The sequence below is a fragment of the Monodelphis domestica genome, chromosome 6 (genome assembly GCF_027887165.1).
Source record: "Monodelphis domestica isolate mMonDom1 chromosome 6, mMonDom1.pri, whole genome shotgun sequence".
NCBI lineage: Eukaryota > Metazoa > Chordata > Mammalia > Didelphimorphia > Didelphidae > Monodelphis > Monodelphis domestica.
Window position 1 is genome coordinate 18334253 of NC_077232.1, and position 72089 is coordinate 18406341.

Genomic DNA, 72089 nt, shown 5'->3' on the forward strand with positions numbered 1-72089 from the left:
TAATGAGGACTTAATTAAATTTTTTGATGATTAATATATTTTGTGCAAAGTACTATATGAAATTTGTAAGGGAGGGGAGTTGATAGTCAAGTTTAGGTAAGACAGTCATTGCCATTATTGCTGATAATTCACATTTATGCAGGACTTAAGCATTTGCAAAAGTTTTCTATCACTCTTCTCATTTGAATCTCCTGAGAACTATGTAAGATATAATAATAGCATTATCTCCCCTTCTAAAGCTAAATAAATTTAGATTGATTGACTTACGTGACTTTTCCATAGATATATATTCATTAGGATCTGAGGTGGGATTTAAAGTCAAAAGGTTTTTCTACTTCTTAATAATATTATTCCTGAAATGTTTTCCTTACATCAATCCTAAATTTGCTTATTTAATTTGTTTCTTCTTAATGTCTACTTTCCCCTCCTGGTCCTCACCTTTGAATACAAGTGGTACATGTTATATATCCTTCCACCAGATTACCCTCCTTCAGGTACCTGAAAATAATTTGAATCTCAATTTCTGTCATGACATATATTTTACCTTTTTTAGGCTAAACATCCACAGCTTCTTCCACCAATTCTGAATAGTGAGATTAAAAAGTATTTCTCCATCTTGAAATTTTCTAGCCAATCAATGTCCTTCCCAATGTGCAGAACATACAACTCAGCACATTGCTCCAAGTGCTGAGCACCAAAGACCACATCTGTGTGCCTGGCTATTATTCTCTGTTCAATATCAGGCAGATTCCTTTTATTTTTGGTCATGTAGGTCACAAAGTCCTGGTTGGGATCCAATGTATTTAAAGTACTTTGTGAAATTCAAAGAGACTGCTATGATACATTGGATAGAGCTGAGCAAATACTTTTAAGAAGTTCCACACTGAAAGTCATCTTTAGACATGATGTAACACTCTTAGTTTCCGCAACTTAAAAATGCATTCAATAATAGAACTTATATCTCAAGATCATTGTGAGATCCTAGTATGGTACTGATCATCATCATTGCTGATGCTATAGAAATATTCCTTCTCTTCTCTTCACTGGTATAGATTCTGGTTTTCATCATCATTTTTTTTAATCAACACTCTATTAACCAGCATTGTTTCATTGTAAATTTTTCATTGTAAAATTTTTCTTCATCTTCAAAATCTTATTCTTGATATAATTTGGTCCTTTCAAGTTTCGTAAAATCCAGAAAATCCCATTTTATTTTACCTCTTGTATGTGGAGAATTGACTTTACCCAAACCTAATGTGCCTGTTCTACAATTGCTAGTTTTTCTTTCTTCATCTATCTCAAACAATGAGTTTCCACTCACTTCTTCAACATTCCTATTTATTTTGATTCTACCCAACAATTCCTCATCCCTTGTGAGGATAAAAGGTGAAACAGAATTTCCTCATATTATTCCTTTGCTTTTGAAAATTTGATGGATAAAAATGCCATAATCTTCAGGATATCAACAAGAAATAATAAAATGTGACATCTGGTCAGCTGTGATTTGAGGTAGATAACTTCCAAGGAACCTCCATGACTTGGGATTCTCTGGTGCAGTTTTCTGTATTATTGTCAAGATATAACTAGTTTTAGATAACATGTGGCAGCCTACTTAAAATTACTATGAAAACTTGTTTCTAATGTCTCATGGTGGTAAAGTGACAATAAGTACTCTAAGTATAAGTGACTAATGAATAACTGTGGGAGGGCCTTTCAAACTAATGGCTTATGCTTGGGTCTGGGTAGGGACTATGGATTTAGTCTGCTGCACAAAGGCTATTTTAGCTTAGTTAAAAGAGGGAAGGCTACCACTGGTCAATTGATGAGTGACATTTATGAACTGTCTACTGTATGCCTGGCACTATACCAAGCCTGTAGAACTAAAAAATAGTAAGATAGAGTACCTGCTCTCTAGGAGCTCAAAATCTGAAGGCAAATGCAAATAAATGTGCAAACAAACTCTATCTAGGATAAATTAGAAATATCAAAAGAAGGAAGTTACTGGAATGGAGATAGATTAAGAAATCCATTCTGGGACTGGGGTCCTAGCTTTAAGGATTTGAAAAGAAACATTGATGATTTCCTAGGGACCCACAATACCTTATACTGAATAAATGGGGAAAAAATGACCCATTTTTGTGTCTTCTGCTTGTACAGTGGCAGGTTAGAATATTGAAAAAGAAACAAGCTATTTGAGGAGAAAATTTAGAAATCATACATTTATTATTTAGTGAACTACTAGTGGTCTTTTGGACAATAAAATGCCCCAAACTATATAACTAGTATCCACTGGTAGCTGTTCCTACTAAGGATCTGATCACCAGTTCATTAAACACCTCTCATAGCTGCAATGATTCCAGGACTAAGCAGAATCACAATGAAATCTCAGTCAATTTTCTTTGACCCTCTTCTCTTGCTTCACTCAGTCTTTTAATTTTCCTCTTATTTCATTCTTCCATTTTTTCTCCTTTTTTACTTTTTTTATTTATTCTTCACTAAAGTGAAGCATGTACATAGGAAAAAGTCTAGTTTTTCACTTCTTACAACCAATAGGCCCCTTGTTATGATGATTTTCACTGTAGAACAAGCCATTTGCCTTTCCTTGGGTGAATAATTCTACTTTGGGTATTATTAAGTGGTGTGATATTGAAATCACTTTAAAAGGCTGATATTTATTAATTTAAGATTGCCAAGGAATTCACTTGTGTAATTCCTAAATGAAACACTCAAGTCAGCTGCCAAATTTTATGGTGTTTTAATTACAAAAGGAGGAAGAAAGTATTAGAGGGAGAGAGACAGACAGAGAGAGAGAGAGAGAGAGAGAGAGAGAGAGAGAGAGAGAGAGAGAGAGACAGAGACAGAGACAGAGACAGAGACAGAGAGAGAGAGAAAGACAGAAGGAAAGAAGTTTAACTCAGACCACTCTGGCTCAGGCTGAGCCAAAACGGGTGTGAAGACCTTGGATAGCCAAGGCAGGGAAAGGATCAGTCCTTATTACTCATGTGACCAGTCTGAAGGGAAGCAGTCTTCTGTGGGGCTTCTCCAATGTCAAGCACCAGCCTTGAACTGACTCTAACCCTCCTCACAGGAAGTCCTGAGAACTCCAGAGGCTGTTCTCTACTTTACTTCCTACATCTCACATGTGCCAATGGTAGTTCTAGCTTGACCTAGGACCACCCAGAGGTCTGTTCTTTTTTTGCACATATCTGTTGAAGGCCATATTCTCAAATAATTAAATCTTGAGTTTGCTTCAGCCCTTACTAATCTTGTTACACTGAGTAGGGTGGAGAATGTAGTTTCCAAGGCCTGATTCTGTTATTCTAAGTATGTCTATTGTTATTGATCAGGAAATAGCTAAATCTGATCTTCTAAAGAATGGTCTGAATAGGGTGGAATGGTTTTGAAATTCACAGTGGGTAGCAGATTGAAAAGAAATAAAGAAGGGAAAGTTCCAGGGACAGATAAAAGATGGAAGGGCATAGAGAAATCTTGAACAAATCTGTGAATCTTCTCCCACCAACCTTAAAATGACACATTAAAAGGGGTTCTGGATTGAATGAACCAACAAGAATATGGAGTGAAGTAATTTTCCTGTAGAAAACAACTTGAAAAGAAGACAGAGAGGATCTGTTTTACTGGGTTGTGAGGGGAACAGAGATCACAAAAAGGCTTCACAGCCTGTACACAGGCCACACAAAGGAATAGTGGCCAAGGATAACAAAAAGGCCCACCCATCCCACATATATTGTACCAAGGTTCTAAAAGTGGGACCAAGTCACCTTTGAGATCATGAAAACCTGCCCACTCTAAGAGCAGTGCAAATCCACACATATCCTAGCCCTAGCTCAAGCCTGCAATGGGGCCAAAAGTCTTAGCAAGGGGAAGTGAATGGTATACCTGGCTGGTACAGGCCCAGACAAAACTTTGAGACCCTCCCTAACCCAAACTGAGGCCCCAACCCTCAGCACAAAGCAGATGTCAGGGCACCCAGGTGCTTAAGTCAAAGGGAGGATCCAGAGCCCTTGCCAAAAACTTAAGGAAGATCCTGAACCCAGTTCAAAGTAGTCTGGAGCACTTCTACCTGTATAAACCAAGACTGAGACCCAGAGCACTTGCCTAAACTCCAAAGCCAGAGGGTAAGTCAGTTGCTGGGTACTTGCCCTGTACAAGATCAGAGTGAGCCCCAAGCCCCTGCCCAAGCCCAAGTACTAGGGAGGCCACAAGCAGTAAGGCATGACACTCCACAGTATACATGACCTATGCAAATCCAGAGTGAGCACAGGGCCACTGCCCAAGCTTGAGGCTATACTCTGAGCCCAAACACAAGATAGCTCAGAGTGCTCTCACCTGTGCAATCTATTAGCAATTCCAGGGGGTGGTTAGATCTGCAGAGTTAGATAACATTCAGTGCTCCCAGTCCACAATTCATTATACCATCTTGGAAGAACTGAAACTTGCATAAACCCAGAAATAGAGCAAAGGCTATCAGCAAGGAAAAACTGGTGTTGAAGAGATTGCCTTATCTCCCTTTAGGATAGTTCCCAACTTTAAGATAAGAGTGAAAGTTAAGATAAAATCTAGGAAAATGAGAAAATATCAATAAATTAAAAAATCTAACTTTAGGAAATTTTAGTGGAGACAAAGAAGATCAAGGCACAGACTCAGAAAGATAGTAAGAACAAAGCATCTAACTACAAAACTTCAAACCAAAATATAAATTGGTTTACATTCTGAAAGTGATCATAAAGAACTTCAAAAATCAAAAAATGAAATGCATAAATGAAATTAATGTAAAACATAATTAACCAAAAGGAAAAAGAAGTACAAAAATCCAATGAAATCCCCAAAATACTATTGCTCAAATGGAAAAGGAAGTTGAAAAGCTCATGGAAGTAAATCATCCCTTAAAAATTAGAGTTCCACAAGTAGAAGCTAATGACTTCATGAGACATCAAGTAATTATCAAAGAAAATTTCCATAACATTCTTTTTGTTTTTAAACCCTTACCTTCCATCTTGGAATCAATACTGTGTATTGCCTCCAAGGCAGAAGCTGGTAAGGGCTAGGCAATGGGGGTTAAGTGACTTGCCCAGGGTCACAGAGCTGGGAAGTGTCTAAGGCCAGATTTGAACCTAGCATGTCCCAGTAGGCCTGGCTCTCTGAGCTACCCAGCTTCAAAAGACAGTAAAGTAGAAATTGACAGAATCCAGAGGTCATCTCCTGAAATAAATCCCAAAATAACAACCCTCAGGAACATTATAACTAAATTCAAAAGCTCCCAGAACAAGGAGAACATAGTGCAAGCAGATAAAAAGAATCCATTGAAATACCATTGAACTATAGTCAGGATTACATAGGACCTAACAGCTTCCACATTAAAGTGTCAGATGTCTAGAAAAATGATATTGTAGAAAGCAGAAGAATTAGATTTACAACCCAGAATCACCTACTCAGCAAAACTGAACATATTCTTTCAGGGGAAAATTGTCATTTAATAAAATGGATTTCTAAGCATTCCAGATAAAAAAAACCAGACCTAAACAGAACATTTGGTATTCACATATAAGACTCAAGAGAAGCATAAACATGTTAATAATAAAGAAAAAATTAAGGGATTCAATATCATCAACATGTTAATAGTCCTAATTAGAAAAATAATATTTGTAACCCTTATTTTTTTTTCTTTACAGTACTAAAACAGTTAGAAGGACTATAAATAGACAAAGGGTGTGGAAGTAAGTTGTTTAAGATGGCATGATATGCAAAAAAAATATAGGGATGAAAGAGCTGATTAAAGTGAGAGAAAAAAGAAGAGAGAAGAAAAATGGAGTAAATTATCTCATCTAAAGAGATAAAAAAATTTAAAAAACTTTACTTTTTGGATAAAATGTTGGTATATTTATAGAATCCTAGAAAATCAAATAAAAGACTAGTTAAAATAACTAATTTTAATAAAGTTTCAGGATACAAAATTAACCTAACTAAATCATCAGAATTACTATATATTACCAACAAATTTCAACAGCACAAGATAGAGAAATTCTATTTAAAATAATTCTGGACAATATAAAAACTTGGGACTCTACTTGCTAAAACAAATACAGCATTAAAATGAACACAATCACAAAACATTTCACATAAAGAACATAAGATCTAAATAATTGAAAATATATGAATTGCTCATGGGTAGGGTGAGTTAATATAATAAAAATATATTTCTACTTAATTATTTTACTTATTCAGTGCCATACCAATCAAAATACAAAAAAATCCTCTAGAACTAGAAAAAATATTTTAAAAATTAACCTGATAGAACAAAAGGTCAAAAAATATGAAGAGAATTAATGGAAAAAAAATCAAGGAAGGTAACCTAGTAGTACTAGATCTAAAATGGTACCTTAAATCAGTAATCATTAAAAGAATCTGGTACTGGCTCAGAAATAGAATGGTGGATCAGTGGAATGGATTAGATATACAATATATATTGGTCAATGGCCTAATATTTGCCAAATCCAAAGACCCCACATTTTTGAGATAAACTACTTGACAAAGATTGCTGGAAAATCTTGAAATGAGTATGGCAGAAACTAGGTGTAGACCAATATGTCACTCCCAATATTAGATCACAATGGTTATATGATTGGGAAATAAACTGATAACATAAGTTAATTATGGGAACATAGAATAGTTTGATATATGGAGAAGGCAAGAATTTATGAATAAATAGGAAGTTGAGAGTATTTTAAGATGATAAAGTAATAATTTGTATTATATTAAAATGAAAATAAAACCAATATAATCCAGATTAGAAGGGAAAAATTGGGAAAAATTTATATCAAATTTCTCTGATAAATGTCAAAATTAAGTCAAATTTCTAAGAATACAAGTCATTCCCCAGTTGAGAAATGGTCAAATAATACGAATGGGCAGTTTTCAGATGAAGAAATACAGATTATTAATAATCATATAAAAAAAGTTCTAAATCACACCTGATTAGGTAATGCAAATTGAAAGAACTTTGAGTTACTACCTTATACCTATCAGATTGGCCAATCCTTCAGTAAAGCAAAGTGATAAATTTTGAAGGATTTGTGGCAAAATTGGGACCTTACTGCATTGTTGGTGGAGTTGTGAACTTATCCAATCATTCAGGAGAGTAATTTTTGTTACTATGTCCAAAGGCCTATAAAACTGCATATCCTTTAGTCACTATCAGGTTTGTATAACAAAATGTTTTTTTAAAAGGGAAAGGAGCTGCTTGTAGAAATATATTGATAGCAGCTGTTTTTGGTGGCAAAGAATTGGAAATTGAAGGGTTGTCCATAATGTGGGGAATGGTTGAACAAATTGTGTTATATGTTGGTAATGGAGTATTATTGAGTTGTATGAAACAATGGTCAGGATGATTTCATGAAAAACATGAAACACCTACATGAACTGATGCAGAGCAACATAAGCAGAACCAGAAACAATTATATTTAGTAATAGCAATTTTATGGTATGATCAACAATGAAAGACTTTTCTCCACTCAGAAATATAATGATCTAGGAAAATTCTATGGGACAAAAGACAAAGAATGCTACCCACATCCAGAGAAAACTGTTAGAGTTGATGCGGATGAAAACATACTATTTTTCACATTTGTTTATTATTTTATTTGGGGTTTTGGTTTTATATGAGTTTTCTCTTACAACAGTAACTAATATGGAAATGTTTTGAAAGATAACACATGCATAACGCAAATCAAATTTCTTATCATTTCTGAAAGGAGGAAGGGCAGGAAGATGATTTGAATCTTTTAATTTTAGTAAATACATGTTGAAAACTGTTATTACATGTAGGTGGGAAAAATAAAATATATCTGAGAAAAGTAGAGGAGAATACATGAAATACTCTATAAGAAACTTGATTGGTTGATTTGGAGTACCTACAGTAATTGCTATGAGGATTACCTAACTGTTTTTAGTCACCTAATTCTCTATTTCTATTCTTCACAAAAGATATTTACATGATTGTTTTTGTCCTAGAGTCATCTTGAAATAATTTTTCTGATGGTTATTCTTTTTTGTTTCAGGAGAATGACATCACACTCAAATGAAATTAATGGATAACAGATCTGAAGTGAATGCCTTCATCCTTTTAGGATTAACAGAGGCCCCAGTGTTTCAGGTTCCTCTGTTCATAATGGTCACCCTCATCTATCTCATCACCCTGGTAGGGAACCTGGGGATGGTAGCTTTGATCTCCCATGATTCCTACCTCCACACCCCAATGTACTTTTTCCTCAGAAATCTGTCTCTGGTGGATTTTGGTCTTTCCTCAACTATTATTCCCAAGGTGATGACTGGACTCCTCACAGGCAACAAGATCATCTCCTATAATGGATGTGCTACCCAGTTGTTCTTCTTTGTGACCTTTGCTACTATTGAAAGTTTACTTTTAGCCTTCATGGCCTATGATCGCCATGCAGCTGTGTGTAGGCCCCTACATTACACCACAATCATGACTTCAAAAATATGTGTATATCTGGTCAGTGGGGCTCATATCTGGGGTTTTCTGACCTCTGCCATCTTCATAGGAAACATTTTTAGTCTTTCCTTCTGCAGGTCCAATGTAGTCCATCACTTTTTCTGTGACATTCCCCCTCTCTTAGTTCTCTCTTGCTCTGAAATTCACACGACTGAGACAGTAGTCTTCATTTTTGGGTCATTAAATGCATCCTTCCCATTTCTTATCATCTTTTTCTCTTACTTGTTAATCTTCATCACTGTCCTGAAGATTCGTTCTGCTGATGGGCGCCAGAAAGCTTTCTCCACCTGTGGTTCCCATCTCACAGCAGTGTTCCTATTTTATGGGACAATCACCTTCATGTACTTCCAACCCAGCTCCAGTCATTCAATGGACTCAGACAAAATGGTGTCAGTATTCTACACCATGATTATCCCTATGTTGAATCCTCTCATATATAGTCTGAGGAACAAAGAAGTTAAGAATGCTTTCAGAAAAGCTATGATGGGACAACGACTTCAATTTGGTCATTCTTTTTAATTAGAGAATTAATCATATAGTTCCTGTGTTTTTCTTGGCAGATAGATTCCGAAGTATTTTTTAATGTCTAGGGTGATTTTAAATGGAATTTCTCTTTCTAATTCCTGGTGATGTGATGTGTTGGAGATATATGGAAATGCTGATGATTTATGTGGGTTTATTTTGTATCCTGAAACTTTGCTAAAGTTGTTGATTATTTCAACTAGCTTTTTAGTTGATTCTCTTGGATTTTTTAAGTAGACCATCATGTCATCTGCAAAGAGTGATAGTTTGGTCTCCTCATTGCCAATTTTAATACTTTCAATTTCTTTATCTTCTGTAATTGCTACTGCTAGTATTTCTAATACAATGTCAAATAATAGAGGTGATAATGGGCATCCTTGTTTCACTCCTGATCTTATTGGGAATGCATCTAGTTTATCCCCTTTGCAAATGATATTAGCTGATGGTTTTAGATATATGCTGTTTATTATTTTTAGGAATGACCCTTCTATTCCTATGCTTTCTAGTGTTTTAGTAGGAATGGGTGTTGTATTTTATCAAAGGCTTTTTCTGCATCTATTGAGATAATCATGTGATTTTTGTTGGTTTGCTTGTTGATGTGGTCAATTATGTGGATGGTTTTCCTAATATTGAACCAGCCCTGCATTCCTGGTAAATCCTACTTGATCATAGTGAATGAACCTCCTGATCACTTGCTGGAATCTAATAAGAAATTACAGGAATGAGAGCTAATATGAAACTACAGAGAAAACAGCTAAATACATTAGGTTCTAGTTGATTAATGAACATATTGTTATTATACTTTTCTAATTAATAATCAGTCATTATCTTTAATGAATCACTCCATAGAATAAAAGAAACTAAACTGCATAATGTGGAGATCCTTTCACAGTGGTCAAATAACACATTCTTTTCATTTTCTTTTTCTACATTGGTTTCTGGAATATTCTTGAAAACTCTGTCACTCACACTAGAATTGCTTACAGAGTTATATTTTCTCTGATAATGAGAAATATTCTCATTTATTTGACTCTTGAGGGATGTATAGTCTGGATATAGACATCAGTCTTGTGAACTTCAGGAATAAAGATTTCAACTTCAGTATAGGAACACTTTCTAAAATAATCATTAAGCTCAATAGATTCAGTGAGGACTATCCCATAAAATGCTTTCCTATCTTTGGGGTTAGGTATTTTTTATTCCACAGAGACAAATAGGAACAGAACGTCAAATAACCAAAAGTGATCACACTTATTACTAGAAGACAGATGAGAAGTCAAAAACATATGCACACATTCTTATTTCCTTGTGGAAAGTAAGAGTAAGGAGCTTGCTTATGATTTAGACTATGTGCTGTTGTCCCCATAGAAGATCCAGGAAAAATAGTGGAGCATTTAGAAACTGATGGGCCAGTGGTTACACTCATGAGCTCAGTGGTTCAATTCATGACCTCAGAGATAATTGGAATAAAACCTTCATTAATGAAGATGTTTCAATAATCTATAGAGTTTATTAATTAATTCACCAGACATTTCCTCTTTGATGTATTAGTTCAAGCTGACTGTTCAGTAGTCATTTAACAGTATGAAAGAAAACTTTTACATTAGCAATTTGCTTCATGATCTCCTTGAGAGTAAAGTTCTTTTTGGTCAGGTTCTGTGTGTTGATGTTGATGTTACGCTCCAGAAGGCTCGTGATAAAACTACTCTCAGACTCAATTTTGATAGTCTTCATGAATACAGGGGAATTAGTACATAACACAGACTCCTTTAGTCTACTGGTCTCAGTCTATGCTCTGTATTCAGAGGGTAAATTAGGAACTTGGCAAACTCAGAGGGTGCTTCAGGACATACTGAGAACATCACCAGAACTAGTGATTATTTGAGGACAGTCAGGCAAACTAAGCCTTTTTTTTCTGTTGATGAGGGATGTAACTTCATCCCAATGGGACTCCTGATTTCATGTAATATTTTTCCTTTATCAAAATCAGTTCCCAAACCTCTACATTTGTATGAGACACCAACACTTGAGTTTTCAGGGGACACATAATACTGCAGCATTCATGAAACAACTCTGCTTTTGTTGAGTGGTAACTGTATATCCTTGGAGGAAGGTGTTGGTCTTTCTGATACAATGAAAAAACCAAACCTATTGCATGCCACTATTATTCATTGGAGGACAGACAGTGATAAGAATCTCCAGGGTCACAAAATGGGGATGGCATTTATGTCTCATTAAACATCAGATAACACATGATAGCAGGCAAAGGATTAGCTGATGTTTTGATATTTGAAGTCACAACAAGAAAGGACATATTAACAGAAGACAGTCCATTTATAGAACCTGATGCCTAAATAAACTTGAATCAGGCAATCTTTGGAACAGATAAACCACTCCTTTAAGCCAGATTATAACTAGGGCTATCATGAGAATTAATAGAATTCCTATGCATAATATAACAGGTCAGAAACATTTACAAAGATTGCCAGAGTGCCATCAGTCTTCAGTAACTTTGTAGGGCACCTTTAAGAGTGAAAAAAAAGTGTTGGTTTCACTTGAGATCAATGAATCCAGGAGTCTTTTTAAACAATCTTAATTGCAGTTGGAATGGTCAGGAGAACTTGGAACGTGCTTTCTCAAGTAGGTAATGATCTACTGGGATGCTGAAAATTCCTAATATAAATGTAATCAGGTCTTTGTAAATCATGCCATGAGAAATCTTTAGGTACAGTCTGTACCTTTGCTTAGGATGGAGTGATTCCCAATGTGGCAGTGAACCATTATTGAATCCTTTTTGGGTTCAAATATTCAACAAAATCTGAATCTGCCACACTGTGCTTTTCCCTGTAATTATTTGCTTTTTGTCCTCAAGAGTAGTTATAGGAAACTTGTCAAAGCCTCTACTTACATATTGCCAAATCATTGTTCCAGCATTCCACTCCATTACCAATGAACTAGAACTTTGAAGGCAAGCATCCTTTAAAGCCAGAGTTTGTAGGATTAAAAGGAGAGGAGGAAATGGGCAAACTGGGAACTCTGAGTAGATTTTTAAAAGGAATAGTTTTAATATTCATAATAATGAAACTATAATTTTAAATTTACAAATGACTATCATCTCAATTTCCATAATAACTAGAAAAGACATGCAAATATTATTATTTTACAAATGAGGAAATCAGACTACATATAGGATAACTTACTTGCCTAATTTTCACAGGGATCTCTCATTCCATCCCAAACCTTTTACCACCAAATTCAATCATCTTTTCCCTAGGGAACAAAGTGGATATCTTTGCACTACCTCATTTCTTTCATGGTCAGTATAACATTTCATCCTAACCATAACCTTTTGACTATATTCAGGTCTCAGATGATTTTACCCAATTTTAAAATGAATTAAGTGAGTCTTGGAGATGAGCAATGACTATCCATGACACTTAACTAGGAGGAATAGAATCAAGCTCCAGTTAAAGGCCTTGTCCAGAAAGCTTTCTACCTCATTGTGCTAATAACATGCAAGGAATGACAAAATACTCATGAGAAAATGATCTCTGTGTGTACTCATATTTTCCTCCCCTGATCAGAGAAGAATTTTAATGGCTTGTTTTGTTCATGAGTTGGCAGCAGAGTTGCTATGTTTCTCCAAGGGACCACCAGTTCCTCAGAGATGCAGGTCTCCCAGATCTGGATAAGGTCCCTGCTCTAGCCCTAACTTGACATTGAAACATTTAACTCTAGGGTTCCATATTGTGGTACCAGCTTGTGGGAACAAGTCAGTTAGTCATTTATTCATTCATCTAGTTTCTTTTGTGTTTCCTGAGGTTGAGTTGAAAGGATGATAGGAGTGGGCATCCCTAACTGTATTGTCATCCGTGCCAAATCAATGTCCATGAGTGACTATTCTGCCACTGGGAAATTTTGCCCTCTTTGTCCTGGTGACTATGGAGATGTTTGTATAATGGAGTCACATGCTTCCTCGGGTTGGAATTTCAAGGTCAAACCTTGAATATAAAATTCTTGGCTAACCCTCCTCTTTGGAAGTCTAGCTGCCTTTCTCCATATCAAGCTTGGTAGGTTCTAGAATACCCAGTCTAGGATTGCAGTGCTTATATAGATTGCAACTTAATATAGTGGAAACATTTCTGGACCTGGAATCAGGAAGAATTGGGAAAAAAACCTCTCTATCTAACCCACCTTTTCCACACTGGTAAGTCAATTGACATCTTCCATTTCCCTATCTTGAAAATATGCAAAGTACTTGTGGCACACATCTCATAGGGTTGTTTTGGGGCTCCAATAACATTATGTGTAAATTGTTTTTCAACATCCAAATACTCTAGAAACATCACCTGGGGCTTTTCAAGTTCATCATCCTTCAGTAACTGAAGGAGCCCTTGGAGCAATGGTTTACTGTAGAGTCCTAATGAGGACTTAATTAAATTTTTTGATGATTAATATATTGTATGCAAATTACTGTATGGAATATTTAAATGAGGGGAGTTGATAGTCAAGTTTAGTTAAGATAGTCATTGCCATTAATGCTGATAACTCACCTTTATATAGGACTTAAACATTTGCAAAAGTTTTCTATCACAATTCTCATTTGAATCTCCTGAGAACTATGTAAGATATAATAATTGTATTATCTCCCCCTTTAAAGCTAAATAGAGATTGATTGACTTACGTGACTTTTCCATAGATATATATTATTCATTAGGATCTGAGGTGGGATTTAAACTTGTAACATTTTTCTACTTCTTAATAATATTGTTTCTGAAATGTTTTCCTTACATCAAACAAAAATTTGTTCATTTAATTTGTTTCTTCTTAATGTCTCCTTCTCCCCCACCCTGATTCTCACCTTTACACACATAGTACAAGTCATATCCTTCCACCAGTTTACCCTCCTTCAGGTACCTGAAAATAAATTGATTTCTCTCCTGACACACATATTTTATCCCTTTTAGGCTAAACATCCACAGTTTCTTCCACCAATTCTAAGTAGTGAGACTAAAAAGTATTTCTCCATCTTGAAATTTTCTAGCCAATCAATGTCCTTCCCAATGTGCAGAACATAGAACTCAGCACATTGCTCCAAGTGCTGAGCACCAAAGACCACATCTGTGGGCTTGGCTATTATTCTCTGTTCAATATTAGGCAGATTCCTTTTATTTTTAGTCCTATAGGTCACAAAGTCATGGCGGGGATCCAATGTATTTAATGTACTTTGTGAAATTCAAAGAGGCTGCACGGGTACATTGGATAGAGCTGAGCAAATAGAATTAAGAAGTCCCATAGTGAAACTCATCTTCAGACATGATGTAACCCTGGAAAAGCCACTCAATCTGTGTTTGCCTTAGTTTCCTCAGCTTTAAAAAGGGTTTAATAATAGCACTTTATTCTTAGGGTCATTGTGAAGATGAACTAGATAGCATGTGGCAGCCTACTTAGAACTACTATGAAAACATTTTTTCTAATGTCTCATGGTGGTAAACTGACAATAAATGCTCTAAGTGTAAGTGACTAATGAATAACTGTGGCAAGACCTTCCCAGCTAATGGCTTATGCTTGGGTTGGGTAGGGACTATGGATTTTGTCTGCTGCACAAAGGCTGTTTTAGCTTAGTTAAAGGAGGGAATGGTCAGTTGATGAGTGACATTTATGAACTATCTATTTTATGCCTAACTCTATACCAAGTCTGGAGAAAAAAAAAAAAGTAAGATAGAGTACCTGCTCTCTAGGAGCTCAAAATCTGAAGGAAAATGCAAATAAATGTGCAAACAAGCTCTATCTAGGATAAATTGGAAATAATCACAAGATGGAAGTTACTGGAATGCAGATGGTTCAAAAAAGCCTTTTGGGGGCTGGGATCCTGCCTGAAAGGAGGTAAAAAGAAATATTGATGATTTCCAGGGACCCACAAAACCTTATATGGACTAAATGGACAAAATATCCCTTTTTTTCTGTCTACCTTCTGCTTGCACAGAGGTAGGTTAACATATTGAAAAAGAAACAGGCTATTTGAGGAACAGAGATTTAGGAATCATACATTTATTGTTTAGTGAACTACTGGTGGTCTTTTGGACAAAAAATGCCCCAAACTATATAACTAGTATCCACTGGTAGCTGTTCCTACTCAGGATCTGGTGACCATTTCACTGAACATACCTCATAGCTACAATGATTCCAGAACTAAGCAGGATCCCAAAGAAATCTGTCAATTTTCCTTGATCGTCTCCTCTTGCTTCACTCAGTCTCTTAATTTTCCTGTTATTTTATTCATCTATTTTTCTCTTATTTTACTTTTTTTATTTATTCTTCACTAAAATGAGGCATGGTCATAGGAAAAGGTTTAGCTCTTCACTTTTTACCAACAATAGGCCTCTTGTTATGATGATTTTCACTGGAGAACAAGGCATTTGCTTTTCCTAGAGTAATTAATTCTACTTTGGGTATTATTAAGTGGGGAGCAGATTGAAAAAAATATATTGAGGATAGTTCCAGGGACAGAGTCATGATGGAAGGGTATAGAGAAATCTTGAACAACTCTGGGAATCTTCACCCACCAACCATAAAATGACACATTAAAATGAGAACTGGATTGAATGAGGAAGATAGATTTAAGCAACTTTCCTGTAGAAAACAAGTTGAAAAGTAGCCAGAGATGATCTGGGTTACTCGGTTGTGAGGGGAACAGAGATCACACAAGGGCTACACAGCCTATAGCCAGGCTAATCAAAGGAATAGTGGCCCAAGCCAACAAAAAGCCCCACCCACCACACATATATTGTACCAAGGTTCTAAAAATGAGACCAAGTCACCTTTGAGACCATGAAAACCTACCTACCCTAAGAGCAGTGCAAATCCATACATATAACTTAAAATTTCTAGCCCCAGCTCAAGCCTGCAGTGAGGACCCAAGCCTTAAGAAGGGGCAATGAATACTAACTGGGTATGGAAACCTACCTTACCCTTCAAAGAAGTAGGAGGGGAACAAAAAGAGAGGGTGTCATAAAAGAGAGAGGAAGAAAGGGATTGTGATTAAAAGTAAAGCATTTGTGAGGAGCAGCTGAATGAAAGGAGACCTAAAGAAGAGGATTAAAAGGAGAAAAATAAGACTGAGGGAAATACACTGTTCATAATCATAACTGTGAATGCAAACAGGATAAAATCGCTTAAAAACAGAAGTGAACAGTAGAGAAGATTAAAAACAACAACCGAAATGTTACAATATAGTCTTTACAAGAAACATGTTTGAGGCAGGGAGACACATACAGAGTAATGGAACAGAATCTGCAGCAAAAAGAAAAAAGCAGGAGTAAGAATCATGATCTATGAGAAACCTACAGGTCTAATTAAGAGATAAAAAAGGAAATTGTACCTTATTAACAGGTACCATAGAAAATGAAGTAATATAAGCACTAAACATATATGCACCAAATAGAATAGCCTCCAAATTTTGAAAGGTTAATTTAGTGAACTTAAGGAAGAAATAAATGGTTGAACTCTTTTAATGGGGAACCTAAATTCCCATAACTCCAATTTAAATGAATCTAACCAAAAAATAAACAAGGTAGAAATGAGGAGAATGAAATTTTAGAAAAGTTAGAATGAATAGATCTCAAGAGAAAATGAATGGAAGAGAAAGGAATATGCTTTCTTTTCAGTGGTACATGGCACCTACTCAAAAATTGACAATATATCCAGCATAAAAATTTCACAACCAAATATGTAGGAAAACAAAAATAATAAATGCACCCTTTTAAGATAACAATACAATACAAATTATAATCAGTGAAACCATTAAAGACAAATAAAATTAATTAGAAAATAAAATAATTGAATTTAATAAAAGGGGTATGTAAAAGAACAAATTATATAAAAATTAATAATTTCATTTAGAATAATGAAAGTGGGCAGACAAGATATCATAATTTACCAAAGCAGTATTTAGGAGAAATTTTTTAACTCTTTTATTAATTTAAAAATTTATGAATTTACAAATTATATATCTATATGCTCTAATAATTAAAATGGAGAAAAACCTGATCATTGTTGGCAAGCAACTAGAAAACTAGAAAAAGAACAATTCCAAATTAAAGGTTAAATAGAAAATTTTAAAAATCAAAGAAGAAAATTGAATTTAAGAGAACCATTGAACTATTAAATAAGACTACAAGTAGGTTTTATTTAAAAAAAACAAATAAAATAGAGCATTTGTTAATTCAATTTAAAAAAAAGAAAATCAAATAGCTATTTTCATAAATGAAAAGGGTAAATTTACCACCAATGAAGAGGAAATTAAAGCAATCATTAGGAGCTATTTGGCCCAATTATTTTCCAATAAACCTGACAAGCTAAGAAAAATGGATGAATATTTACAAAAAGAAAATTGCATAGATCAACAAAAGGGGAAATAGAAAATTTAAATAATCCCATGTCAGAAAAAGAAATTGAATAAGCTGTCAATGAACACCTAAAGAAAAAATTCCCAGAGCCAGATGGATTTACAAGTGGATTTAATCAAACATTTAAAGAACAAACAGTCCCACCACTACTTTAAGTATTTGAGAAAACAGGCAGAGAAAGCATCCTACCAAATGCCTTTTAGGACAAAAATAGGGTACTGTTATCAAATCCAGTAGGAACAAAAATAGAGAAAGAAAATTATAGATCAATAGCATTAATGAATAGAGGTGTAAATTTTAAAAATAAAATATAAGAAAGGATAATAATAAATGAGAAGGATCATTCATTCTGACCAGGTGTGATTTAAACCAGACAGGCAGACCTGGTTTAGTATTAGGGAAATCATCAGCCTAATCGACCATAATAATAAACACAGTAAGAGAAATCACATGATTATCTCAAATAGATACAGAAAGTGCCTTTGACAAAATACAACATCTATTCCTTAAACAAGAGAAAGCATAGGAATACATGGACAATTCCTCAAAATAATAAGGAATTTTTACCTAAAACCATCAGCAAGTATCATCTGCAATGGGGATAAGTTAGAAGCCTCACCATTTAGATCAAAGATGAAGCAAGGATAATCATTATTACTACCATTATTTAGTATTGTACTAGAGAGGGCAGCTGGGTGGCTCAGTGGATTGAGGGCCAGGCCTACAGACAGGTTAGGATCAAATATTATTCTTCCCAGCTGTGTGACAGTGGGCAAGTCACTTAACCCCTATGGCCTAGCCCTTACCACTCCTGCCTTGGAACCAATACACAGTATTGATTCCAAGACAGAAGGTGATGGTTTAAAAAATAAAAGGAAAGAAAAAAAATTGTACTAGAAATGCTAGCTTTAGCAATAAGAAGAGAAAAAGAAATTGAAGCAATTAAATTGGCAATAAGGAAAGTAAACTCATTCTTTGTGGATAACATGTTTTTATATTTAGAGGATCCTAGAAAATCAACTAAAAGACTACTTGAAATAACTAATTTTAATAAAGTTGTAGGATATAAAATTAACCTAACTAAATCATCAGAATATTACCAACAAAATTCAACAGCAAGAGATAGAGAAATCCTATTTAACATAATTCTAGACAATATCAAACACTTGGGAATCTACTTGCTAAGACAAGTACAGGACTTAAATGAACACAATTACAAGACATTTCACATAAATAACATCAGATCTAAATAACTGAAAAAAATATTAATTGCTCATGGGTAGGCTGAGTTAACATAATAAAAAATACATTTCTACCTAATTATTTTACTTATTCAGTGCCATACCAATCAAAATACAAAAAATACTATAGAAGTAGAAAAATATTTTTAAAATTAATCTGATAGAATAAAAGGTCAAGAATATCAAGAGAATTAATGAAAAAAAGTAAAGGAAGGTAAACTAGTAATACTAGATATAAAATTGTATTTAAATCAATGATCATCAAAAGAATCTGGTACTGGCTAAGAAATAGAATGGTGGGTCAGTGGAATAGATTAAATATACAATATATAGGGGTAAATGACCTAATGTTTGACAAATTCAAAGACCCCACCTTTGGATATAAGAACTCACGACTTGACAAAAATTGCTGGAAAATCTTGAAATCAGTATGGCAGAAACCAGGTGTAGACCAATATATCACTCTTTATACCAATATAAAATCAAAATGGGTATATTATTTGTGTATAAAGAGTTATAACATAAGTTAATTATGGGAACATAGAATAGTTGACCTGTTAGCTATATGGAGAATACAAGAATTTATGAATAAAGAGGAAGTTGAGAGCATTTTAAGATGTTAAAGTAATAATTTTGATTATATTAAAATAAAAAGCTTTTGTACCAAAAAAAACCCCTATATAATCAAGATTAGAAGGGAAAAACACATTGGGAAAAATTTTATATCAAATTTCTCTGATAAATATCAAATTTCTCAAAATTATAATGAATTAAATTTAATTTATAAGAGTACAAGTCATTCCCCAGGAGACAAATGGTCAAATAATATAAATAGGCAGTTTTCAAATGAAGAAATCAAGATTATCAATTATCAGATGAAAAAAAAAATGTTCTAAATCACACTTGATTAGGAAATGCAAATTGAAAGAACTCTGAGGTATCACTTCACACCTATCAGATTAGCCAATCTGACAGTAAAGGAAAGTGATATATGTTGAAGGGTATGTGGCAAAATTGTGACCCTAATGCATTGTTAGTGGAGTTGTGAACTTATGTGCTACAGGCTAGGTCCAGCCTCAATTGTGACTACAGGGGTTCCCAGAAGGTGGTGAATAATCAGTCAAGAAAATAACAAATGGAAGACAGTTTTGTATATCATTTAACCATAGGCATGCTTTGGATCTGGTAGCTGCTCCACCACCCCTAGGCCTGATCTTAATTTTATACCCATTTTCTTGGCACACAGATACATTAACTAACATGCATGTCCAAATAGAGATAATTGGAATAGTGATACATTAACTTTTAACAACTCACTTGTTTAACATTCTAAACTCATTCCATAGTCTTCTACTGTAATTTTCGATTTGATAAAACATACAAAGGTTCTACACAAGATAAATAATTTCATCACAGGTGGCTTAATTTATTCATTAACCTGTGAGGAGTCTAAGTTTACAAAAAAGCAAAGAAATGTGCTTATTACCTTTAATAAAACGAAATAATATATCAGAAATTCTTAAAGACAAATCAACAATCACAGTACTGATCTTGAATGATCAGAGGAGCATACAATTCAGATTAATTGTTAGACAGAACATTTTTCTGGATTAGCAGAGATGTTCTTGTTGGTGAGTTTCTGGTTTGTGAAATCGTGTGAGAGGCATGTTGAAGCTTGTTGTACCTGTACATCTATATGGACTTTTATGATTGATTTGTATGCTGGCTCTGTTAGAATAATTTTTTATGAGTGGGAAAGTTCTGGGTTTGGCTTGTGGCTAACAGGGAATTATGTACCTAAGTAAAAGTTAACCCATGGTAGTATTTTGGAATTGGGTTTGAGGGTTTGAACTTTGGATGATGTTTTGAGGATATAGAGTGCAGGTATTTTTCTCTTACATGATTCCTTCTGAGATTAGGTAGGGGAATAGTAATTATGTCAATTCCATTGGTAAGGGATGTTAATGAGAGAGGTCATGCAGAGGGTACTGAGTGCACAGTCACATCTTGCCAAGGGGCCACTCTGGGACCTCTTTAGCTGCCATGAGTGACTTTGTCAAGGTGTCATGGGCTGATGGCTCTTAGCACTTATCCAATAACTGTAGGATAGTAATTTTTGTACCTATGTCCAAAGGCCTATAAAACTGCATATCCTTTAATCACTACTGTATAACAAACAAAAATAAATCCTCAAAAAGGGAAAGGAGCTACTTGTATAAATGTATTCATAGCAGCTCTGTTTTTGGTGGCAAAGAATTGGAAATTGAAGGGTTGTCCATAATGTGGGGAATGGTTGAACAAATTGTGTTATATGTTGGTAATGAAGTACTCTTGAGTAGTAAGAAACAATGGTCAGGATGATTTCATGAAAATCATGAAACACCTACATGAACTGATGCAGAGCAACATAAGCAGAACCAGGAAAATATTGTATTCAGTAAAAGCAACTTCATGGTAAGATCAATTCTGAAAGACTTTGCTACACTCAGCAATATAATGATCTAAGAAATTTCACTCACCTTCAGAGAAAACTGTTAGAGTTGGATGGAGATGAAAACATATAATTTTTATAATTTTCACATTGTTTTATTATTTTATTGGGAGTTATGGTTTTATATTAGTTTTCTCTTACAACAATAACTAATATGGAAATGTGTTTTGCATGATAACACATGCATAATTCAAATCAAATTGCTTTTCATCACTGAAAGGGGGAAGGGCAGGAAACCATTTTGAATCTTTTAATTTTAGTGAATGTACATTGAAAATTGTTATTATATGTAGTTTGGAAAAATAAAATGTCTCTGAATAAAAAGGTAGAGGGGAATACATGAAATACTCTATAAGAAACTTAATTGGTGAATTTGGAGTATCTCCAGTAATTGTTATGACAGTTACCTAACTGTTTTTTGTCACTTAATTCTCTATTTCTATTCTTCATGTAAGATATTTACATGATTGTTTTTGTCCTAGAGCAATCTTGAAATAATTTTTCTGATGGTTATTCTTTTTTGTTTCAGGAGAATGACATCACTCTCAAATGACATTAATGGATAACAGATCTGAAGTGAATACCTTCATCCTTTTAGGATTAATAGAGACCCCAGTGTTTCAGGTTCCTCTGTTCATAATGGTCACCCTCATCTATCTCATCACTCTGGTAGGGAACCTAGGGATGGTAGCTTTGATCTCCCATGATTCCTGCCTCCATTCCCCAATGTACTTTTTCCTCAGAAATCTGTCTCTGGTGGATTTTGGTCTTTCCTCAACTATTATTCCCAAGGTGATAACTGGGCTCCTCACAGGCAACAAGTTCATCTCCTATAATGGATGTACTACCCAGTTGTTCTTCTTTATGACCTTTGCTACTATTGAAAGTTTTCTTTTAGGCATCATGGCTTATGATCGTCATGCAGCTGTGTGTAGGCCCCTATATTACACCACAATCATGACTTCAAAAATATGTGTATATCTGGTCAGTGGGGCTCATATCTGGGGTTTTCTGACTTCCACCATCATCATAGGAAATGTTTTTAGCCTTTCATTCTGCAGGTCCAATGTAATCCATCATTTTTATTGTGATATTCCCCCTCTCTTAGTTCTCTCTTGCTCTGAAATTCACATGACTGAGACAGTAGTCTTCATCATTGGGTCATTAAATGCATCCTTCCCATTTCTTGTCATCTTTTTCTCTTACTTGTTAATCTTCATCACTGTCCTGAAGATTCGTTCTGCTGATGGGCGCCAGAAAGCTTTCTCCACCTGTGCTTCCCATCTCACAGCAGTGTTCATATTTTATGGGACAGTCACCTTCATGTACTTCCAACCCAGCTCAAGCCATTCAATGGATTCAGACAAAATGGTGTCAGTGTTCTATACTATGATAATCCCTATGTTGAATCCTCTCATTTATAGTCTGAGGAACAAAGAAGTTAAGAATGCTTTCAGAAAAGCTATGAAGAGACAATGCCTTCAATTTGATCATCCTATTAATTAGAGAATAAATCAATTTGTACGTTCCTCCCTCTGTGATCCAAGACAAAACAAGTCTATTTTTCTTTCTATTGTTCTCATTTATTTTTCCTTTTGCTAAGTAAGAATAATAATCATATCAATTCCAATAATAAGGAGATGTTAATAAGGAAAGTCACTGGGGGGGTCAGTGGATGTTTCCATCTTTCCTGGGGGCTGCTTTGCGGTCCGTGCTTTCAATGTGTAACCATGTCAAACAAAATGGTCTTTGATGGCTCCTGGCCACACAGAAGTGCAATCCGTATTTTTCCAAGAGTAATATCATATAGCTACAGATGTCATAGAATTGCAATGAAGAGATTCTATGATTTAAATTCTGTCAGACATTTAAATATTGTGTAACCTTAGGCCCATACTATGTAACTGAGGGAAACTAGGCTACACAGGGGATACAGCAATAGATATGGAGTTAGCAATATGTGAGTTCAAATCTGGCCACAGAAATTTATGAATTTTGTGACTCAGAAGAAGTCACTTAATCCTCTTTCCCTCTGTTTTTTCATCTGAAAAATGAGTTAGAGAACAGAATGAGAAGTACTCCAGTGTATTTGCAAAGAAAACTTCTAATGAGTTTCTAAGGTAATGAATGAAACAGAGAAATGACTACAGAAAAACAACCTTAGCCAAGTCACAAAGTCTGGGTCTCAGTTCCTTATGCTTAAAGTGCTTTAATAGTAGGACATAATATTGTTTTGTGGAATGAAGGATATTTTTGTTTATTCATACACACACTTACTCTTAGACTCTGTTATAGGCAAATATACACAAATCAAATACAGAATTCCTAGTTATTATTTTTTTAAAGAAGGAAGAGCAGTTATTTAACTTTTAAATGGTATAGTACTTGCAGAGCTAAGCCACTAAGTTGCTTGGATGTTTAACGTTGATGGTAACAGTATTGTTCATCCATCACCCCCTCAACCAGAGATGTGCTCCTAAACACTTAAGATCCAGCTCTTCCGAACAAATGCTTATGACAACTTTAAAAGTTAAGCATCATTATTCTTTTTTCTAACACAATATGAAGTTTAAATTATCAACCAAACAAGTTTTTCTTGACTTGTATCATTTAGTGATTTCTACTCTCTTTACACTCACTCAGAATCTAGTTATCACTTTTTTTAGGTCTTTCACTGTAATGCCAGTGTAGCATCCTGATGTGAACCTCGTTGGAAATTCAATTTTAACTAATACATTATTTAGGTGCTTTACATGTTTCTGTGCCTGAATAGGGATTACTTTGCATTTCTATTTTACATAATTTAATATTTCCATGGGATTAAATGAAGACTTTCTACTATTTGGTAATTTGAATTCTTTTATCGGAGCTGGGGAACCATATTGGGAAAAACCAAGTATATGGTATTAGCATGTATATTGGTTTTTAAAAGTTATTTTATTTTCCCAATTACATGTAATAACAATTTTCTCCATGAATTTTCTGAGATTATGAGATCCAAATTGTCTTACTCTTTTCCTTCCTTCCACCTTCTTAAAGATGGTAATGAATTTGATCTTTATAATACTGTATTATCATGCAAAATGTACTTCCATATTAGTCATTGTTGTAAAAATCACTGATGTAAAATCAAAAACATAAAATAAAAACATAAGCAATAGTTGTAAATGTATGTTTAAGGACAACTGGATTCAGAGAGCAATACGAATTCAAAGTTTAATATCCAACTTTTTTATTAATTATTGATTGAAAATTATATGTATTCCCCAGAATCAATATTGATGGATCAAATCTAGACCTATGGGCCTGAAAGGCAAAATTTGCAAGTGTTTGACCTCCCTATTTCTATGGATTAAAGTAGAACCACCCAGACTTAAATCTATGAAGTATTTTCACCATGGTGAGATTTAAGTCAAGTTGATTATTGAATGTTTACTCACTCCCAAACATTTCAAGTTATGTGACTCAATAAATTTTAAGATATTTTCTAACCCTTAACACAGGGATGCTACTACTGGCCCTATAACATAAATAGATCAAAGATAGGGGGGAAAGAACCTACTTATACAAAAAAAGTATTACCTGCCATCTCAGCAGGGAGGAAGGAAAGAACATGGAATGTTAAATATCAGAAAATTATTATGAAGTGTATTTACAAGTAATTGGGAAAATATAGCATAAAAAAGTTAAAAAAATATATTTTCCCACTGTGAGACTTCCAGGGGATGTTATAAAACTGTGTCTTTTCACAACTGCCTTCAGTTATAGAAATCTCCTTTTCTGAATCAAGACAAGTAAACTCCAATCTTTATTTGTGGTCATCAGTCACAACTTTAATTTACTTTCCATCATATTACTTCTGTCATCAAGAATATGGAGTGTAAAACATGAAAAATATAGCACTTTAACACTCCCTTAACAAATTTAAAATGAAACATAAAATAATAAGAATATATTGAGATATATTTTTAAAATTTTCCATATCCTACTGTATTAAACTCATGAGGATTAATTATATTTCAATATTTATAATTTATAATATTAATCAATGGCAGTATCTATGACTTTTGGTCTTTGATTTCCTGACCCTTCACATGTTTGCTCCATAGCAAATGAATAACTACACATTTATTAAGGAACTATTTTGTACCAAGCACTATGTTTATCAGTGTTAAATTTAAATTTTGGTTGGACTCTGAATATATTATTAATTAGGTGGTCACCAGGGATTTAATTTCTAAATCCCCAAATCAATTACTAAAGTAAATGGAATTTATGGTGGTTTATTTACAATATATATGATAGAAGGAAGATATTAAGGAATGAGAGAGAGAGAGATGGAGAAAACCCTGGCTTCTTCTTATACCAGTTAGAATTTCTAAGTCCCAGTCAGGGTAAGAGAGTCTCAAGAACTATTTGCCTTACCTGGAGGCTTCATGCCTCCAAAAAAGTGGGGTCACTAAGTCAGCTTTTCACTCACCAATGGCAACAGTCTAAAAGAAGTCTGGGTGTTGTTCTTCTAGTCATTCCTCAGAGTCAGTGCCCCAAATCTCTGAATGAATATCCATCTTCCCTTCAGCTCCAAGTGACTGATCCTTCACTCCAAGCCCGGGTGACTGTCTGAATCTGAATTACTGATTTTGTCTTTTGGTCCTCTTTTTAAAGATCTTTTTTCTTTTGTGTCACCTCCTCTAAATTTTCACATCTACCAATCACAGCAGGTACTTTTCTCCAGGACTGCCCATTCTTTAGTTCTTACCTTCTTTGGTTAGATTATATCTTTTTGGGTTACTTAACATCTCTTTTGTTAAGTTCACCTTCTGTAGTTACTTAATATCTTTTTGTGGTTAATTCACTTTATTAAGTCTGAATTTTAGAATTACTCCACCCTGCTTAGTCTAACAAAACAGGAATGTCTACACGCCTACTTAAAAATTAAGTGTTGAGAAGGATGGCTTATGACAGACATGGGTTAGCAAATGACAAATCAGAAACAACTGACACTCCCTGGGCTGTCCTAAGGCAAGCTCAAGCTAACATTGGTACATGTGAGACACAGGAAGTGATGTAAAAAAAGGTCTATATATTTTCATCACTTCCTTTCTCCTGTCTCTTTTTTGGAGATATGGCTCTGGCTCTTTGGTAAGACATGCCTCTGGCTCTCTCATGGATATGTGGCTCTTGCTCTGTCTCTCGCTAGTGGAGATGTTGGTCTGTTGGCAACATGAGGGGTGCTGGGTGGCGTTTAGCATCTTGGGTCTTTGAGTGAGTAGTTTAGACTGATTCCTTTTTCCTTTACCTTCCAAAACACTATCATCTTAGGAAGCCCCTAATCTTCTGAGGAGGCCTCATGGGGGAGGTCTTTGAACTCCACCTGGCACAGGCTAGGCCAGAGAAATCTTATATACTTTTCCCTTTCTCTTCTTCTTAATTCATTTTCTCTATATTAATTAAAGCAACCTAAAATTCCAAACTGACTTGAATATTTTTATTGGGATTAGAATTAATCCCTGGTGACAACTAGATTTATAGTCCAGTCAAAAAGCCCTAAATTTACCCCTAACAGTTGTTACTTAACACCTTTTTGTTGTTAAAATCTAAAGGTAGCTTATAATTCTAGCTTCACTATAAAGGAAAATCTAAGTACCTTCATTGTTACAATCAGTAGATAGCTAAATCCAATCTTCACATCAGTAAGAAAACAAATACAAAAGCATGATGCTTCCTAACTTCAAGGAGTTTATTCTTTTATTTTATTTTTAATTTTAATCATTTATTATTTTTGTTTAGACAGAAGATAGAAATAAAGAATTGAAGTCAAGAAGTCATGAATTTGAATGATGCCATAGTGATTAACTAGTTGTGTGATCCTGACCAAGTCACTTAATTTCTCCTGGCATCAATATCTTCATCTGTAAAATTTGAGTTATATAATATCCGTTTTATACTATTATTGTTAGTATCAAATGAGATGGCATTTATAAAGAGCTTCTTAAGTCTCATAATATTACGTAAGTGTCATTGTAGGAAGAGACATTTTCAGGCCAGAGAAGAATCATTTGTTCAGGGAAGTTATAAATATATTGAGAGTAACAGTAGAGCTAACCATTGCTTCTTCAGAGAAATTAGTTAAGTTTACCTGATTATAAGTTGGAAAAAAAAATGTGTGTGTGTGTGTGTGTGTGTGTGTGTGTGTGTGTGTGTGTGTTTGTGTTTGTGTGTAATGTTGGGACAATAGCAATAGCAGAAGCAGTGACAGGCAGGGATGTCAATTACGATTCTAGTCCCAAGGACTCTAGAACAGAGCTCAGCTCCACTTTGACATACTGAAGATAGTCTGATTATATACCTGCACAGTGTTTCTCTACCAATAGAACTAAATGACTTTCACTAGGTCACCTGTGTTTTTTCTGACCAACTGAGACTTGACTCTGCATCTCCTTGCTCTCAGTCTAGTCCTCTAACCTCTAAAACACAAGTGTGCCAAGAAGTTTGTGTGCAAATAAACTTATCAATATTATTTTCCATTGCTTAGAATTTCTAAAGCAGAGTTTAGTTCTCTAATCGGAGGGGATAAGGAAGATGAAATTCCATGCTCATGGTTGCCATATACCACCTACCAATCATGGCAAGACCTGGTATCCTTTGGTTTTGCTTTAGTTTGTGGCCTTTGACACTGATGCTTTTTAGCAGAAGGCCAGGATGAAAATGGTTTCATTGAAATTGACAGAAAAGTTATTTCTTGTCTCATTTTAATATCAGATTGTTTTGTTCCTTAAAGAATTAATTTCATAATTTTATAGAGAATATTATCTATGAAAATAGCTACAAATATATCCACATGTTATTCTTTAACATTTTGTCATGTTTCTCTCATAACAGTTCCTTTTTAGGAGTTATTGAATTCGTTTGTGGGATAGTTAAGAGGAGTATTGGATAGAGCAGTGAGGGTGGACTCATAACAGCTGATCTTTATGAGGTCAAATCTGGTTTCAGACATATTCTAGTTGTGTGAAGTTGGGCAAGTCATTTAATCTCTTTGCTTCAGTTCCTCCTCATTAAAATGAACTGGAGAAGGAAATGCAAGCCTTTCCAATATCCTTGCCCCCCCCAAAATCTCCAAATGGTATCACATAGATTTGGATATGACTTAAACAAACATACAACAACAACCAATGCATTGGCCTTTTCTTTTGGGAAAAAAACCTATAAACAAAAAAGTTTACCTTCCGTTATAAAATAAGAAGAGTGGCAAGAGTTAGGCAACTGGGGTTAAGTGGCTTGTTCAAAGTCACAAAACTACAATGTGTTTAAGGCCATATTTGAACCCAGGACTTTCCATCTCTAGGCCTAGCTTTGTATCCACTAAGCTACCAAGTGGCTCACATTAATGACCTTATATTCTGCAGCCAATATTTAGGAGCATAATTGCTCTGGAGGAGATCACTATTATCAACCTTCAAAACAAATTTCTGACCAGCTGTCACTATTAAGACAGAAAGTTAGCCTAGCTGAAGCTAAAAAGTCACTTAAGTAAGAGAGAAGGCAGCAGAGAGGAGATGTACCAAATCACCATAATCACCATCTTCAACACCATCCCCCATCTTAGAACCTCATGGAGACAGCCCTTGTAGTAGAGTTTAGTATGTGGCTGCTATCTAACGTCCATAATTACAAAAAGAAACTCATTTGGAGAAAAGAACTACTAACTACTATTACTAGATAATAGTTGCAACAAAAAACTTGTATTTATATAGCACCTACTATGTGCCAGGGACAGTGCTATGTGCTTTATAAATATTTCCCCATCTGATTCTCACAACAACCCTGGGACATCAGTACAATCTAGGAGATTTAGAAACTATTTCCCTTAACATGAGCTCCAATCACTAAACCATTGCTAATGAAAGACACCCAAGAATAATGGAAACTGAGGTTATCTACTCTGCTTTGATTACATTCCACAAAGCCATCATCTAGGGGGAGTAGCTCTTCTGGAGATGTAATCTGGCAACTGTTTATCCAAATTCTATACTCCCTACTTTCTCTGTAAGGAAGCCTACCAAAGATCTAGGGAGGAAAATATTCTTGCCCCAAAGATATTGACCATTTTCAAATGGTTGGCCATTAGACATTGAAATTAAAATTCATATTAATATAAATGGAAAGGGCATTAAGGAATATATTTCCATGTGCTCCAGCAAAGCAGCCTAGTCCTTTATATAAAGTTCGCATCTGAAAAGTGAGGTATATGTCTTTTCTCAGTCCCTGAGGATATGAGATGTTTTCTTTCAAACCACCAATATTTTGAACTATATTTTCTTTTCCTCTTCCCCTGATATTCTTATGAAACAGAGCAAAAAATACCATTGCCTGTTCTAAGGGTATACCCAGTTGTAGAGCCTTTGGATATAATTTAAAATTGCTCTCCAAATGGTTGGATAAATTCACAGTACCACCAAAGTATATTAATGAGCCTCATTTTTCCCACAACCACTCCAACATTTGTAATTTTGCTCTTTTTTCATTTTAGTCAATTTGGCTGTAAGATAATATCTCAGAATTGTTTGGGTCTATATTTCTCTAATCAGAAATTATTAAAATCATTTTTTCATATATTTACATAAAACTTTGGTTTCTTCATCCAAAAATTGCCTACTCTTATCTTTTCCCCATTTAGCAGTTGCAAGATAAGTCTTATTCTTAAAAGCTTGACAAAATTACATATTTTAGACATGAAACTTCTATCCAAGACACTGCTTTAAATTCTGCCCCACCCAGACCACCGGATTTCTGCTTTTCTTCTTACCTTGGCAACATTTGTTTTATTTGCACAAAAGCTTTTTGATTTAATGTACTCAAAAAGATCCCTATTACATTTCACAAAGCTCCCTATCTCTTTTTTTACTCAAAAATTCCTTTCCTATCCATAAATCTGATACATTATATGCTCTCTGCTCTTCTGATTTGATTAGGAAAGCTCTTTTTTCTGTCTAGATCATGTATCCCTTTTGATAATGTTTTAGTTAATGGTGAAGTTATTGGTCTGTATTTCATCTCTGCCTATCTAGCAATTTTTACCAAATAGTGATTTCTTATACTCATAGTATAGATCCACACTTTTGTCAAATACAAGGTTACTGTAATCTTTAGTCTGTTGTTTGTCGGTTCTATTCCACCAATCTACCTTCATATTACTTAGCCAGTTTTGATAATTAATGCTTTATAAGGTGATCTACAAATTCTAGTAAATCTGAAAGAAACAAAGAGGCAAAGCTCTAAGCCAGGGGTCCCCAAACTATGGCATGTGGGTCACATGTGGCCCCCTGAGGCCATTAATCTGGACCCCACCACGCTTCCAGAAGAGGCACCTCTTTCATTGGTGGTCAGTGAGAGGAGCACTGTATGTGGCGGTTCCACAAAGCATGGCATCGCTTACGTACAGTACTAATTCCAGTGACAAAATCCTTTGTGTGGAGCCTTGTTCTGAGAGTAACTGAAGGAGAACAGAGCACCACGCAAAGGATAATGTGGCTGCCCAATGGAAGATGTCAGCATGATGAGCTGCGATCTGGGGGAGGAGATTCCTCACTGTGTATACTGCTGCCTAGTATAGTGGTGGAGGTGATGGGCCTGTGCAAGGTGTGACAGGCCCATCACAACCAGCACTGCAGCCCCCGCTATCCCAGACAGTACTATACAGATTTGTTCATAGTTGGGTTTTTTTTAATAGTCCTGCCCTCCAACTGTCTGGGGGACAGTGAACTGGCCTCCTGTGAAAAAAGTTTGGGGACCTGTGCTCTATGCCAGTAACAGGTTTATTGAGAGAACAGTGTCTCTCAGCAAAGCTGGGTCCCTACACTTCTTCACACCCAATGGCAATTGAATGAAGATTTCTCCTTTTATACTCTAAAATTAGATTACATAAGGAAACATTTCCTGATAGTGAGTAGGGAGAAAAGCTTTTTTTCTAAAGGGGTGAGAGATTCAATGGGTAGGGAATACACTTTCTGACTTTACACACTGATATGTTTTTGAAAGGGGTGGGATTTACATCTTATAATGAATGGATAATAGCTACTTGAGGAGGTTTCTCAGATTCTTATTGAATCGTAATTGGTTAGAATGGCCCATAAATTAATTTTAGGTCATGACCTCCTACAGATATTTCTTAAATTATTGGTAGCCTTTCCATTAGAGAACTCATCTTCCCATTACTGAGTCACACAATACACAAGTTTTCTTCCTCGAGGACACTCACCTTCCTATTCTGAGTCACATGGTACAAAGTCCCTCTGCCTAAATAGGACAAAACCCTATTGCAAAATGAAGGCTTGATTGAATATAAGAAGTTATAGGAATGACTGCTAATATGAGGCTACAGAGAAAATAGATAAATACCTTGCAGTCAGGTTGTTTAATGGAGTTATAAAGTTACTATCATTTTATTACTTTCTAGTCAATCATCATCTTTAATTAATCACTTCCTTGGCTAAATATTGGTTGATTCCAATATCTAGAGTCTTATTTTTTTAAGATGTCAAAGGATTCTCATTCTATTCAGTCCCTCCTCTAATTCAAAGGAAAATTCCTGCATGTTCTTGATGATTATTGTAATCTATGGGCAATGCAAGATGTTACAATATGTCTCCCAGAGAGTAGTCCTCTAAGGATCAATGTACAATCCAGAGGGGGAATTCCAGTACTGAGACATGCCTCTACAATTATTTATATAAGATTTTTTTTAAATGGGTACAACTTACAGGGAATTTATTACAATTAATGACTACAGGGCAAACAATGAAAGAACAATATACTTATTTGAAACTGAGATAGTATGTAAGAAATTAAACTAAATAATGTGGGGTCCTATCACAGTGGTCAAAATAACACATTCTGCTTGATTTTATTTTTCTACATTGGTTTCTAGAATATCCTCAAAAACTTAGTCACTCACATTAGAATTTTTTCCAGAGTTATTTTTTTCTTCTTCTCAGAATGTGGAACATTCTCATTTGTATGATTTTTTAGACATCGTATAGTCTGGAAATTGTAAGGATGATATTAGGAAATAAGTATTGTTTTATTAGTTTAGGGATAAGAAGTAAAGTGGCTGCTTGAGAAAAGAACTGGAGTTTGAAGTAGACCTGAGAGAGCTTGTTAACAGAGACAAATATGAACAAACCCTCAAATAACAGAAAGTGACTACAATTATTACTAGAAGAGTGTTGAGAAACCAAAAATGAATTCAAGTATTCTCATTTCCTAATGGAAAATAGGGGTGAGAAACTGGTTTATCACTAGACTGTGGATTGTGATCCCCAGAAAAGATCCAGGAAACATGGTAGAACATTCAGAAACTGATGTGTCAGTGGTTAGATTCATGAACCCACCTATTAAATTCAAAAGCTTTGAGATAATTTGAATAAAACCTTCATTAAGGAAGAGGTTTATAGGGTTTTATTGGTATATTCACCAGCATCTTCCTCTATGGCATATTCATTCTAGCTGACTATTGCCCATTAGTCATTTTAATAGTATTGAAGGAAATGGTCACATTACTAATTTCCTACATGATCTCCTCAAGAGTAAAATTGTTTTTGGTCAGGTTCTTTGTGTTGATATTACCCTCCAAAAGGCTCATGGTAGGGCTACTATCAAGTCCTATTATGATAGTCTTCATGAATACAATGGGCTTTCTTTATGACATAGACTCATTTAATCTGATAGTCTCAGTCTATACCATATATTCAGAGGGTACCTTAGAACTTGGTAAACTCAATGAATGCTATAGGATCTACTGAGAAGACATCACCAGTTAGTTATTCTATCTATTTTAAGCTAGTCAGACAAACTAACCCTTTTTTCTGTTGGTAAGGATGTAGCTTTATTACAAATGGTACTAGTTATTTCATACAATGTATTCTTTTTTTAATAATCAAAATCAGTCCCCTGACCTGTACATTTGTATGAGACACCAAAACTTGAATTTTTAGAGGATACATAATAGATGTAGCATCAGTGAAATAACTCTGCTTTTGTTGAGTGGTAACAATATATCTTTGGGGAAAAGTGTTGATCTTTTTAATACAATAAAAAAAAAAACAACTATTGCATCCTACCATCATTCCATGGAGAATAGACAGGAATAAATATCTACAGGAACACAAAAAAGGAATAGCACTTATTTCTCATTAAACATCAGATTACAGATGATAATAAGTAAAGAATTATCTGGTTGAAATAATGTAAACAAAGTCCCTGATCAATTAGTAAAGGTAGGAATCAATAAAGTATACTTTCCCTTATAGAAATCAGGCTTAAGGAATGGAATGTGCTTTCTCAGACTGTAACAAGAGATGGTTAAGGGAAGTAGGTGATGCCCCCTCAAGGACGGGATAAACCAGGCACAGGAAAAGATATTCAAAGGAAGATCCATCTTCCCAATTAGTGGTATATCTGACTTGTGTCCAATAATATTTAATTGCTCTGGTCAGTCTGCCCCACTCATTAAGGCCACATTTCATTTATTTTAAACTTAAAGCCATATGTCCTTCATTAGCTTTGTATGAGCTCATTTTGTCTTTTCACCTCTCTCACATATGTAAACCTATAAAAACTCTCTATAACTTTGCCTCAGCAGGCCTTCCCTAGGAAGGCTGCCCTGGCCAGTTAGGTACATATTATTAATCAATAGATTGATAAACAAATATTGGTTCCAGTAATTGAACTTCTGGGTGTCTAGACTCACTTAATGAAGTAAACTAATTCATGGTGTTATGATATTTGACATCTCAACAAGGAAAAAATATATTACTGGAACACAGACCATTCATAATGCCTGATGTCTAAATGAGCTTGGATTAAAGAATCTTCAGAACAGATAAACCACTGCTTTAAGCCACCTTATACCTAGGACTCTCATGAGAATTAATAGAATTCTTTTCCATAATATAGTATGTTAGAGGCATTTAGAGTGATTGTCACTACCATTGGTCTTCTGGGATATCACTATGAGTGAACAAAGATGCAGGTTATTTTCTAGGAGTAAATGTGTTCTCTGAGAACCTAGAAGTCTTGATAAGGCATGGGGGTCTATGGTAGGTCTTTGGTGTTTCTTCCCCCAATGAAACTTCACACTTTCTTTGGACTCAAGGCAGCTGGCACTAGGTCACTAAAAAAGGCATTATTCATCTGCAAAAGTTCAGTGAACATTAGCAGGCTATGAGAATAATTTCAGCCAATGGTATGATTTGTAAGCTAAAATGCTAATGCCATACATGACCATATTGAGGAAATTTTTGCCCTTACTGAGAGAGGTGATGCTATTTATATTCTTTTATATATATATATTTCATATATATATATTTCATATATATATATATAAGATGATCATATATATGATCATCTTAGAGTACATCTGAAAATTTTATTCAGTCCAGGATGTGACATCTTGGGAAGAAGAATAAGACTTGGAGAATCCACAGAGAAAATCTACTGTAGACTATTTCATATGAGCATCAATAAGAGCACATATTCATCTAGGAGAAGGAAAATGTTGGTATGGGTGAGTAAAGTACTGTATTCTACATCTCATGGAAGAGGGAATACAGAAATATTCTGCTTAGCCATAGAATGCAGATCAGTGAATAATAGCTAGAATTTTGAGGCAAATTTGGTTTCTTCCAAGGAAATATTTTCTTAACAAATGGAGGAGTTCCAAACTGGTAAAGTCCTCTGAAGAATTCTTCTTCACCATATCATTCAAGTGGGATATCCACTTACTGAATGTGTTGTAGAGAATATCCCTTTTCAGGAATGGATAAGGTTTGATGACTTCTGGAACCACCTTGATTCTACTTACTCCTCTATTCAATTCAAGATTTTTCCCTGGACCTTTGGTACCTGACCTGATATATATATATAAAACCAACCATTGCATCCAGGTCCCTGAGGCCCTATTGAGGTATATCACTTTTACCTTTTGTTTTCATCTGTCTATAACCTCATATGCCATTAAGAATATGGAATGTAAAATATGAAAAAATATAATATTCTACCAGTCTCTCAACACATTTGAAATTAAATAGCAAATAATGAGAATATTCAGGTTTATTTTTAAAATATCAATATCCTTCTTTATCAAAATTGTGAAGACAACTTATGTATTAGTATTTATTATTTATAATGTTAATGAAGGGCAGGATCTATGACTTTTGGTCTTTGATTTCCTAGTCCTTAACATGTTTGCTTCTTAGAAGATAAATGAAAAAAAAACAAATTTATTAAGTAATTAGTTTGTACCATGCACTATGTTTAGCAGTAAGAAAATAAATACTAAATCATGATACTTCCTAATTTCAAGGAGTTTATTATTTTATAAGCAGTTTGGTCAGATAGAGGTTGGAAATCTGAAGATGAAGTCAAGAAGTCCTGAATTTGAAACTAAATTCAGTAATGTGGAGCTCCCATCACAGTGTTAAAATGGCACACTCTGCTTGATTTTTTTCTACATTGGTTTCGAGAATATTCTCAAAAAAGCTATCACTCTCACTAGGATTGCTCACAGAGGTATATTTTTATTGAGAATGTTTGATTTGTTAGGGATGGTATAGTCTGGATATAGACATCAATGTTATGAACCTCAGAAGAAGGATTTAAACTTCAATATAGGAATACTTCCTAACATAATTAATATGGTCAATATATTTGGTGAGTTACTATCCCACGAACTGCTTTGCTGTCTTTGGAGTTAGTTTTTTTTTTTAATTCCACAGAGACAAATATGAACAACACCTCAGATAACCAAAAGTGATTCCATGTATTACTAGAAGAGTGATGAGAAGCAAAAAAGAAATGCAAGCATTCTTATTTCTTAAAGGAAAATAAGAATAGGAAACTTGCTTATAATTAAGATTGTGAACTATGGTCCCCATAAAAGATCCAGGAAACCTAGGGGGGCATTCAGAAACTGATGTGTCAGTGGTTAGATTCATGAGCTCTGAGATAATTTGATTAAAACCTTCATTAAGGAAGAGGCTTCAATAATCTATAGGTTTTTATTGGTGTATTCATCAGACTTCATTTGTGATGGATTAATTCTAGATGACTGCTCACTAGTCATTTTAATAGTAGTAAAGAAAATGGTTACATTAATAATTTCCTGCATGATCTCCTCAAGGGTAAAATTGTTTTTGGTCAGATTCTGTGTGTTGATGTTACCCCCAAAAAGGCTCATGGTAGTGGTACTATCAGACCCTATTTTTAAATTTTATTTTTAATTTATTTTATCTTTTTAAATATTTTATTTTATTTTATTTTTCTATTAGAAACATATATATATTTAATTAATTAATTTATAATATTTTTCCATAGTTACATGATTCATGTTCTTTCCCTCCTCTTCCCAAAATCCCCTCCCATAACCAACAAGCAACTCCACTGGATTTTAAATGTATATAAGACCCGATTTTGATAGTCTTCATGAATACAGTGGACTTGGTACATAACATAGACTCCTTTAGTCCTGTGGTCTCAGTCTATACCCTGTGGTCAGAGGGTAGCTTGCAGTTTGGTAAACTCTGAAGGAACAACACCAGTACTGGGTAGGCAAACTAGCCCTTTTTTCTGTTGGTAAAGGATATGACTTCATCCTAGGGGGACTATACATTTCATGTAATATTTTTTTAATAAAAATCATTCCCATAACCCATACATTTGTATGAGACACAAAACTTGAATTTCAGGGGACACTTAATTGCAGTGTTAGTGAAACAACTCATCTTTCGTGGGGTTTAACAATATATTTTTGGAGAAAGGTGTTGGTCTTTCTGATACAATGAAAAAAAGCCTACTTCATCTCACCAACATTCCATGGAGGAAGGTCAGTAATAAGTATCTCCAGGGACAGAAAGAGGGAGAGAGCATTTATATGACTCATTATGTATCAGACTACATTGAGAGTAGGCAAAAAATTAGCTGGCGTTATTATATTTGAAGTTCCAAAAAGAAATGAACATATTAACCGAAAACAGACCATTCATAAAACCTGTTGTCTCAATAAGCTTGGATCAGGCAATCTTGGGAACAGATCAACCACTCCTTTAAGCCAGATTATAACTAGGGTTTTCACGAGATTGAACAGAATTCCTATCAATAATATAATAGGTCAGAGGCATTTAGAAAGATTGCCAAGGTACCATTGGTCTTCAGTAACATTGTAGGGTACAATGAAGAGTGAAGAAAAGGTGTAGGTTTCCCTTGAGATCAATGAATTCAGGAGTATTTTTGACCAATCTTAATTCCAGTTGGAATGGTCAGGAGAACTTGGAACATGCTCCACCCCATAGGTGGCAATCTCCTGTGATTTTAAAAGTTCTTAATATAAACATAAGCTTCTCACTGGAAATTATGCCATCATAAATCTATACATTCAGTCTGTACCATTGCTTAGGCTGGAGTGTTTCCCAATGTGGCAGTGAGCCATTATTGAATCCTTCTTGGGTTCAAGTATTCAACAAATTATGAATCTGTCATTCTTTGCACCTTGTACTCAAGAGCAGTTGTAGTTTTCAAAGATTCTACACAAATCTTTCCAAATGATTTCTCCAGTGTTCCCCTCCATTACCAATAAACTAAAACTTTGAGGGAAAGTGTCCTTGAAGGTCAGAGTTTGTAGGAGTTGACACAATTTTGGGGAAATAGTTAACTGGAATAATTTCAAATTTACAAATTTCTATCCTCATAATTGTCCTGGGATTTAACACATACATGAAAATATACATATTAGTATTTTACAACTGAGGAAATTGGGCTACATTCAGGATAAATTACTTGCCTAAAGTTTCACAGAAATCTCTAATTCCATCCCAAACCTTTTAACAAATTTAGTCATCTTTTCCCTAGGGAATGATGAGGAAGTCTTTGAACTACCTAGGTTTTCTTTCATGGTCAGTATCACATTTAATGCTAACTATCACCTTTTGATTGTATTGAGGTCTGAGATTATTTTCTTCAATTAAAAAATAAATTAACTGAGACTTGGGGATGTTCAGTGACTTTGTCCATGTCACATATCTAGGAGGAATAGAATCAAATGTGAGTTAATGGTCTTGTCCAGAAACCTTTCTACCTCATTTTGCTAATAATATGCTAGGAATATACCCATGAGAAAATGGTCTCTGTATACTCATATTTTCCTCCCATGATCAGAGAATTTAATGGCTTGTTTTGTTCATGAGTTGTCAGCAGAGCTGTTATGTTTCTCTAAGGAACCACCAGTCCCTCAGAGATGCAAATCTTCAAGATCTGTATAAAGTCCCTGCTCCATCCCTAACTTTAGCTCTTGACATTGAAACATTTCACTCTAGGGTTCCATGCTTTGGTTCCAGTTTGTAGGTCTAATTCATTTAGTCATTTACTCATTGATCTAGTTTCTTTTGTGTTTCCTGAGGCTAAGTTGAATGGATGATAGGAGTGGGCATCCCTAACCATATTGTCATTCATGTCATGGCAATGGCCAGGAGTGACCACTTTGCCACTCAGAGCTTTTTACCATATTGTCCCAGTGACTATGGAGAGGTTTCTATAATGGAATCACTTGGTTCTTTAGCTTGGAATTTCAGGGTCAAAACCTGAATATAAAATTCTTGACTAATCCTCTTCTTTGGTGTTCTAGCCAACTTTCTTCATATAAAGCCATATAGGTCCTAGAAATACCCAATCATAGACTCTAGGGTGTATGTAGACAAAAACAAAGCATTGTGAAAACATTTCTAGATCTGGAAGCAGGAAGAATTATTAAAAAAAGAAAAAAACTCTCTAGCTAATCCACCATTTCCCCACTGGTAAGTCAATTAACTTCTTCCATTTCATTATCTTGAAAATTGTTTTAGGGCTCCAATAAAATTATGCAGGTCAATTTTTTTCCAACATACAAATGCTCTAAAAATATCTCCTGAGCATTTTCAAGTTCCTCATCCTTCAGTAACTGAAGGGGCCCTTTGAGCAATGGTTTACTGTGCAATCCTAATGAAGAGTTAATTAAATAATATTGGTGATTAATATATTTTGTGCAAAGCATTGCATTAAATTTGTGAGCAAAGGGGGTTCATAATCAAGTTTAGGTGAAACACAGCCCTTGCCATCAATGCTAATAACTCACATTATATAGGACTTAAGAATTTGCAAAAGTTTTCTATCACTCTTCTTATTTGAATCTACTGAGAACTATGTAAGATGATTACTATTATTAACCTCGCTTTTATAGATAAATTGCTGGAGGTAGATTGATTTAAGTGACTTTTCCATAGATATATTCTTAATAAGGATCTAAGGTGGGATTGAAATCTAGGAAGACTCCCGGAGCTGACAAGCATTGGGTTATACATGTATCATTGTTCAAAGCCTATTTCTGTTTCATGCATATTTGCAGTAGAGTGATCTTTCAACATAAAAACCCTAATCATATCCATATTGAACTACATGATCGATGCTATGATTTTCTTCTGAGTTTCTGTTCCCACAGTTCTTTCTCTGGATGTGGAGAGCATTCTTGCTCATGATCCTTCTATTTCTTGATATTATTATTTCTGAAATGATTTCCTTACATGAAACTTTAATTTGTTTCTTCTTAATGTTTACCTCTTCCCCCTGGATTATTACCTTTGAATATAAGTAGGACAAGTCAAATACTTCCACCAGATTACCATCCTTCAGACACTTGAAAATAATTTGAATATCAACTCATGCCCTGACCCCCATATTTTCTTTTTTCTAGGCTAAACACCAACATTTTATTCCAACAATTCTAAATAGTAAGATTAAAAAGTATTTCTCCATTTTGAAATTCTCTAGCCAATCAATGTACTTCCCAATGTAGAAAACAAACAACTGAACACATTGGTTCAAGTGTTGACTACCAAGTACCACATCTGCATGCCTGGTTAAGGTTCTTTGTTCAATATAAGGTCAAATTCCTTTTCTGTTCAGCCATATAAGTCACAAAGTCATTGTGGAGAACCAATGTATTTAAGGTACTTCATGAAATTTCAAGAGACTGCTCTTGTATGTTGGATAGAACTGGATGAATAGAATTAAGAAGTCCAAAGTTGAAATTTATCCTCAGACACATATGAGGTAACCCTCAGAAAGTCATTTAAAGTTTGTTTGCCTTAGTTTCCTCAACTTTAAAATGTATTTATAAATAGCACTTATATCTCAGGGTCATTGTGAGAATCAAGTAAGATCATGTTAATAAAGTGCCTCATATAGTATTTGTCACAAAATTGATACTATAGAAATGCTCCCTACATTCTCTTCACCAATATAGAATCTAGTTTTCATCATCTTTGGTATCAACTCCCTATTAACTGTCATCGTTTCATTGTAAATGCAAAGATCATTCTCCTTGTCACAAAAGAGAAGCAAAATCCAAAGTCAATGAATCTATTTTCTGTCATTCTTTTCACCTTTCTCACCAGCTTTGAGATTCAGATCATTTCCTTAGTAGAGTATATTTGTTTCCTTAAAAGACCAGCTAATCACTCCCTTCCTTTTCTTATCTTTAGCTTTCTATGGTTCCATCACCCAGTCTTGAGCTCTATCACACCTCTGATTATATTACTAGAAGGTAAGATCTCCTTTTGCACTTATCTTTTGTCACATGCTATTTTGGGGTACTGTAGATTTTTTTTTCATATCTAAGTCTGCCTAATTGAATTTTTTTCTCCGAAATTTCATTCTTGACATCATTTGGTACTTTTATGTTGAACACTCCAGAGAATTAGTCAAAAAATCCCATTTTATTTTACCTCTGGCATGTGGGGTATTGACCACCCAAACCTAATGTGTAGGTCTGAACAATTCCTATTTTTTCTTTCTTCATCTATCTCAAACTTTAGGATAACTTAATGAAATTCCTCTCATTTCACCAACATTACTAGAGCTATTTGAGGGTTAGGGTTAGGGTTACCTTAACCCTAAATCCCATTTATTTTTATCCTACTCAACAATTCCTCATCCCTTGTGAGAATCAGATCCAAAATGGAATTTCCATATGTTATTCCTTCACTTTTGAACTTCTAATGAATAAAAATTCCATCATCATAAGGAAATCAACAAGAAATAATAAAATGTGACTCCTGGTCAAGTGTGATTTGAGGTAGACAACTTCTGAGAAAATATCCTGACTTGAGATTCTCTGATTTAATCTTCTATAATATTTTCAAGATATGACTAGTTCTGAATAGCATGTGATAGTCCTACTTAGAAGTATTAGGAAATTTTTTTCTAATGTTTCATGGTGGTCATTTAAGTAAAATAGAAGATTTCTAAGGATTCCTGATGAAAAGACAAGACCTAAACAGTATGTTTGATATTCAAATTTAAAACTAAAGAGAAGCACAAACAGATAAATAAGAACAAAAAATTAATAGATTCAATAAGGTCAAAATGTTTATAGTCCTAAGTGGAAAGATATTATCTGTAACCCTTAATTTTTCTACCAGTATTAGAGCAGTTAGAGAGAATATACATAGACAAAGGATATGGAAGTAAGCTGACTGTGATGACATGACATGCAAAAATACTAGGGGTGAAAAAGAGTATTAAACTGAGAGGAAAAGGGAGTGGAGGAATAGGGTAAATTATCTTCTTTAAAAAGAGGCGCAAAGATATTACAATGGAGGGCAATATGAAGGTGATGACAGGCAATGTTTAAACTTTACTCTCATTGTAATTGGCTCAGTACAAGTAACAACCATACTTATTTTGATGTAGAATCCTACTTTAACCTTTGTAAGAACTGAAATAATATTTCTACCCAGATATGTATTATATACCATTTATTAGAAAGAGTAGACAACCATTCTTCTAAGTAACCTATCCACATGTTGGCTGGCCTGCTGGTCCTTTCCTCTTTTCCCTTCACCTGCCTTCTCTGTTCCAACTTCTTCCTTCTTCATTCTCTTCCTACTTCTCCCTCTTCTCAAGCCCAAACCCTTGACTTTTATTGAAGTACAACATGTACATGGATGCAAACCTGACGTACAGGTCAATATACTCAGGAGGGGGAGGGAATGAACTTCCTTGACACACCTTCAAAGAAGTAGGAGGGTGCCACGGTCAGGGTCCGGACTCACTGGTGACTGCAGGTTTCCTGACAGGTGGCAAATGATCAGTCAAAATAAATAACAAATGGAAGACAGCTTAATCATTATGGCCATGGGACTGCTTTGCATCTGACAGCTGCTTAGCCATTCCCAGGCTTGATTTTTATTTTTATACCCATTTTCTTGGCATGCAGATTGCATTACCTAACAGACATGTTCCAAGAGAGATAATTGGAAAAGTGATACATTAACTTTTAACAAATCACTTGATTAACATTCTATATTCTTATATTGTGATTACAGACAGCATACAAGATACATCATTTTGTCATGGGTGGCTTAATATTGTCATTACCCAGTCAGAAATTTTGAATTTACAAAACAATCAAGGAAAATTACTTATTGCTTTTAATAAAATGGAATGATTAAGCAATAGTTCTTAAAAGACGATTCAAAAATCATATCACAATTCAAATTTAGACTGGTCATTTCTCAGGGTTTTTACTAGGGAGTTCCTGAGTTATTGATTTGTGTGATTGAGTCACTAAAGCATTTTGGAGCTTGGTGTACTTGTAGTGTACCTGTACGTATTGTATGGGCCTTTATGATTGATTTGTGTGCTGGCTTCATGAGAATAAGCTTCTGTGAGTGGGAAAGTTTTGGGCTTGGACTGTAGCTGCAGTTTTTCTGGGAATTATGTATCTAAATAAAAGTTAACCCATGATAGTCTTTTGGGGATTCATTTTAAGTGTCCGATATTTTGTGTTGTTTTGGGGAATTAGGGTACAGGTGTTTTGCTCTTATATTATTTCTTTTGAGATAGGGGGAATAATAATCATGTCAATTCATAGGTAATTAGCATTGATGAAAGGGGTCATGTAAAAGGGAAAGAGTAGGCAATCACATCTTGCCAAGGACCACTCTGTGGTCACCTCAGCTACCACGTCTGTCTTGACTCTGTCAAGGTGTCTTAGTCTCATGGCTCCCAGCAGGAGGGAAACCATATATTAGAGCATAAAAATGCAAAAAAGCAAAAATAATAAATGTGACCTTTTCATGTATTTATACAATAAAATTATAATAAATAAGGGCCTGTAAAAGACAAATAAAAATTAATTGGAAAATAAATTAATAAATTTTTCAAAACGGGTATGTCAAATAGCAAAAAAGTGAAAAAGTGATAAATTTTGAAAAAGATATGGCAAAACTGGGGCTCTAATGCATTGTTAGAGGAGTTGTGAACTGATCCAACAATTCAGGAGTGCAATTTGTAACTATGTCCAAAGGTCTATAAAACTATACATACCCTTTGATCACTACTGGGACTGTACAACAAAAAGATCTTAAAAATGGAAAGGAGCTACTTATATATTTATAGCAGCTCTGTTTTTGGCAGCAAAGAATTGGAAATTAAAGGGTTATCCATCATCTACATGAACTGAGGCAGAGCAAAATTAGCATAAGCAGATTATTGTATTTATTAACAGCAATTTTGTGCGATGGTCAATTTTGAAAGACTTTGCTATGCTCAGCAATATAATGAGCTGGGACAATTCTGAGTAATATATAACAACGAATGCTGTTAGAGGTTAATGTAGATCAAAACATACTATTTTTCATATTATTGTTTTATTTTGGAGTTTCGGTTTTATATGAGATTTCTTTTAAAACAATAACTAATATGGAAATCCGTTTTGCATGATACCATGTACATAACCCAAATCAAATTGCTTACCATCTCTGAGAGTGGGGAAGGGAGGAAGCCAATTTGGATCTTTTTATTTTAGTAAATGTACATTGAAAATTATTACTACCTGTAATTGGGAAAATAAAATATCTTTGAGAAAAAAAAGGTGAAGAGCAATACATGAAGTAGTTTCTATATGAAACTTGATGAGTTAATTTGAAATAACTGGAGTAATTGCTTTAACAACTAACTAAATGCTCTCAGTCACTTTAATCTCTATTTCTACCTTTAACATAAGATATTTTTATGACTATGTTTTATGTCTTGGAGTAACTGAACATGAAGTGTTAATAGTTCTGATCGTTACTCTTTTTCCTTTCAGGAGAATGACATCAGTCTCAAATGACATTATGGAGAACAGATCTGAAGTGAATGAGTTCATCCTTGTAGGATTAACAGATGCCCCAGGGCTTCAGGTTCTATTCTTCATAATGGTCACCCTCATTTATCTCATCATCTTGGTAGGGAACCTGGGGATAGTGGCTCTGATCTCCAGGGATTCCTGCCTCCATACTCCTATGTACTTTTTCCTCAGGAATCTGTCTCTGGTAGATTTTGGTCTTTCTTCAACCATTATTCCCAAAGTGATGACTGGGCTCCTCACAGGGGACATGGTCATCTCTTATAATGCTTGTGCTACTCAGATGTTCTTCTTTGTGGCCTTTGCTGCTATTGAAAGTTTTCTTTTAGCCTTCATGGCCTATGATCGTCATGCTGCTGTGTGTAGACCCCTACATTATACCACTATCATGACTTCAAAAATGTGTGCATATATGCTTAGTGGGGGTCACATCTGGGGATTTCTCTCCTCCTCCATTGTCATAGGAAGTATTTTTAGTCTTTCTTTCTGCAGGTCCAATGTAGTCCATCACTTTTTCTGTGATATTCCCCCTCTCTTGGTTCTCTCTTGCTCTGAAATTCACATCACTGAATCGATAGTCTTTATTTTAGGATCATTAAATGGATCCTTGTCATTTCTCGTCATCTTTTTCTCTTATTTATTAATCTTCAATACTGTTCTAAAGATCCGTTCTGCTGATGGGCGTCAGAAAGCCTTCTCTACCTGTGCTTCCCATCTCACAGCAGTGTTCATATTTTATGGGACATGCACCTTCATGTACTTTCGACCCAGCTCAAGTCATTCAATGGACTCAGACAAAATGGTGTCAGTATTCTACACCATGGTTATACCTATGTTGAATCCTCTCATCTATAGTCTAAGAAACAAAGAAGTTAAGAATGCTTTCAGAAAAACTATGAGAAGACAACGCCTTCAATTTGATCATCCTTTTTAATTGGAGAAAAAAATGAATGTACAACTTCTTTCCTCTGTGATCCATTCTCCAATAAGTCTATTTTTCTTATTCACACAGTAGTGTAATCCATATTTTCCCAGAAGTAACATCGTGTAGCAGAAAATGCCATACACTTGGACTTGAGAACATATAATTTAAATTCAATGTCACAACCTTTTATATTGAGTAACTATAGAGCCAAGCTGTGCAACCTAAGGAAGCGAAGTATCACAAGGGGTAGAGAAATGCATCTGAAATCAGGAATATCTGAATTCAAATCTGACCACAGGCAATTATTACTGTTGTGACCCAAAGCAAGTGACTTAATGCTATTTTTCTCAACAACTTCATCTAAACAAACAAACAAACAAACAAACAAAAAAAAAACAATTAAAGGAGGATATACCAAACCACTTCAGTATCTTTGCCAAGAAAACTTCTCATGAGTTCCTGAAGTGTTAAAAAGAAATAAAGATGACTGAAGTACAATAACCTTATTCATCACTTAAAGTCTGAGCCTCAGTTTCCTTATGTTTAAAGGGATTTAATTGTGATTCATAATATTGTTTTACGGCATGAATAGTATCTGTGTACACACACATATACCCACACACAGACATATGCACCTATATGCCACTAAACAAGTATACATATACTCATGATATAGAAATTCTAGCCATTATCCTTTTAAGTTGGACGAGAAGCTACTTAAGTTTTGGATGGCATAATACTTGTAGAGCAAAGTCACTAAGTTTCTTGGAAAGTGTAATGTTACCCCTTCAACCACAGTGGTGCTTCTAAATGCATACTAACTTAAGCTCTTTAGAAAAAAGTATATGACACAATTTAAAAATTAGATCTCATTACTATATTTTCTAATGCTATGCAAAGCTTTTTCAGCAAAACAATTACTTCTTGACTTGTAGAATTTACTGATTTCTACACTTTTTACACGCATACAAAATCTAATTATCTCTTATTGAGCCAGTTAAAGCTGGATCCAAAACACTCCTACAGTAAGGCTAACATTTAAGAATGAATATAAATTACAAACTCATCCTTAATGGCTGGAAAGAAATTTGAAAGATAACGAGGGAGAGAGAGGTCTTTCATTGTAATATCAGTGTAGCATCCTGATGCCAACCTCAACAGAAATTCAATTTTAACTAATAAGTTCTTTAGGTGCTTCAAATGTTTCCGTGTCTGAATAGGAATTCCTGTGAAATTTTCTTTAACATATTTTCTTTTTCTATGGAAAGAAATAAAGACTTTCCACTATTTGTCAAGTTCAATTATTTTCTATGAGCTGGAGACCCATATTGGGAGAAACATAAGAATTATTCCCACATTGTGAATTTCAGATTTACTCCACCCTTCTTAGTTGAACAAAAACAGGACTGTCTACATCCCTACTTATGGATTAAGTGTTGAGAAAGTTGGCTTTTGAGAGACATGTGCTAGCAAATGACAAATAAGAAAAAAAATTGACAGACTCCTTGGTCTGTCTTAAGTGAAGCTTAAGCTACCATTGGTAAATGTGAGACTCAAGAAGTGATGTAAAAAACTGTCTATATATATTTACATCACTTCCTCTCTCTGGGTGTCCATTGGCAGAGACATGGCTGGTGGTAGCATGCTGGGTGTTGTAAAAATGGACATTTGCACCCCAGACTTCAATCCCCAGAAGTCCTTGGTACTTCCCAGAATTCTCTATCATCTCACCTGAGTCTCCACCTGGGTGAGAACGCAATTTAATGTTTAAAGGGCCCTCTGCCTCCCAAGAGCTCTCTTCTTCCGCTTCTAAGCACATGTGTCTCTCTACTCGGCATGTAAGATATAGTAAGTGAAATGTGAATGGGCTAATCAGCCCTAGGTACATAATTTTACTATTTTGAATTTCTTTCTCCTTGATTTCTAATAATCTTTAACAAACCTCATAAAATATAATATTTTTATCAGTAGAAACTAATTTAACTTTTCCAGTTTGGAATTACCACTCAAAGGCACTAAGGGGTATGGGAATAATGGAAACCCTGAGGCTATCTACCCTGCTTTCAACACATTCCTTGAAGACATTATCTAAGGGGAATAGCTCTTGTGGAGATGTAATCTGGTAACTGTTTATTCAGATTCTGTACTCCTTACCTTCTCTGTAACCAGTGCTATTAAAGACCTGATGAAAAAAATATTCTTGCCACCAAAGATATTGACCACTTTCAAATGGTTGACCATTAGAAATCGATATGTATTTTAATAATTAAATGAAAAAAGATGATTAATATAAATGGAAATGACACTAAGGAGTATGTAATATGTATCGCCATGTGCTCCATTATAGCAGTCTAGTCCATTATATGACATTTGCATCTGAAAATTTAAATGTCTTTTTCTTGATTCAATCTTAGCCCTTGTTAGTAGGGGATTTTTTTTTCAATGTGTACTCCAGAATTTGTCACAGTACTTTGTACATAGTAGGGACCTAATAAATGCTTTTTTATCGTTCATTTATTTATTATTACTTTTTATTGTTGTAAATACAACACAGAAGGTAGTCACATGATTCTCTTCAATCAACACAATAGACTTTGCTATGCAGGAAAGTTACAATTACTATTGCCAAGAGAGAATCTGAAAGTTTTGAAAAATGTGCATTTTTGCAAGTTTTTGCAAAACAAATTTTGCAAAAATACTGATGGATATCCCTTTAATTTCTTATTCATTACCACCAGAAAGATAGCCATCTTCCAATTGATGAGTATATAAAAGACATAAACAAACAATTTTTGGATGAAGAAATCAAAGCCATATATAGAATTATTTAAAAAGTGGTCTAAATCATTTCATTAGAGAAATATAGACCAAAACAATTCTGAGACAGTATCACACCCAAATTAGCTAAAATGAAAAAAAGAGCAAAATAACAAATGATCAATATAGAAACACTTTCTAACATAGTCATTCAGCTCAATAAATTCAGTGAGGACTATCCCATAAACTTCTTTGCTGTCTTGAGGGTTATGTATATTTTTATTCCACAGATACAAATATGAACACCTAAGATAACCGAAGATGACTACAGTTATTACTAGATGAGTGATGAGAAGTCAAAATAACATACAAGCATTCTCATTTCTTAACAGAAAATAAGGGTGAAAATGTGTTTATAATTAGGACTGTGGCATGTGGTCCCTATAAAAGATCCAGGAAATATAGTGAGCTAATCAGAAACTGATGGATCACTGTTTTGTTTCATGAGGTCTGAGATAATTTAATTAAAACCTTCATTAAGGAAGAGGTTTCAATAATCTGCAGTGGTTTTATAGATGTATTCTTTTTTTCCCTTTTAAAAATTAAGATTTCATATATTGGAATCAATCAATATTTAGCCAAGTAAGTGATTAATTAAGGGTAATGCTTGACTAGAAAGAAATAAAAATGTAGTAACTGTAGTTATAAGTTTACTAAGCAACCTGAATGTAAAGTATTTAGCTGTTTTCTCTGTAGCCTCATTTTAAATGTTATTCCTATAACTTTTTATAACCAAGTAAGCCTTCATTTTGCAATAGGGTGTTTTCCTATTCAGCAAAGGACCTCTGTACCATGTAACCCACCACTGGGAAGGTGAATGTTCTCCACAAAGAAATTTTGTATACCATAGGACTCAGTAATGGGAAGATGAATACTCTAATAGAAGATCTATTCTGTTGTCCTATTCAAGCAGGGGAGAGACTAAATAGATTGAAGATTGTCAGAGTATCACTGATCTTCAGTAACATTGTAGGATGTCATTATGAGTGGAGAAAAATACAGGTTTCACTTGAGAATAATGAATTCAGCAATCTTTTTGACTAAAATTAATTAATGGAGTGTTCAGGAGAACTTATAAAGCACTTTCCCAAGCAGTCTGCAATCTACTGGGAAGTTGAAAATTCTTAATGTAAATGTAATGACCTGTTTTGAAATTATGCAATGAATGAATGAAAGGAATGAAAAATCTATAGGCCTAGTCTGTACCATTGCTCTGATTCATTATAAATCTTTAAGCCTTTTTTTAAATTCTCTTACTTATGTGGATATAACCAAATCCACTTCCAAATGGAGGTATATTCTGGTGAAAAATGTGTTTTTGTTTTTTTTTTAAATTTCAAAGGAAGGTGACCAAACAACATTTCATAAGGGGACAGTCTCCATTAGGTCTTCTCCTCAAATAGAAAAAAGCCAAAGGCAAAATATTGAATATTCTTGCACAATTTTCCAATCAATCTCTTTAACTCTTTATTCATATTCTCTTTCCTTAAGACTGAGGATAGTAAGGAATATGAAACCTTGGATTAATTCTTCGATTAATTGGCATAAAGTCTAGGCAGGATAGTATCTGTAAAATGAGAGCCACAATCAGAATCTATCTGAAGAGAAGGTCAACACTTTGGAACACTTTCTCTTAATTTGACAGAGAGGCTACATCTCCTTTTGAATTTGAAAAAGCCTCAATGCTTCCAATTAATTGGTCAACTTTAACAAGCAATGATTTAAATTTCCCACCTTAGAAATAATGAGAAAATCAATTTGCATATCATTGAAGTGTTGATAAGTGAGAGGATGACTACCATATGACATTTTTTAAGTTTTTCCATTAAACTAACAACTAAGCACCTATTTTGTGAAAGTGGTAGAATAGTTACAAATTTTAGAGTTTGAATGGATTAGTGTAATGTTTCCCATTTAGTGGTTCACAAATTCATTGGGAGTTTACAATGCTAGTCAAAGGAATTAAAGCAAACCAAACGTAATTCTTTCCATAAGCAGTAAATAATATATCAATTAAATTACAATTTGTTTCTTCTGTGAAAACAACCATGCATACGATTGAAGCCATTTAGCTTTTTTTTTCTGCAGAAAGTGGAAATTGTCATAATCATGTCAATAGCAATTTGAGGGTTTGTGCAAATATAATATCAAAATATTGCACTGCCCATGATAAGATTGAGGGGTTCTTTCAGTTTTTCAGGTTCTCAAATTGTTCTCAAATTGCCCCAAGGATTCTATATTTGAATGCAATCTAAACAGTACTCTAGAATAGCTTCCTTGTTTCCCTCTATCACCACGTAATCAGACTTAATAATTTGAGAAATCTTTTCACATTATATTATGGAGATGGTGTGAAGTTTCCTGTTGTTCATTCTGCCTAAATATCAGGTGGCTTGGGAATCAGACTCATGGAGCATTCTCATTACAAGCTATCTTGAAACCATCATTAGACCATTTCAGATTTTCCATTGAGAGAAACTTCATATTGCCTCTCATTTCAGTATTTTTCAAATTTTGAAACTTCCCAAAGTTGTAAATTTCCTATCTATAACCATCATCTTCAAATATTATTATTCCTCCACTGGCAAATTTTCAAATGATCTATTGAAGCTGGTCAGTCATTCCATAGAATTTCTTTGAGAGTATAGCCAGTTATATAGCAACTAGTATATGCCAGGCACTGGGCTAAGTATGTAAAAAAAACTAGGGCATTTGATCCGCACAACATCCAGAGGAGACAGGTGCTATTATTAACACCATTTTAAAGTTGAGAGCACTGAAGCAAACAGAAGTGAAATGATTTGTCCAAGGCTACACAGCTAGTGTCTGAGAATGGATTTGAAATGAGATATTCCTAACTACAGGCTAAATGCACTTTGCTGTGTGTCCAGACTCTGCCTTCAAGAAAATAGTAATACCTGAAGAAAAATTTTCCCTATCAAGCTTAGGCTTTATCTAAATATTGGTAAAAGGAAGGAAACACCTGCAACTCAACTTTGAGAACATTTCTTATTCTTTTTCCCCATCTTCTAGGTGAGGACTCTCTTTTTCATCTTTTTGTATTCTCAGCACATAGAACAGTGCTTGACACATAGTAAGAGCTCACTAAATATTGTTGACTTAATGATCATTACTCAGTAGAAAAGCAAATCATTCATTTATTTTTAGTGATTGGTTAGGAAGCTAAATTTACAAATAAATAATTCCTCTTTTCCACAAATAAATTATAATATTGTCCTACCATTTTCTATGTCATATTTTTATGAGCAAAGAGAGTATATGGATGTTCATGGAAGACTAGTACCTCTTCTTTGTGAGCTTACCAAGCCCTTTTCAGGGCTGCTCTCCTCCTTTTGACTTGGATAACTTTGGAAGCCAGAATAAGGTAGAAGACTATAGAATTGTGCCTCACTAAGACCTTATTCATGCACAAGCCAAAGGATATCACAACAATATCATGTTGGTCCATTCATATTATCAAGGACAACTATGTGAGCAAAATTTCATTTTATTCTTGTTTTAAATCAAAATGCAGGCCCAAACTTGATATTTTGCTTTGCTTAAGATTGTGTTCAGCCAAACACATTTTAAAATATAGTATTAAATTTTTCTTACATATAGGTATGTATATATATATATAAAATAAACATGTATATATCATTTAAATAAATATTTTAGCTTATAGCTGAATTTATTAAAATAATTCTATTCAATAAAATGTGTAGAACAAAAAATTATTATGCAGTTTGATAGATAATGGAAAAAATTTAAGTTCTTGCTGGATTACTTCTCTTAACTCTTTCATGATGTCCCACATAAATTATTCATAATAATTAATTGAAGTTTTATAACAACATTTAGGGTATTGAAAATTATAGAATGAATTAAAATCTTGTATTTTATACTTCTAATTGAATAGCCTGAATTTTCTAATGAGTATTTCTGGCAAAAGTTATCATTATATTTCTTAAGAGAACATACATGCAATCACCTGCAGAAATATACACAAACACATACACATACCATGAACTGGGTCTGTGTGATTCCAGATTATGAACAATTTTTGAGGCAGTATACATCATGTTTCAGGTAACCCAATTAGAAAAGTATGTAAGTTTTCTTTCTAAATTTCATCTGGGATTTAACTGACAATTCTAGCCTACTGAGATATTTTTGAATCTTGAATGGACCAGACAGTGTTAGCCATCCCTCCCAGCTTTTTTTAATGTCATAATTTGATTAGTGTGAAAATATTTGTTCGTCCAAGTAAATGATTAATTAATTCAATTCCACCATAATTTACAAAGCCACTCTCTTAAGTAATGCCCAGTTCTAAGTGTGATAAGACAAATAAATATTTTGTCAATCCATGAGGAATCAAATTCTATTTGGTGAAATTAAAAATAAAATTTTATAATGAATATTATATATAAATATTTCAACATAAATATATTAGTAGTAGTAGTAGTAGTAGTCTCTCAGTGACCGAGAATGACAATTATCTTTGTGAGTTTTCATCTATGGTTTACCCTCATATGGCTTTGAAGTCCAAAGACTGAGGCGCAGAGTTTGTGGCACATGGGGCATGGGACGCCAGTTGTGACGGGAGGTGCAGTTGTGGCCTGGTGTCGGCGTTCATGCACAGTAGCAAGACGTCGACGTCGCTTATCTTCAAAGGTGGTGGCAGCATGGTTAATGTGGGTGCCAGCTGCTCTTGTCAGAGGCAGCAAGTTCTAGTTGCTTTGGTGTAATACCAGCCCACTTCAAGTTTGACTTTAGATGATCCTTGTACCTTTTCTTTGGGTGGCCTTGTTTCCTGAGTCCAGCAGAAAGTTCACCATAGAATACCTGTCTTGGTATTTGCTGTGGGTCCATGTGGATGACGTGTCCAGACCATCGTAGCTGGGTTTTGAGGACCATGACTTCGATGCTGGTGGAGTTGGCTCTGTCGAGGACTTCCTGGTTGGTGATTTGATCCTGCCATCGGATCCTCATGATTGACTGGAGAGAGCGTTGGTGGAATTGCTCCAACTGCTTCATGTGCTTCTGGTATAGTGTCCATGTCTCGTAATCTGTACAGGAGCGAGCTGAGGACCACTGTGTTATACATATAACTACACATAACATACAACATAATTATATATGAACAATAAATACAAGGGAATTTTGAAGCGAGTAGGACATACTAACAGGTAGGAGTGTAGGAAAGACATTTGCAACATGACAGTGAGCCGTGGTTTACTCCTTCGTCGGTTTAAGTCTTCAACAAATTCTGAAAATTCTGAATCTGCTTTTCCCTGTCTTCCTTCACATTTTGTCCTCAAGATCAGGAGTAGGAAATATGTCAAAGGCTCTACTTAAATCTAGCCAGTGTTCTCCTCCATTACTAATCAAATAGAACTTTGAGGGCAAGTGCCCTTGAACCCCAGAATCTGCATGGTTAGATGGAGACCATGGCAAACAGGTAAACTGGCAAATCTGAGTAGATTATAAAAAGGAATAGTCTTAATATCAATAATAATGAGAATATAATTTGCAATTTGGAAATGAATATCCTCATAACAGTCCTGAGAATTAGTGCATGTTTGCAAATATACTTATTTATATTTCAGAAATGAGGAAATCAAGCTTTATTCAGGATAAATTAATTGCCTAAAGTGTCACAGTAACCTCTCATTCTACCCCAAATCTTCTACCACCAAATTCAGTGATCTTTTCCCGAGCCTTCCTTATGGATATCTTTGCACTACTTCACCTTAGTTTCATTGTCAGTATCACATTTCATGTTACCCAAAATCTGATTGTATTCAGATCTGAGATGATCATACCCATTTCAAAAATTAACTGAGACTTGGAGATTTTCAATAACTTTGTCCATGTCACATACCTAGGTGTAATAGAATCAACTTTTAGTCACAACAAACTTAGAATAACAAAATACCCATGAGAAAATTTTCTTTGTGTACTCATACTTTCCCCTCATTGGTCAGAGAAGAATTTAATGGCTTGTTTTGTTCATGAGTTGGCAGCTGAGCTGCCTTGTATCTCCAAGGGACCCATAGTTCCTCAGAGATTCAGGTCTCCAAAATCTGGATAAAATTCCTGTTGCAGTCCTAACTTCAGCTCTTGACATTGAAATATTCTACTTTAGTGTTCCATTTAGTGCTACCAGATTGTGGGTCCAATTCAGTTAGACATTTATTCATTCCTCTGGTTTATTTTGTGTTTCCTGAGGCTGAGTTGAATGGAGGATAGGAGTGGACATCCTTAACTGGATTGTCATCCATGCCACAGCAATGGCCAGGAGTGACTACTTTCCCACTAGAAATTTTTGACCTCTTTGTCCCTGTGACCAAGGAGATATTTCTCTAAAGGAATCACATGCTTCCTCAGGTTGGAATTTCAGGGTCCAAACCTAAATATAAAGTTCTTGGCTAACTCTCCTCTTTGGAGTCCTAGCCACCTTACTCCATATTGAACCAGGTTCTAGAATATCCAGTCTAAGACTGCTGTGTTTATATAGATAGTAACATGGCATAGTAAAAATATTTCTCGAACTGGAGAAAGGAAGAATTGGGAAAAAAAACAATATCTCTAACTAATCCACCATTTCCACACTGGTAAGTCAATTGACTTCTTCCATTTCCTTTAAAATATGCAAAATGATATTTGTGGTACACATCTCGTGGGGCTATTTTAGGGCTCCAATAAAATCATGTCTGTAAATTGTTTTCCAACACCTAAAAGCTCTAGAAACAACACCTGAGGTTTTTCAAGTTCAGCATCCTTTAGTAACTGAAGGGATAATTTCAGTAATGGCTTACCCCTCAGTCCTAATGAAGAGTTTATTAAATAATGTCAGTAATGGATATATAGTATTCACAGTACTGCATTAAATTTGTGAGATAAGGGGTTGATAACCAAGTTTAGGGGAGACAAAATCCTTGCCATCAATGCTAAAACTCACATTTATGTAGGACTTAAATATTTGCAAAATCTTTCTATCACTCTTCTCATTTGAATCTCCTGAGAACTATGTGAGAATAGTATTATTATTATCCTCATTTTTATAGAGAGCTTAAGGTTTATTGACTTAAATGACTTTTCCATATATTTATATATAATATTTATCAGGGTCTGAGGTAGAATTTTAATCCAGTTAATTCCTCCTTCTTCTGAATATTGCTATTTTTGGAATGTTTTCCTTATATCAAACCTAAATTTATTTCTTCTTAGTATCTACCTTTTGCCCCTGTTTTTACCTTTGAGTTCAAGTAGGACAAGTCATAGCATTCCACTATATAGGAATCCTTCAAATATATGGAAATAAATTTCATCTCAATCCCTGTCCCATATTTTATCTTTTCTAGGCTAAACACCCTCAGTTTCTTCTACCAATTCCAAAAAGTGAGATTTCAAACCTTTCACCATTTTGAAATTCTCTAGCCAATCAATTTCCTTTTCATTGTGGAGAACATCCAACTGAACACATTGGTCCAAGTGCTGAGTACTAAAGATCACATTTTGTGTCTGGTTATTGTTCATCTCAGTTCAACATAAAGTCAAATTCCTTTTCTTTCTAGTCACATAGGTCCCAAAGTTGTGTTGGAGAACAAATGATCCAATGTGTTTAAAATACTTTGTGAAATTTAAAGAGGCTCCTCTGGTACATTGGATAGAGCTGTGCGAATAGAATTAAGAAGCCCCACATTGAAACTCATCCTCAGACATGATGCAATCCTGGGAAATTCCATTAATATTTGTTTTCTTTAGTTTCCTCAAATTTAAAATGTATTTGTTTAATAATAGTCCTTTTATCTCAGGATCATCATGAGAATCAAGTAATATGTTAAAGTGTCTGGTATGGTACTTGATTCATAATTTATGCTATAGAAATGTTACTTCACTTCGCTTCACCAATAGAGCTTCTAGTTTACATTATCTTTTTAAATTAAATTTTATTTTTTCAATTACAAATAGAAACATTTTTAACTTATTATTTTTATTTTTTAACTAATTAATTTATTTAGTTAATTTAGAACATTATTTATTGGTTACAAACATCATATTCCTTCCCTCTCTTCCCTCCCCTTACCCTTCCTGTAGCTGACACTCAATTCCACTGGGTTTTACATGTGTCCTTGATCAAAATCTATTTCCATGTTGTTGATGTTTGCACTAGGATGATCATTTAGAGTCTACATCCCCAGTCATATGCCCTCAACCCATGTGATCAAGCAGTTGTTTTTCTTTTGTATTTCTGCTACCACAGTTTTCCTCTGAACGTGGATAGTGTGTTTTTTCTTGTAAATCCCTCCAAATAATTCAGGATCACTGCATTGCCACTAATGGAGAAGTCCATTATATTCCATTGGACCACAGTGTATGTGATGTGTCTCTGGACCTCTGTGTACAATGTTCTTTTGGTTCTGTTCCTCTCATTCTGCATCAGTTCTGGAGGTCATTCCAGATCCCATGGAATTCCTCCACTTTATTATTCCTTTGAGCACAAAAGTATTCCATCACCAAAAGACACGCGATTTGTTCAGTCATTCCCAAATCAGAGGCCATTCCTTCATTTTCCAATTTTTGACCACAACAAAGTGTGGCTATTAATATTCTTGTACAAGTCTTTTTCCTTATTATCCCTTTAGGGTACAAACCCAGCAGTAATATGGTTGGATCAAATGGCAGACAAGTCTTTTAGTGACCTTTGCGTATAATTCCAAATTGTCCTCCAGAATGGTTGGATCAATTCACAACCCCACCAGCAATGCATTACTGTCGAGACTTTGCCACACAAAATCCAGCATTCATTATTTCCTGTGCTGTCATATTAGCCAATCTGCTCGGTGTGATGTGATACCTCAGAGTTGTTTTGATTTGCATCTCTGTGATTATAAGAGATTTAGAGCACTTTTTCCGTGTGTTTATTAATAGTTTTGATTTCTTTAACTGAAAATTGCCTACTCATGTCCCTTGTCCATTTATCAATTGGAGAATGACTTGATTTTTTGTATAAATGGTTTCGCCCTTTGTAAATTTGAATAATTAGACCTTTGTCAGAGGTTTTTGTTATGCAGACTAGTTTTCATTATCTTTGGTATCAACTTCCTATTAACTGTCATTGTTTCATTGTAATTCCAAAGATCATTCTCCTTGTCAGAAAACAGAAGCAAAATGCAAAGTCCCTGGCTCTATTTTTGAAATGCTTCTTTGTACTTAGCTCAACAACCTTGAGAATCAGATAATTTCCTTACTGGATTACCTTTTGTTTCCTCAAATGGAAAGATAAAATAATCTGCTCCTTTGTCACCTTTAGCCTTCATTGTTTCCCTCACCTCATCTTCAGCCCTACCACTGCTCTGATTATATAACTAGAAGGTAAGATCTCCTTTTACATTCATCCTCTGTCACATGGATTTTTCTTTGGTGCTGCAGACTTTTTTTGCATATCTAAGTCTGTCTAATTGTAATTTTTCTTTTTTATCCTCAAAATTTCATTGTTGAGATCATTCTGTGCTTCTGATTGCAACTCTCCATAGAATTAACCATAAAATCCTAATTGATTTTACATTTTGAATGTGGGGAACTGACTGTATGCAAACCTAATATGCATGTCTGACAATTCATAGTTTTTCCTTCTTCATGTATCACAGACTTTAGGATGATCTGATGAATTTCTACTCACTACTCCAACATCCCATCCCTATTTATTTTGATCCTACCCAACAATTCCTTATCCTTTGAGAGAATCCAGTGCAAAATTGAATTTCCTGATATTATTCCTTCACTTTTCAACTTCTGATGAATTATAGTATCTTCATCATAAAGAAATCTACAACCATTATTTGAGGAGATGCCCAGATACATAAATTGATATACAGATGATGACAAATAAATAGACAGTTAGAAAGAGACAAAGAGAGAAACCAGCAAAGTTAAAATGAAAAAGAGGCAGTCAAAAAGGAGTGACAATGATGAAGAGATACAGTGAAATATAGAAAAAAAACAGAAGTAGATCTAGAATGAGGGAGACAGAAAACGAGAAAACCTTCTGGCATAAGTCCAGATAAATGAAGTCTCTCATCAAAATTCTGATAACTGTTTAAGTTATTTCCATAATTTTCCTCTACTCTGGTTCCCAGATTACCTTTTTTGTTTTCTAAGTAGGAAAAAAAATTACAACAGTTTGTTATTACCTATTCTATTTCATTGGCATAAGGGAGTAACCTTTCCAGAACCATATTCTCTTTGAGTTCCCGGCCTCAAGCCTACATGTTATGTAAAGATAGGATTTAGCTATATCCTGATTATTAAAATGAAGATACTTAGCTCTTCCTTCATAGTGAAGCTAGAATTATAATCCACAATCTATTTTTTGATTTAACTACAAAAGGTAAATTCACCACAATTAATTTTAACAGTTACCATGGAAGCTAGATTTCTATTTGTGTGTCAAAGATTTTAATTCATTTTCCTTGAGAGGGACCTGGATATGCTACAAGGATGTTTTATTTTCTAAGTTTCATTCTCCCTAATTAACTAGCTGTGATCATCTTGACTTGAGATTCTCTGATTTGGTTTTCTATAATATTTTCAAGATGAAACTTGTTCTAGAGAGCATGTGGCAGCCCTTCTTAGAACTACCATAAAAACTTGTTCTAGCCTCTCATGGTGGCAAAGTTCAATTAAGTACTCAAAGTATAAGTGACTGATGAGGAACTGTGGCAGGGCTTTCCTAGCTCTGATGGCTTATACTCTGGGTAGGGAATGATTCTGGATTTGTCTGTTGCACAAAGGCTACCTTAGCTTAGTTAAGAGAGGGAAGGCTACCACTGGTCAATCAGTGAGTGATATTTAGTGTCTACTACTGTATCCCAGGCATTGTGCCAAACCTGGAGAATACAGAGAAAAGGTAGAACCCGTGTTCTCTTTTCACTGTAGATTGAAAACAGTAAAGTAGAATTACAGAGTCAAGATGGAAGAGTCTGAATGGAGAAAGCTTGAACCACCCTGGGGATCCCTACACCCAAACTTAAAATAACACTTCAAAATGAATGCTAGATTGTCAGAACAAACAAGAAGTCAGAGTCAAGCAACTTTCTTGCAGAAAACATTTTGAAAATTAGGCAGGGAGTGCCTGGCTCACTGGGGTGTGAGGGGAACAAAGCTCCCAGAAAGGCCACACAGCTTGTAGCAAGACTACTTCAAGGAATACTGGCACAAGCCAACAGCCAGTCCCATCCCTCAACCCACATATACTATCTCAGGGTTCTTCAAGTGGGTCCAATTCAACCTTGAGAACATGAAACCCTGTCTAACCTAAGAGACTGAAACTCCACACACGTCCCTTAAAGATCCAAAGCTCAGATCAAGCCTGCAATGAGAATCCAAGCCTTAGCTCAGGGCAGTGAATGGTGCACCTGGCTGGTTCAGGCCTAGATAATACTGAACCCCAGCCCACTCCCAAACTGAAGCCCCAAACTCCAGCACAAGGTAGTTGGCAGGGCACCCAGCTGGTTCAAACCAAAGAGGGAGGTCAAGAGCCCTTGCTGAAATCTTAAGTGAAAAAGAAAACAAAATCTAGTGGGTGAAACAGAGGTTTACAGTGAGAGAAAAGTTAAGGGACAGGAGGAATGAAGCAAACTATCTTACCTAAAGAGGTCCAAAAAGCTATTAAATTGGAGGGCAAAATGAGGGTCATAACAGACATTGTTTAACCATTATTCTCATTATCATTGTCTCAGAGGCAATAACAACCACACTCTCTCTGGTATAAGAAGAGGGGTATAAAAAAAGGGACGGGAAGTTTGGAGTTGTGTTTAAAAGTAAACACTTGTGTGTAGACACAGGGTGAAGGGGGAAATTGGACTAGGGGAATACACAAATAATAATCTTAACTGTAAATGTGAAAAGAATGAAGTCACCATAAAACAGAAGCATAAAATAGATTGGATTGAAAATCAGAGTCTTACACTATATTCTCTACAAGAAACATATTTGAAGCAGGAAGGCAAATAAAGAATTAGGGTAAGAGACTAGAACAGAATCTATTGTGCCTCATCTGAAGTTAAAAAAAGCAGGAGTAGCAATCATGCTCTAAGAAAAAGCTAAAGCAAAAAATATATCTAATTAAAAGAGAAAAGGAAGGAAATTATAACTTGCTAAAAAGTACCATAGACAATGAAGTAATAGACATACTAAAATATATGCAGCAAATATTATAGCCTACAAATTTTTATTGAAGTCAAAGAGCTTTAGAAAGAAATATATGGTAAAACTATATTTGTGGGGGATCACCTTATCCCTCTCTCATACCTAGATAAATTTACTCAAAATATGGACAAGAAAAATATAGAGTGAATGAAATTTTAGAAAAGTTAGAACTAAAAGATCTCTGGAGGAAATTGATTTAAGTCAAATTTCTAAGAATAAAAACCATTTCCAAAATGACAGTCAAAGCATATGAATAGACAGTTTTCAGATGAAGAAATCAAAGCTATTAATAATCACATGAAAAAATGTACTAAACCACTCTTTTTTTTAAACCTTTACCTCCAATATTAGAATGAATAATGTGTAATTATTCTAAGGCAGAAGAATGGTAAAGACTAGCCAATGGAGGTTCAGTGTCTTGGCCAGGTCACAGTGTAATGGATGGTGGTTTGGGGGAAGGATTAGATGCTTAATTATAGGCCAGTATCAGAAAGATAACTGTTTTGGGAAGGGCAACTGTTGGCTGACCGGTTAACAGATCCAGTCCATGCAGAGCCTGTCCTGAGGTAACAGACCACTGAATAACAGGGACAGATGTTGGATTCATTAAACTAGGGAAGGTGAAAAGGGGATTTGGATAAATCTAAGCTAATGTCAGCTACATAAACCCCTTGGACCTAAATGTCCTGTCACCAAGAGTCTTCACAGATTGAAACTACACTGATCCTTATCTATCTGTCTAAAGAATGCAGACCATAATATAAATAAAACTACAGTGGCCCACCTTTTGATGGTAATAAAGTTAATGTTTTTTTGGCAGTTAGGCAAGACAGGACCCAGTAGAGATCCTGGATACAGACGGGCCCCCAGACCTAATCTTATAGACAGATGACTCAGAGTGGTTCAGGATCACACCAGGAATCTCAGTAGATGACAATGAACCAGCAGGTAAGCAGGTAGGATGGGAAAGACAAGGTATAAACAGCCACCAAGGGAAAGCAGCCAGTCCCTCCTAGTCAAACCAGAGAAAAACCCAGCACACTCTCCCCCCCCCCCCCATTCTAGAATTATTTCTCAGCACCTGCATCTCCCTGCAGACCCACATGATATGCTCAAATCCTCTCTTCCTTACAACAATAAAAAGGAAGAGTCTAAGAACAGATTTGAACCTAGGACCTCCTCTCTCTAAGCCTGACTCTCAATGAACTAAATTATCCAGATGCCTCCTTTTCTTGATTAGGAAATGCAAATTAAAACAACCCAGAGGGACTGCCATACTCTTATCAAATTAGCCAATATTAAGTAAAGTGATAAATTTGAAGGTGATATTGTAAAACTGGGACACCAGTGCAGTGTTATTGTAGTTGTGAACTGGTCCAAACATTCCGGAGGGCAATTTTTAAGTGTGTCCAAAGGGCTAAGAAACTGTGCATATCCTTTGATCACTACTGGGTCTCTATAACACAAATAGCATGAAGAGGGGGAAAGGACTTATTTAAAGAAAAATATATTTAACAGTTTTTTTTATAAAATGATTTAGAAATTGAGGGAATTTCAATCATTTGGGGAATGGCTGAATAAATTGGATTAAATATTGATGATATAGTATTATTGAGTTATAAGAAATGATGATCAGGAGAATCTCAGAAAAAGCTGGAAAGACTTACATCAACTGATGCATAGCAAAATAAGCAGAACCAGGAGAACTTTATATGCAGAAACAGTAATATTGTAGGATGATCAACTGTGAAAGACTGCTACACTGTAATATAATGAGTGGTCTGGGACAATTCAGAGGAATGTAAAATAAATAATACTGCTGCCAGAGAAATAAATGTTAAGAGTTGGATGCAGATCAAAGCATACTATTTTTCACATTAGTATATTGGAGTTTTTTGAGGGGGTTGGTTTTATATGAATCTTCCCTCAAGTCAATGACTAATATGGAATTATGTTTCTAATGATAGCATATGCATAACCCAGATCTAATTACAGGAAGGGGATGGAGGGCAGGAAGACAATTTGAATCTTTTAATTTCAGAAAATGCACATTGAAATTTGTTATTACACATAATTAGGAAAATAAAATACATTTGAATAAAAAGGTAAAGATTAATACATTATTCTCTCTATGAAACTTGATGAATGAATTTGAGGTACCTCGAATAATTGCTATAACAGCTATCTAGATGTTTTTAGACACTTAATTCTCTATTTCTACCATCCAAATAAGATATGTCTATGACTATGATTTATATCTTGGAGTAATTTATCATGAATTGTTGATTTTTTGTGAGAGTTATTCTGCTTTGTTTCAGGATAATGACATCACACTCAAATGACATTTATGGAGAATATATCTGAAGTGAATAAGTTCATCCTTACAGGATTAACAGATGACCCAGAGCTTCATATTCCTATTTTCATAATGGTCACCCTCATCTATCTCATCACCCTGGTAGGGAACCTGGGGATGGTAGCTCTGATTTCCCATGATTCCTGCCTCCATACTCCTATGTACTTTTTCCTCAGAAATCTATCTCTGGTAGATTTTGGTCTTTCCTCAACCATTATTCCCAAGGTGATGACTGGGCTACTCACAGGGGACATGGTCATCTCTTATAATGGATGTGCTACTCAGTTGTTCTTTTTTGGGGGCTTTGCTGCTACTGAAAGTTACATATTAGCCTTTATGGCCTATGATCGTCATGCTGCTGTGTGTAGACCCCTACATTATACCACTATCATGACTTCAAAAATGTGTGCATATATGCTTAGTGGGGGTCACATCTGGGGGTTTCTCTCCTCCTCCATTTTCATAGGAAGTATTTTTAGTCTTTCTTTCTGCAGGTCCAATGTAGTCCATCACTTTTTCTGTGATATTCCCCCTCTCTTGGTTCTCTCTTGCTCTGAAATTCACATCACTGAGTCAATAATCTTCATCTTTGGGTCATTAAATGGATCCTTCCCATTTCTTGTCATCTTTTTCTCTTACTTGTTCATCTTCATCACTGTCCTGAAGATCCGTTCTGCTGATGGGCGCCAGAAAGCTTTCTCCACCTGTGCTTCCCATCTCACAGCAGTGTTCATATTTTATGGGACAATCATCTTCATGTACTTTCGACCCAGCTCAAGCCATTCAATGGACTCAGACAAAATAGTGTCATTATTTTATACTACAGTTATCCCTATGTTGAATCCAATCATCTATAGTTTGAGAAACAAAGAAGTTAAAAATGCTTTCAGAAAAGCTGTGAGGGGACAACACCTTCAATTTGATCATCCTTTTAATTAAAGAATAAATCAATTTGTACCTTCCTCTTTGATCCATCCCCCATTAAGTCTATTTTTCTTATTCACCCAGAAGTGTGATCCACACTTTTCCAAGTGTAACACCACATAGTAGCAGATGTCAGATTCAGAATTTAAGAAAGTCTTGAATTTAAATTCTGTGTCTGACACTTTCATGTTGTGTAACATTAGGCCCATATTGTATAACCTAGGGAAACTAGGCTGCACAGGGGGATAGAGCAATGGATCTGGTGTTGGGAATATCTGAGTTAAAATCTGGCCACAGACTTACTATTTTTGTGACCCAGAATAAATCACTTAATACTTTTTACCTCAGTTTCCTCATCTGAAAAATGAGTTAGAGAAGGAAAGAAAAACCACTTTAATATCTTTGCCAAGAAAACTTCTCATGGGGTTCTGACCTTTTCAATATAACCAAAAAATGTCTGAGAGATAACAACCTCATCTACATCACTTAAAGTCTGAGCCTCGGTTTCTTTATGTTTAAAGAGCCTTAAGAGTGAGATTTATAATATTGTTTTGTGGAATCAAGGGTATTTGTGTACAGAAGCTCACATATACAGATGCATCTAGACATCCCTATAAATATGTATACACATAACCATTATATAGAAATTCTAGATATTATCTTTTTAGAGGAGGAAGAGCAGCTATTTAAATTAAATGGTATAGTACTAGCTGAGTAAAGCCACTAAGATGCTTGGAAAGTGTCCTGTTTAATGTAATCATTTTGCTTATTCAATAACTCCTTTGTCAGAGGTTGGTTACTAAATACTTAAGAATTTAAGCTCTACCAAAAATGTATAAGGCAGTTTAAAAGTTAATCCTTGTTATTATATTTTCTAACACTATAAAAAGTTTAAATTATAAAAAAAAAACTGTCTTGACTTTTAGCATTTGCTGATTTCTACGCTCTTTTACACTTACAGTCAGTTAATTATCTCTTTGTGAGCCACTTAAAATTGGTTCCAACACACTCCTACAGCAAGACTAGCTTGAGGAAGGAACATAAATTAAAGGTGCTCCCTAATGGGTGGAAAGATCTTTGAGAGATTAGGAGGGAGAGAGGCCTTTCATTACACTGTCAGGGTAGTATGCCAACTTCAGTAGAAATTCCATTTTAACTATTAGGTTCTTTAGGTGCTTAAAATGTTTCTGGGTCTGAATTGGAATTCCTGTGAATTTCTGTTAACATAATTTGATTTTTCTGTGGGATGTAATCAAGGCTTTCTATTATTGTCTAACCTGAATTATTTTATAGGAGTTAGAGACCCATATTGCCCATATTGGGAGAAACATAAGAACATGCTCTACTATTTGCATGTAAATTGATTTTTTTAAAGATATTTTATTTACCCAATTACAGGTAATAATAATTTTCAACATAAATTTTCTGAGATTATGAGGTCCAAATTTTCTCCCTCCTTCCCTTTCTTCCAACCTTCTAAAGATGATAAACAATTTGATCTGTATTATATAGGTATTATCATGCACAATGTTCATCCATATCGGTCACTATTGTAAAAGAACAACAATATAAATCCCAAATTCCCAAATAAAAACATTAACCACTGAGTTAAATTGATGTGTTATGACATCTCTATTAAAAGAGTAATATGAAATTAATATTTATATCTCACTTTTTGTTTTATTTATTTTTTATTGAAAATTGTATCTTTTCACTAGTGTCAATATTTCTATTTCAAATCTAGTCTTGTGGACCTCAATGGTATAATTCATGAGAGTTTAAACTCCCTATTTCTGTGGGCTAACGTAGAATCCCAAAAAGCCAAATTTGGAAAGTTTTCCTCACTATAGTGAGGTATGAGTCAATTTGGATTTTGGATGTATGCTCACCCCAAGACATTGAAGGGGATCTGAGTCAGTAAGGTTAAAGATATGTGCTAATGTTTGACACATCAATATCACTATTGGGACTATATTCTAAATAAATCAAAGATTGGGGGGGAATGGAACTTCTTATACAAAAATATTGCTTGCCATCTCAGCAGGGAGGAGGGAGAGACATGGGTTGCAAAACATCAGCAAATGATTACTATAAAGTATATTTACTTGTAATTGGAATAATATAACTAAAAATGTAAAAAATAAAAGATATTTGCTCACCACTAGACTTCCAGAGGATGTTATTAATTTCTGTGTTTTCCCTATTGTCTTTGGTTATGGAAATCCCCCCTCTCTGAATCAAAAGAAGCAAACTCTAATGTTTATCATTGTGATCAGCACAACCTTAGTTTACTTTCCATCACATTACTTTGGGTATCTTATGAAACCAACTATTTAAAATAGCTGCTTTTACTATCCAATACTTCTTTGGCTACTGAGGAGCCTTAGATCCCTTTTGTTGGTCATTGTTGGACATTCTTTCCAATTTATTATGTTCAGATCTTTGTACCTCATTTTTTCTTTATCACAGATTTTATTGTAAAAGTAACACACCAAGAAAAGAGAAAGGAAGAAATCTTTATTGGCAGGTCTTTTCCCAGGAGTAAATATATTCTATGAGAGCCTAGATTTCATGGTCAGGTTCATACCTGGGTTCATCAGGTCTATGCTAGGTCTTTGGTGTTTCTTCCCCCAATGGAACTTCACACTTTCTTTGGACTCAAGACAACTTGTACTAGGTCAATCTAAAAAAAGCCATTATTCATCTGCATAAGTTCTCTGTGTGTTAGTGGGCTTCAAGAAAAGTATCAGCCAATTGTAGGATTTGGAAGCTTAAATGCTAATGCCATTCATGACCATATTGAAGAAATTTTTGCCCTTACTGAGAGAGGTGATGCTATTTATATTCTCTGATCATCTTAGAGTACATCTGAAAATTTTATTCAGTCCAGTATGTGACATTTTGGGAAGAAGAATAAGACTTGGAAAATCCATAGAGAAAATCTACAATAGACTATTCCATATAAGGGTCAATAAGAGCATATATTCATCTAGGAGAAGGAAAATGTTGGTATGAATGGGTCCAACCAGGGACAGTTCCCTTTTGGCATAGAAGTATACATTCAAATAAATATTTAATCAAATTTCAGTTCAATCAACCACACCCAAAGTTCATTCTGGATCTTCTTGATATAGTGTAGGTTTTCTGGCATCGTCTGCAATGATCCATTCCTTGTATTTAGGAGTTAGCAAGCTTCTTTCCTTGAAGATCTTTCTTGATCAAAATTCAAAATCTTGGATTTTTATTAAAATACAATTCTCCCCTGAAGTGGGTGTTAAGAAACATCCACTTCATCTCAGGATGCAGTGTTGAGTTATGGGTTTTTGACTCAATTATAAAATGAAGAGAAAAATAAAAAAATATGAAGAGAAAAAATGGAAGAAAGTTAAATTTTGGGAGAAAGGGGAAAAATTTAAAATAGGCCTTTATTTGGGCTTAATAAATTCTAACAGGCCCTTTTATAGGTCCAATTTAAAATAATTTATATCCTACAAGTCTGCAGGACAGAATGCAGTAATATTTCACTCACCCATTTGCAGTCAAGGCTACAGGAAGGTGCCATAATATGAGAAGAAAAAGAACTAGAATTTTTTTTTGATAGATTAGTGTCATTCCCTGGTCTGATTTTTTTGTCATGGGATATGGGAGCCAGGATGATAGTCAAACTTTGGTACTTGTTTGAGTACTTCACAAAGAGTATAGATACAAGGAAGTCCTATGACTTAAAATATGTCAAGCGTCACAACTTCGGGTCTCACACTAAATTTTCCTGTGTGCTCTTTTTGGCACTGTTCAGGTTAACTCTGTGCTCCTTGTTTTTATCCCATTTCCTAGAATCAGAAACAAACATTAATCACAGTCCCATAATCTTTTATCAATAAATAGCAGGTTCCCACAGTTTAAAGCTTTGGGTATTCATTGATATTATTATAGCAACTCTATATATATGCATATATAAAGTTATATTAATGCAGAAAAATCATATTAATTACATTTACCTTTAGTACAAGAAATGAGAAAAAGGAAAAATCAAATTTTCTAATCAAAATAAAAGAAAAGCAATAATAAAAATAAGGGGGGAAATCAGGAATTCAATGTGTTCTCGAAAAACAGCATCCACTTGTCAATGGATTATTATCTCCAATGCATGTGATATGATACAGTCAATCAATCTCAACAGAAGATGCTCTCTTTATATGTGAGCAATGAATCCAAGAGTCCTTCTCTCCAATATTTATAGATGTTGGAGTATTTAACAATATTTGGAATGGCCCTTCCCAGGAAGGCTGAGTTGCTCCAGTGCTCTGGAAATTCTTTATATACACCTTGTCTCCTGGGTTCATATCATGAAGTGAAAAGTCTAGTGGTCTGACTTGTACTGCAGTTACAGGAATAAGCTAATAAGAAGTTATATAGAAAATAGCTAAATACATTACATTCTGGTTGCTTTATGTAGTTACTATAATTTTACTAATTAGTAATCAGTCATTATCTTTAGTTAATCACTTTTTTGGCTAAATACTGGACAATTCTAATATCTCAAATCTTATTTTTTTAAGTTAAACAAGGGATTCTCATTCTGTTCAGTCCCTCCTCTGGTCCTGAGGATCATCATAATCTATGGACAGTGTAAGATGTTTCAAACAGTCCTCACAGAGGATATTCCAGTAAGGATCAATGCACAATACAGAGGGGGCATTCTCGTAATGAGACTCATCTGTACAATTATTTCTCTAAGACTAAAAGAATGGATATGATTTATAGGGAATTTATTATAGTTATTTGATTTAAATAGAAATTTAATAACAAAAACAAATATTTACATAAAGCAGAGTTAAAATATAAGAAAGCAAACTCAATAATGTGGAGGTCCCATAACAGTGATCAAATAACATATTCTGCTTGATTTTCATTATGCACATTTGTTTCTAGAATATTCTCAAAAACTGTCACTCTCACTGGAATTGCTTATATAGAATTATGGTTTTTTATGAGAATGTTTGTTAGACTTTTTGGAATGGTATAATCTATGTATAGACATGAATCTTTTCAATCTCAGAATAAGGACTTAAACTTAAATATAGGAACACTTTCGAACATAATTAATATGGTCAATAGATTCGGTGAGGACTATCCCATAAAATGTTTTGCTTTCTTTGGAGTTAGTTAATTCCACAGAATCAAATATGAGCACCTTAACCAAAAGTAATTACACTTCTTACTAAATGAATAATGAGAAGCCAAATAGAATTGCAACATTCTTATTTCTTAATGGAAAATAAGAATAGGAAACTTGTTTATAATTAAGATTGTGAGCTATGGTCCCCATAAAAGATCCAGGAAACATAGTGGGGCATTCAGAAACTGATGTGTCAGTGATTAGAATCATGAGCTCTGAGATAATTTGATTAAAACCTTCATTAAGGAAGAGGTTTCAATGATATATACTATAGATTCTATAGATTTTTATTGGTGTATTTACCAGACTCTTCATCTGTGATACATTAATTCTAGTTAACAGTCTTAAAGAAAATGGTTACATTAGTAATTTCCTGCATGATCTCCTCAAGAGTAAAATTGTTTTTGGTCAGGTACTGTGTATAGATATTTTCCTCCAAAAGACTTGTGATAGGGCTACTATCAGACCCGATTTTGATTGTCTTCATGAATACAGTGGATTTAGTATATAAAATAGACTCCTTTAGTCTGGTGGTCTCAATCTCTAGACTGTACTGAGAGGGTACTGTAGAATTTGGTAAGCTCAGTCAGTTCAGGGATTCTATTTTAGACCAGACAGAAAACAAACCCTTTTTTCTGTTGGTAAGTGTAACTTTATCCCAATGAGACTAGTGATTTAATGTAATATTTCCTTTTTTTAAATCAAAATCAGTTCCCTACCCTCTATATTTGTATGAGACTCCAAAACTTGAATTTTCAGGAGACACATAATAGCTGCAGCATTTGTGAAACAACTCATCTTTTGTTGAGTAGGAACAATATATTTTTGTAGAAAGGTGTTGGTCTTTCTGATATAATGAAAAAAGCCTACTTCATCTCACCAATATTCCAAGGAGGAAGGACAGTAACAAGTTTCTCCGGGGACAAAAAAAGAGGGGGAGAGCATTTATATGTCTCATTAAGCATCAGACTACACTTGATAGTAGGCAAAGATGATATGGTGTTATTATATTTGAAGTTCCAAAAAGAAATGGACATATTAACAGAAAATGGACCATTCATAAAACCTGTTGTCTAAATAAGCTTGGATCAGGCAATCTTGGGAACAAATAAACTACTTCTTTAAGCCAGATTATAACTAGGGCTAACCTAAGATTGAATAGAATTCCTATACATGATATAATAGGTCAGAGGCATTTAGAAAGACGGCCAGAGTGCCATTGGTCTTCAGAAACATTTTAGGGCACCATTAAGAGTGAAGAAAAGGTGTAGGGTTCCCTTGATATCAAAGAATCCAGGAGTATATTTGACCAATATTAATTCCACTTGGAATGTTCAGAAAAACTTGAAATGTGCTTTCCCAATTAGGTTGCAATCTACTGGGATGTTGAAAGTTATTGACATAAACATAAACTCCTCACTAGTTATTATGCCATGATAAATCTATAGCTTCAGTCTGAAGCATTGATTAGTATGGAGTATTTCCCAAGGTGGCAGTGAGCCATTATAGAATCCTTCTTGGGTTCAAGTATTCAACAAATTCTGAATCTGTCATTCTTTGCATCTTGTACTCAAAAGCAGTTGTAGGATACTTGTCAAAGGTTCTACATAAATCTTACCGAATGATTTCTCTAGTGTTCCCCTTCATTACCAATAAACTAGAACTTTGAGGGGAAGTGTCCTTGAAGGCTAGAGTTTGTAGTATTAGACACAGATTTGGGAAAATACTTAACTGGGATAATTTCTAATTTACAAATTACTATCCTCATAATGGTTCTGGGATTTAACACATGCATGAATATATACATGTTAGTATTTTATGACTGAGGAAATCAGACTTCATCCAGGATACATTCCTTGCCTAAAGTTTCACAGTAATTTCTAATTCCATCCCAAACCTTTTACCACCAAATTTAGTCATCTTTTCCCAGGGGACCATGAGGAAATCTTTGCACTACCTGGCCTTTCTTTTATGGTCAGTATCACATTTTATGTTAAACATCAGCTTTTGACTTTAATCAGGTCTGAGATTATTTTCTTCATTAAAAAAATGAATTAACTTGGACTTGGGGAAGTTCAATGACTTTGTCAATGTCACATACCTAGGAGGAATAGAATCCAAACTTTATTTAATGACCTTGTCCAGGAACCTTTCTACCTCATTATTCTAATAACATGCTAGGAATATACCCATGAGAAAATGATCTCTGTGTACTCATATTTTCCTCCCATGATCAGAGAAGAATTTAATAGTTTGTTTTGTTCATGAGTTATCAGCAGAGCTGTTATGTTTCTCTAAGGAACCACCAGTCCCTCAGAGATGCAAGTCTTCAAGATCTGGACAAAGTCTCTTTAGCTCTTGACATTGAAACATTTCACTCTAGGGTTCCCTGCTGTGGTTCCAGCTTGTGCGTCTAATTCATTTATTCATTCATCTAGTTTCCTTTGTGTTACTGAGGCTAAGTTGAATGGATGATAGGAGTGGACGTCCCTAACCACATCGTCATTCATGCCATGGCTAGCCAGGAGTGACAATTTTGCAACTCGGAGCTTTTGACCACTTTGTCCAAGTGACTATGGAGATGTTTCTATAATGGAGTCACATAGTTCTTTAGCATGGAATTTCAGGGTCAATCCTTGAATATAAAACTCATGGTTAACCCTCTTCTTTGGTGTTCTAGCCAACTTTCTTCATATAAAGCCAGGTAGTTTCTAGGGATATCCAATTTTAGACTATAGGGCTTATGTAGAGAAAAACAAAGCGCAGTGGAAACATTCCTAGAACTGGAGGCAGGAAGAATTGGAAAACAAAAGGAAAAAAAAACTTCTCTATCTAATCCACCACTTCCCCACTGGTAAGTCAATTGACTTCTTCCATTTCTTGTCTTGAAAAATGCAAGTATTTGTGCTACACATCTCATAGTGTAGTTTTACAGCTCCAATAAAATTATATGTATGAGTTGTTTTCCCACATACAGATGCTCAAAAAATATCTCCTGAATATTTTCAAGTTCCTCATCCTTCAGTAACTAAAGGAGCCCTTTGAGCAATGGTTTATGGTGCAATCCTAATGAAGACTTAATTAAATAATGTTGGTGATTAATATATTGTGTGCAAAGCACTGCATTAAATTTGTGAGCAAAGGGGTTTGATAATCAAGTTTAGGTGAAACACTGTTGTTGCCATCAATGCTAATAACTCACATTTATATAGGGCTTAAGCATTTCCAAAAGTTTTCTATCACTCTTCTCATTTGAATG

General features: G+C 34.8%; 4 protein-coding genes across 4 annotated transcripts; all 4 read left to right on the top strand.

Moving 5' to 3' along the window:
* The first annotated feature begins 8027 nt into the window (after positions 1-8027).
* Positions 8028-9049, top strand: LOC100026786 (olfactory receptor 5B2-like). The gene has a single exon (XM_001377249.4). The coding sequence runs from the start codon at positions 8096-8098 to the stop codon at positions 9047-9049; it is 954 nt and encodes a 317-aa protein (XP_001377286.3). The 5' UTR covers positions 8028-8095.
* Positions 9050-21536: 12487 nt separating this feature from the next.
* LOC100026770 (olfactory receptor 5B2-like) lies at positions 21537-22698 on the top strand. Its single transcript, XM_001377237.4, has one exon. It carries the CDS (start codon positions 21742-21744, stop codon positions 22696-22698), a length of 957 nt encoding a protein of 318 aa, XP_001377274.3. The 5' UTR covers positions 21537-21741.
* A 21701-nt stretch (positions 22699-44399) lies between these two features.
* Positions 44400-45344, top strand: LOC100026754 (olfactory receptor 5B12-like). Its single transcript, XM_001377224.4, has one exon. The coding sequence runs from the start codon at positions 44400-44402 to the stop codon at positions 45342-45344; it is 945 nt and encodes a 314-aa protein (XP_001377261.4).
* A 17719-nt stretch (positions 45345-63063) lies between these two features.
* LOC100026738 (olfactory receptor 5B12) lies at positions 63064-63666 on the top strand. The gene has a single exon (XM_001377217.4). The coding sequence runs from the start codon at positions 63064-63066 to the stop codon at positions 63664-63666; it is 603 nt and encodes a 200-aa protein (XP_001377254.4).
* Positions 63667-72089: the final 8423 nt, after the last annotated feature.

Coding starts and splice junctions, on each gene's coding strand:
- LOC100026786 (XM_001377249.4), top strand. CDS start 8,096: ATGAAATTAATGGATAACAGATCTGAAGTGAATGCCTTCATCCTTTTA.
- LOC100026770 (XM_001377237.4), top strand. CDS start 21,742: ATGACATTAATGGATAACAGATCTGAAGTGAATACCTTCATCCTTTTA.
- LOC100026754 (XM_001377224.4), top strand. CDS start 44,400: ATGGAGAACAGATCTGAAGTGAATGAGTTCATCCTTGTAGGATTAACA.
- LOC100026738 (XM_001377217.4), top strand. CDS start 63,064: ATGGCCTATGATCGTCATGCTGCTGTGTGTAGACCCCTACATTATACC.